Below are 72040 nucleotides of genomic sequence, written 5' to 3' on the forward strand. Positions count from 1 at the left end.
CCTTAACATATACATATTTAGGGGCTCGAATAAGCATATATTCAGTGCTCATCAGCACTCTCTCACTAAAGTCATTGGGATGCACCTGATAGTGGAGTCAATCAACAATAAATATATCAATATAATAATCTGACATCCAAAATACCATGCATAAAATATAGGAAAATAAAAATAGTATATGGTACATTATAGTGGCTGGGCCAACAGACTGGCAGCAAAAATATAATAAAAGTATCAGAAGGTCAAAGTATCAGTCAAAGATCACAGATATATATGAATAATAAGGAAAGAGAGATGGAGAGGTTAGGTAGATGAAGTCGATCGGGCAGGGCATGAACCGCGGATATCTCTGGAAATGCCCTACAGCGCAATTGGCACATCCGTGTGGAGAGAGGTCACATCTGCTCGGAGGGAGACGATTGCATCCTCCAATGTCTGGATACGCTCCCTAGGCTGGGTGTCTGAGCTGGAGCATCAAGAATGGTGGGATCGGGAAACTGATGTTCATCCTGACTCTGCTCCTGTAAATGAAGTGGTGACCCCGCCGGAGACTGATGTGGTGACCCTGCTGGAAGCTCCTGCACCAGGTCAATGTCCATAAATGTACCCTCAGCCACCGGTGCTACTGCTACTGCTGCCTCTGCCTCTACCGCTAGGACTGCCTCCTCCTCTAATCTCCTAATAAGAGCATTGTAGCTCTTATTCCAGTCCTTCTTGCCATAGTGGCAAGCCCCTATCTCAGGATGCTCCTCCGGGTGAAAAGGATAATGCTGGTCCGAGAGGATCTAAGTGATCAAGTGCGCGAAAAAGAGGTACTTAGCCCGCTTGGGCTTTTTCTTGCTGACGAAGGAATTGTAGAACTTCATTATGACAGTCCAATAGAGGGTAGGGACTGAGAACCAACGATCTGTGCAGAAAGCATAGAGGGCTGCTAGAAAGTCTACCCGCCTCTGAATCTTATGCTCCGCCATATAAACATTTCGGTACAAGACCAAATCAAAGAACAATAGGCTATCGAGTAGGTAGGTCATAATGGCAAATGTGTCACCGGCGCTAGTAGGGCCATTAAGAGCTGTGGCCATGGCTGCATAGGGTGGCCTCCGAAGAACTTGATAATCAAAGCCAGGAGACAAACATGTAGGCACTAAAAGGCTATGGTGTGTCGTCAACCCAAACCCAAAGTTTGTGCACCAAAAGATAATGGTGTAGAGCTATGAAGAATGTAGCCAAGTTTTACATTTAGAAATTGCCACTACTACATTTCACTAAAAATATAGTTAGGACAAGTAGGGATCATCCTAAGGGATTGGTGCGTCGTATTAGAATGTGGAATCGAGATTAGGGTTAGTAGGTCAAGTGATCAAAAGATTGGTTAGTGGTTGAATTAGACTAAGATGCAATTTAAACTAAAGTAGGCAATTAAATATAATGGAGAGAAAATAAGAGAAAGATCTTGGGCTTTAGAGATCACCACTAAGCATAGTTTTTCTACACTCTTAATGAATGATTAATGAAGGGAAAAACATGTATTGCAACATAGTGTGTGTGTGTGGTTGTTTCAACAAGTATGGATGACAAATTAAGCATATATTGTCTAAGCAACATGGTGGATAATACAATATATCAAACTAAGCCATTAATCCTTTCTTTAAGCTCACAATCTAAACACATCACAAGGTTAGAGATATGTGCTACTTATTTTCATAAGTATGGAACATCAAATAACAAGCATGGATTGTTCTCCCATTCAAACATCTAAACTACAACTACACTACAATTAAGCTAATGACATGAAATTAAACTAATTAAACTAAGGGAGAGGCACAATCCATCAAGAAATGAGTATGAACCATCAAATAAATCACAAGAGCATTCCATTAAGTACTATGTCTTGACAATCTCTAGATCTATAGCATTAATACACATAGACATGCATCAATAACACAAGAAATAGAGACACAAACACATGAACATCTATTCTAGCATACATAGACATATGGATAGAATGAAATGATCAATTTGAAGCATTAAACCACACAAATCATTGAATAAACAAGATCTATATATATATAAGTGTCAAAAACATGTATCACAATACAAATCCCCTCAAAAATACATAAATCAAGATGTAAAAAGTATGCTTAGGGCTAACTCTAGCCCCAAGAGGATGTCTAGCCACTCATGGATGGTGTCCTCCAACCCTCAAGGGTTAACTCCATGGTAGGGATTGCTCCTCTTCTTGGTTGGTGGTAGAACTCCAAGCTTGTGTCTCTAGCCTCCTTCTTTCTTTTCTTCCTTACTAAGAATATGGAAATTGTGTCTCTATCTACTCCCAAGTATATCTATCAAAAAGTGGCTCATATTCCTTATATAGGTAGGTCAAATATCACCCCAAATGAGTTGGGCTCGTATACCAATATTCCTTCTAATGATTGGATATGAGACAACTTTTAGTGAGCTGGAAATTGGATTTTCTTGCGCTTTGGGAAGTTCGATCGATCGAACTTGTGGTGAGATCGATCGAACATAGCTGAGATCTTTCGAACTTAAGCTGGATTGATCCTCTATGGCTGCGCCTTTTTGGATAAACACAAATCTGAGATATTTTGAAGATATTTTTGGGAAAAAGACAAATGCGGTAGGTAGGGTGGTAAAAGTGGATAAGATAGAATCTTTTCGATCGATCGGAAGAAAGTTAGATCGATCGAATTTCGTGGGATCTTTGGATAAGGACAAAAGAGCTTGGATCTATCTTGGAATGCTGAGATCGATGAACTTTCGATCGATCGAATATTTTCTGAGATCGATCGAACTTGCTGAATTTCCACCACTTGCTTCCTTTTGCTCCCACTTTGCTCCTTTCTTTAATTCATCTCAAGATTGCTTCAATAATGCTCTTATTTAGCTGACTTAGCTTATTTTGGGGATAAGTACCTGAAAATGGAAATAATACGAAATCAATCTAAAGCGGGAAAATAAGATAGATAAAGGTTCTAGAATACCTAAGCTTAAGGGGTTTAAATGCGCACTTTTCAGCGCTCATCAGGCTATAGCAAGAGTCTCAACTATAATGCGGATAGGATGGCCATCTATAGTAGTCCACAACTCTGCCAGGTTACTCGGGGCCAGCCGAAGATTCTGGTAAAACAACCGGACAAGCCTCGGGTAAACCGGATTGGCTACCGGGGGTAGATCTTATCATAGGCCCACTTGGTCGTAGCCGACTGGGCAAAGAAAGTCTCATCAAATACTGACTCGTGCGCCACTGAAAGGCGTAAAAATCTAGGCTCAACCTGGTCACGAGCAATGCCGGGCTGTGCTAGTGGTGTTACTGGAATAGGTGCAGGAGGTGGCGTGTGCTCGGCCTCTTAAGCTGATAAAGATGAAAAAGCAGTTGCAGAAGAGGAGGAGCGATCGGCCTCCTGAGCAGGAGTTGGCTCCTCAGGCTCTTCTACTCGCTGCCGGACTCGTCGGTCATATGCTCAGTTCGCTGTGGTCTTGTACCGAGTCATGGTCTGCAAAAAGAAAGAAACACTTGCAAATAAAGTCAGTAATAGGAAATAATATTTGAAATATAGAATTGAAAGCACAATAGATAGAAACATGCTTGTCAGACGAAGATAGATAACTCAGAAGGTATGCACATGAACCTATCTATGCAAGTGATAATGCAACCAAGTATAAGCATTGAATGGTCAAACATGTGAAACATGCTAGACATGATAAGTATGGAATGCAACCAATGTGGAAAACACAGGCATTGGGCATAATTATAATAGCATGAACAGAAATGAGGGTGCAGGGGCATCAATATACAAAGCAGTGAAGTTCGATCAATCAAAAAAAAAAGGGATCGATCCAAGTTGGATCGATCATGAGATGGGTTGGATCAATCTAACTATGATTGATCTGGGCTTGGGTTCGATCGATCAAACCATGGAAAAACATGAATAGTCACGGATCCGTGACGTGGACAACACGGGGGCATCCAAACGGTCTCGTGACCCCCTCTACACCTCAACAATTCACAAATGGTCACTTAAATCATCACGTGACCCCCGGAATCAAATTTAGAAACAAAATATATATATATATATATATATATATGCTTGAAGTTCGAATATGGAAGTGAAATTAAATATGGAAGCTCAAAATTGAAGCATGGCAACATGCAACATTAGATTAAACTTCGAAAATGGAAGATAAACCAAGAACTTACCAAAGAAAATGGGAGAGAAATGGACTAAGAGAGAAAAGATGAGATCGAGTGCAAGGATGGAAGTTTTGAAGCTTTGAAACTCGCCTGAGGTTCGCCGGAGATGGGAAAGATGAAGGAATGTCGCCGAGAGAAAGATGAAGCATTAGATCGATATAGGAATCGATCTAAATGACCCTTATGTCATTTTTTTTAAAAAAAAATGATCCTGACATGCTCGATCGATCACAGGAGTGATTCGATCGATCGAAAATGGATCGATCGAACCCACAAGACGACAAAATATTTTTAAATTTTGAATTTTTAGAAAATTTAAAATATTTTTGGATTTTTGAAAAATATTTAAAAAAAATTTTTAAAAAAAAATGAAAAATATTTTTGGATTTTTGAAATTTGGAATTGAAAAAGTCTAAGTTAAACGGGAGAACACAGATCGATCATATATTGATCGATAGAACCTCGATCGATCCAACAGGTAAAAACTACAAGGATCTTCGAACAATACACAGAAAGGTATTTTTCAAAGTTTCAAAAAAAATTCAAAGTATAGAACTGAGATCGATCCAAGGGAAAGTTGGATCGTTCGAATAATGCTTAGATCGATCTGAGAGAAAAATTCACACGATACACAGAGAGATGAAATATGCAGGAAATTTTCACACAAGCTTGGGCTCTAGTGTTTAATGTCTCTAGCAAGATGTTGGGCTCTTTTAGCCCGGATCAAAAATCTTGTTATGCATCCCCTCCTTGATGTGGTGAAATGACTTTTGAACCCCACCCAACAAACTATTCCCTAGGGAACTTATTGGATTTGATTCAAATGGAGTTGACGGTCCTTTATCAAACAAATCTTTGGGCTTCCATGCCCTTACAACGCTTGGTTTTGAAACATTTCTCTTTAAACTCTCTTTTAAAAACAAGTCATTTGTAATTCCATTGTCAAGCAAAGACTCATGTTTTTCAAGTTCATTTTCAAGGCATTTTTCAGCAACACAAACTTTTTCATGCTTGTCCAAAGTATTGGGGGTTGGATTGAAAATGGTCAACTTCACCTTCATATGCCTAAATGAAATTTTCATTATCCCCGTCCTACAATTTATGTTGACATTAGCGGTTTCCAAGAAAAGACAACCAAGGATAACAGGAATTTGGCTCTTAGGGTTTGCAACCGGTTCCGTGTCAATGACTATGAAATCGACTAGGAAGAAAAACTTATCAATTTTAATCAACACATCCTCAATAATACCCTGGGGCTTTTTAATGGATCAATCGACTAGTTGCAACACTACCGAAGTCGGTTTTAAATCTCTTAAGCCCAATTGAACATACACTGAATATGGAAGAAAGTTTACACTTGTTCCTAAATCAAGAAGAGCCCGGTTAATGACATGGTCACCAATGATGCAAGAAGTAGTAGGTGAGCCAGGGTCTTTGAATTTTAGGAGAGTGTTGTGTTGCAATATTGAGCTCACTTGCTTGGTCAAAACAACTTTCTTTGGTGCTTGGCTCTTATTCTTCCTCTTTTGGGTGCAAAGATCTTTCAAGAATTTGGCATACGCCAGAATTTGTCTAATTGCATCCAAGAGGGGAAGATTAATGATCACTTGCCTAAACATGTCAATTATTTCATTGGCCTTGGTCTTTTGATTTTCAAGAAAAATGGATCCTTTTAAGGCATCCGGAAATGGAGCCTTTGGCTCAAAAGCTTTTTCAAAATCATTTTTCAGCACATTGTCAACACAAGAATTTTTCAAATCATTTCTTAAGTCTTTCTCAACAAAAGGTTTTTTCTCATGCAATGAATGAGGAATGGGATGTGAAACAGGATGAGGGTCAACTTTTGGTTACACCAGTTCACTCTCTTTATTGTGAACTCCAACTTGGTTGTCTATAATTCTTCTACTTCTTAAGGTTGTCACCGCATTGACATGCTCAATTGTGTGACCTTCCAAGGAGGAGTTGGTCTCCATAACAAATTGTTGCTTGAGAGGTGGGTTTAAAGGCATCTTCCCCTTTTCCCTGGCATTTAAGGTACTAGCTATTTCCCAACTTGGGTTTTTAGCTTTGCAATGGATTGAGAATGGGAATTAAGTAATTGGGTGTTTGCCTCCAATATACCCAAAGCAGTCAAAACTTTTTCTTCAAACGTGGGACTTCTAGAATTTCCTTGAGAATATGAAAATTGATTTGGAAAGTGAGTATTTGAAAATTGGTTTCCATGTGATGATTGGTAAGATGATCTATAACCTTGGGAACCCTGGCTTTGCATTGGAGGCGGAACATACTTGCCTTAAAAACCACCTTGGGGAGGGTTTGACCCTTCACTTTTGCTTTTCCAATAGAAGTTTGGATGGTTCCTCCACCCAGGATTATAATATGTGCCATAGGGATTAATCCCTTGGTTGACAAATGTGGCATTTACTTGTTCATAGTTCTCATTTTGCACATGTCTATGGGGACAATTGGAAGTAGAATGTAAGACACTAGAACAAGTCATGCAAGTTTCATTGGAATTGTGATTAGAATGATTAGGGGAGGAAGACACTTGATTCACCGAATTTTGGTTGATCAAAAATTGATCAAACCTTTGAGATAAAGACTTGACTTCGGCGGCTATGTCATTGGAATTATTGACTTGATACAAGCCAACATTCTTCCGTCCACCTATGTTTCTACCATTTTTGAAGGATAAAGATCAATGCATTGAATTTTTGCTCATGCTCTTATAAAGACGCCATACATTGTCCTCGTGTCTATCAAGATATGAACCACCCATGGAAGCATCTACCATTCTTTTAAAATTATCCGATAAACTTTCAAAGAAAAATTGCACCAATTGCCATTTAGGAATGTCGTGATATGGACACTTCCTAAACAAGTCATTAAGGTGCTCTCATGCCTTGTGAAACAATTCCCCTTCCCCTTAAGAAAACTCCCGAATTGAGGTTCTCATTACATTGGTCTTTAAAATTGGGTAGTACTTTTTCAAGAACTCTTGTTGCATTTCTGCCCAAGTAGTTATCGAAAAGGCCTAAGATTATTGAACCAATATTTTGCCTTATCTTTAAGAGTGAAAGGGAAGAGTTTTAATCTCAAAACCTCTTCTGGCATGTCCATGTATTTCACGATGGAACACACTTTAAGAAACTCATCTAAATGCTTATAGGGTTCTTCACTTGGAAGTCCATGATAGTTGGGAAGCATTTGGATAGTTTGGGGCTTGATTTCATAATGGTGTGCTCTAAATGGAGGTAATTGAATGCATGTGGGGGCATTATATTTATTTGGCACATAATGATCACACAAAGCAAGAGGAGGATTCATAACCGGTGGTGCTACATGAGCACCTTGATTGCCTTAAATAATAGGAGGTTATGGAGCAAAAATTGGCTGAGGCATTCCCAATGGAACTTAGCGTTGTGGTTGTGGAATGAATGGTCTGGCCATGCCTAATGGGACTTGGATGTGGTCATGATGGTGCACATTAGGGTGGAGGATGCCATGTTAGTCTATGTGACCTAGGTCCTCCAAATTGTCCTCATTAATGTTCTCATGAATGTTCTTCATTAATGAAATGGAGTGATGAGCACTACCCCTTCCTTTAGAATTATGAACAATGGATTCAAGATTCAAATTAAGTGGGACAAGAGTAGGATTTAATGACCTATGACCATGCATTCATAAACAAAGCAAACAAACAAACAACAATCAAGCATATGACAAGCACTTCTCCTCCGCACAAATCAATCAACAAATCTCCACAAAAATTTATCCCATACTCCCATGCTTTGAATAATATGTAATGAAAAAAATTAAATTACCTCCACGCGGGCTCACGATTTTCCTAAGAAAATAAAGACTTGCCTCCACGCGGGCCGACGATTTAACTAAGGATAGAGTTTAGAAAAGCTCACAAAGGGTCCTTAAGCAACTTCAATTTATTTCTCAATTTTTTCTTCTTTGCCTTGCTTTGCTTTGCAATTTTTTTATTTTTGAGCTTTTTATGCTCTTTTGCTTAGCTTAGCTTGCTTCCTTGCTTTTGAATTTCCTTTTTGCTTCACTTCCCTTGACTCAATTCACCTAGCCAATCAAGCATAACACAATAAGTAACCAAAATAGAATAAAAATAAAGACAAGATCAAAAGAGTACTAATTCCTAATTGATTTCCAAAATACAACGGTGCCAATTCCCTGGGAATGGTGCCAAAACTTGGTTTGTGCCGCCTTGCAACAATCTAAAAGTTCGTAGTGTGGCTAAGTTTGAATTTATAGAGTGCCACTACTACCTCTAACTACTAATATAGCTAGGGTGAGTAGGGATCGTCCCAAGGGAAAAGAGGTGTATTTGTGCTTGGAGATCAACGTCAGATTAGTAGGTCAAGTGATCAAAAATGTTTTTGGTTGGTTAATTAAACAGTAAATAAATGCAAAGTATAACAATTGAAGTAGAATGAAATGTAAAGAATATATGAGAAGGATCTTGGGACTTAGAGGTCACCACTAAACATCACCTTCCTAGACACTCAAAGTGTAATGATTGAGGGGAAAATTATATGTTGTAATACAAACGTGTGTCATTAATTGAATCAACAAGCATAGGAGACTAAATAAGTATACATTGTCTAGCCAAACTAGTGAATAGCACAACATATCAAATTAAGCCATTATTCCTTCCTTTAAGTCCACAATCAATGCACATCATCAAATTAGAGAAATATACTACTTACATTCATAAGTATGGAACATCAAACAAGCATGCATTGTCCACCTATCTAAGAAAATAAGGCAACTACACTACAACTAAGCTAGTGACATGAAAATTAAACTAATTAAACTAAAGTTGTGGCACAATCCATCAAGAAATAAGTATGAACCATCAAATAAACCTCAAGAGTATTCCATTTAAGCACCATGCCTTGACCATCATTAGATTCATAATATCAACACACATAGACATGCATAATTGTAACAAAATCTAGAGATAAACACATGAACATCCATTCTAGCATATATAGACATATGAATAGAATTAAATGATCAATTGGAAGTATTAAACTACACAAATCATGGTAGAAACAAGATTTATATATATATCAAAGGTCAAGCCAAGAATTACAACACTAATCCCCATTAATTACAAAGCACCAAAGTCTAGGAGGCATGCTTAGAGCTAGCTCTAACCCCAAGAAGATGTTTAGCCACTCATTGATGTTGCCATCCAACCCTCAAGGGCTATCTCCATACTAGAAATGATCTTCTTCCTCCTTGGTGGAAACCATAGAAGAGAGGAAGAACTTTCCCAATTTGTGTATTCTCTCTCTAATCTCTAGCCAAGTCTCAGTAATCTCACCAACCTCTTTACTCAAAATAGCCAAAATTCTTATATAGGTAGCTCAAATGTCACACCCAATGGTTAGACCTTGTGCACTAGAACCTCCCAATGATTACACCATGAGCACACATTTAATTTGGCTTAAAATCAACTTTTCGTGCAACTAGAGGCAGTTCGATCGATCTCAAGGTTGGTTCGATCGATCGAACCTTGGCGGCGCCTTTTTGGAATAAAGACAAGGCTAAGATATTTTTGGGAAGAGGACAAAAGTGATAGGTGATGATAAGATCAAAGATGTTCGATCGATCGAAGAAATGTTGAATCGATCGAAGAAGGTATTTTGCTGAGGATAAAGACAAAAGGCTCGATCCATTTTGGCATTGTTGGAACGATCACTGTGTGATCGATCTAAGCTTTGTTCGATCAATCGAAGAATGCTTCCTTTCACCAACTTGCTTCCACTTTGCTCATTTCTTCTATTAAGCTTAAGATTGCATCTTTTATGCTCTAATTCAGCTGGATTGACTTATTTTGGGGATAAGTTCCTGAAAAGGGAAATAACATTTAATTACACTAAAACAGGAAAATAAGATTGAATAAGGTCCTAGAATGTTCAAGCTTAAATGCACACTTTTCAGCGCTTATCATAAACCTCTATCTCTTTCATACTTTTGGGGGAATAATATCTTGTGATTAGTGTTTTAGCCTTGTGAATTTAATGAATCTTGGGTTCTCCTTTGATTTTTATGGATTAATTCTTTCTATTGATTCTCTATGTGATTACATGTTGTCTTATGTGTGATTATTTGGGAATTGATCTCTACACTAAATTTTCTATATTAATTGCATGTTTATGTATGATTGATTGAGAATCTAGTGATGGCTAGACATGGTTTTTATTAGATGGGTTTGTCAATTAATTTGATGGATTATACTTATGCTTGATGGGTTGTTCTACAATTTAATTCATGCTTGTAGGTAGGCATACAATCTTTACTTGATTTGATATTCCATGGCTTATTATTGCAACTTCCATGATTCTCTAGATTGATGTGTGCTACAATTGTGACTAGTTTGATGGGTCATGCTTAGAATTGATGGGTTGTTGTACACTTAATTTAATTGTTGGTTTGGTAGGCAATTCATTATTGAATTTGATGGTCCATACTTAATATTGCAATTGGTAGTTGCATTTTGTTCATAAGAATGTTTTCCCCAAATTAGTTAAAAGTGTGTGGTTTGGTGAACGAGCTTGGTGGCGATTCCAATGCACCCCAAGACCTCACTTCTCATCTCTTATATCCCTAACTTAACTTAGTTTATTTTAATTGCATTCTAATTTCCTTGCATCTTAGTTTAATCAACCAATCTCTCTCTTTTGCAATCAATTGATACATTAGAGTCGAAATTAAATTCCAACACGTATAATCTCTATGGACAATTCCTACTCGCTATACTTCATTAGTTGTAGTAGTGGTTTTTATAAATGTAAATCTGACTAGAAAGGCTTCCGAAACCACATTCATATTTTGACCTTGCGAAGCGACCTCTCGCATTACAAAGTCCGTTTTCTAAACACTTAGAAAGCGGCTCGTCAACTAGGAGAGTGGAAAATCCTCTTACGGCTGATAAGTGTTGAATATTTCATATTCGAGCCTTTAAACGTGCATAAGCTAATGCCTTAGCGATACCTTTATCTCGGTTCTTTTGTTTATTTGTTCTTTATAGGTCTTTACCCAAAGATATGGACAATTCCATGGATTTGATGCTTGGAATGGTGTTCCCAATGCTTACGGAGACAATTTGGACCTTTCGAGTCAATTTGGGGTTCAACCAGGAAAATTTAAAGAAATTCAAGCCTTAGAGCTCTAACACTACATATTAATGCTCGAGTACTGGTTCAAGAAATCAAGCAAAAATGAGTAAGTGTTTAAAGCTCAAGCACAACTACTTAGTGCTCAAGTACATACACCAAATGCTTGAGCATTAACCTTAATGCTTGAGCACAAACCTCCCTGGAAGACAACGCTTCAAAAATTTTAAATCAAAGAGCTCGAGCTTAAAGCCTAATGCTCGAGCACCAGAAGCCAAAGATTAAGCACTTAAACCTAGTGCTTGAGCATAAAGACCTAATGCTCGAGCACTAAAGTTAGTGCCGAGCACAAAACACTAAAAAGCTTTCCAAAAGTTGCGAGAATAATGTAAAACTTCCCGTTTTGTTTCCTTATGGGACTAATTGTCCCTAGAAAGTATAAAACCCATCTAAAAAGGATTAGGACTTGAAGATGATTATAAAATTAAGAGAAAAGACACATTGAAGGTCTTTTCTTGGCTCTTGGCTTCTTGGCGGCTTTTAGGGTTTTGAATATTGAAGATTCCAATTGGCAGTCCATGGAGAATATTTTGGCAACAACGATGATATCTTCCTTCTCCATGTATAGCTAAATCATTCCTTAGGGCATTGATGTGACCGAGTAGCATAGTTTGATTGTTCTTAACTTTGGGAATTTCTATGAATTATGTATATTGATTGCATGGCTCCAAGCAATTAAGTTAGTTGTGTTAGACCAAGAAGGGGAGGGGGTGAATTGGTCTCAATAAATTATTTCCTCTTTTCAAGATCACTTTAGAATCAAAACACACCAAAACTCAACACAACATAAGATTTACAAGGAAACCCTCTCAATAAGGAAAAACATTGGTTCTTGGCCTCAACCAATAAAAGCATCCACTAGTTGTATGTAGGTAGTTACACACTCAACTATCTCACTCTCTATGCACACCTTGTACTAGTAATGATATTGATTTCACATCCTCTACACACACACTAACTCATCATCTCCACTTGTTGTATATAAGTAGTTACTCACTCAGCTACCCCACTATCTGCACACACCTTGTACTAGTTAGGACACTGACTTTCACAGCCTCTACACACACACAAGCTCAACAATGTGCACACATGCACTCCCCCTGTCCTAAGCAACCCTGCTTGGATTCACAAAGCTCTCAATAGCTTAATCAATAATGGAACAAGGTGTCAATACACCAAGTACAATATACTTAAGCTACAACATAAGATAAGAATGAATACGCAGCTCTAAATAGACAACAATGTGAAATCCTAGCTTATACTTCTCTGCAATCAATGGGATTATACAGTCAATCTTCAATGCAGCTTCAATGATGGTTCACACTAGGTTCCCATAACCTTTAATTAGCTCAACAAACTTACTCAAATCAATCTTGGACAATGAACATCAAGTACATAACAGATTTCTATAAATAAGGCTTCAAACCCTAAAAAATGGTATATCTGTCAAATCACCCTGTAGCTTTACCACTGGCTTTGCTTCTGTATCCACAACCTTGATATCTTAATACAAACTTGCTCAATAGGTTGAAACAGTGAATATAGCAAAGAATAATAATTTGAGTTCACAATATAGGTTTGTGGGTGGACTTTGCAAAGGGTTCATGGGATTCCAAATTTGATAGAACAATTTTATCAACAAGTTCAAAGGCAGAATACAAAGAAGATGGCTAGAATGATTTTTACTGCTGCTCTTTATTTCTTATGGTGGGGAAAGAAACAATAGATTGCATGATAAGTGTGCTAGAGAGGTTAAGGAATTAGCTAAATGTATTTTTTGGGAAGTTCTTGATGTGTTGGGGGTTCCTCTTTAGGACATTAAGTAATTTTCCTTTTTCTGGCATTTTTAGTGTGTGAGTGTCCTTGTTAAGGACTTGTGAGTGTCCTGATTTAGGACTATGGTTGTTTTTATGAGGAATACCCTCATATATCTCTTTGTACTATTTTGTTTATATTTTAATATACTCCTTCATTTAGGGGGGAAAAAAAGTACAATAAACCCTAAATATCAAGCTCTCAAGGGTAATTATGTCAAAACACCTGAACCTTGAGCCAATGCAAGTTCTCACAGCTTCATATTCTCAATACACACTTACTCAAATGATGAATACATTAAGCAAAGTAAAATATAACAACGTCAGTCCCAAAACAGTTTATTTTCTGCAGATAAGCTTCAGCTGGCAGCAACACAATACTCAAACAATATAGCTCTTCTGTTCAGTTCAAACCTCAACAATCTCTACTCCCAAACTTTACTTTACACTTACTCAACATATTAGATTCAAGAACCAAGCAAGATATAAAGGTTCAATACATATTTCAAAATTTCAAAAGTTCACAACATACAGCAGGCTAATTTAAGCTGAGAACAATAGCAACCTGATTCCAAGGGCAAATCTGGAAATTTGACTTTGCTCAGGACTTCTTCAGTTTCTCACAATCTTGTATGAGCTTTATACACATGTTCTAATATAAATCACAGTGATAAAAACATGGTATCTCATTTTCAGATCTCAATTCACCGTAAATTAGGCTAGAACCCTAGTTTCGTGTGGTTATAAGGTCAATACATAAACTAGTCAATTTTCTAAGATAGATCCAACTTTAACAGCTTCAAATCATCAAGTTAACCATGCTCAGATGTTTACCACAAGGTTCATAGCAGGATAATCAATAAATATCAGCACAACAACTATTACACCATAAAATACTAAACTAACAAGCTCTGAGGTACCATATTCTGCAGTCGTGAGTATTTGAGTTAATACCTGACTTCAACAGATGTAAATAGGTGTATTGGACTTGTTTCAATCTTCACTCAGCACCTGAGATCTCTAGAACAAGATTTGACCCTTCAATCTAACCTCATCAGCAGCATAATTGCATCAACAACACCAGTCTTTTTCAGGTTTTCAAGAGAACATTCTCGCACAGTAATTTCTGAGTTTAGAATGATCTTTCATAGTTGAATCAATACTCAGAAATACTCATTTAGCTTCTCTTCACTTTTGACTTAAGAACAGCTTCTATCACAGTTTTAGAAATGTATTTTTTAGGCCTAAAACTAGCAGGCAACTGTAGCATTATTTTAATACTCAAACCTTTTACTGATGTAGCCCTAAAACAAATGGATAGGAATGAGCTGAGGTCCTTCGATCCGCGGGGAGAGTAATTCTAACATTGTAAAGGTGATAGTACCTTTTTACCCCTTGCTAACTCACCTTCTTTTGGCCTACAGCCTTGACGGCCCCCATTTAGCCCACCACTATATATATATATATATATATAGCTATTGTTTCACACTCACACACTATGTAGCTGTCAATACACTCTCTCACAAGGACCACATTACACTTGTCCACACCTGGTAGCCTCTTACAGAATTGCCACAAAACCCTTTTACACTACACATGTCAAACACATATAAGATAGGCCTTAAGAAGCATGATTCTGCTATAATTAGTTTTCTTTAGAGAACAAAGCCTTCTCCCAAAATGTTGTGCAGACCATAGCACCTTCGAGGATTATATCTATACTAAGCAATTGGGTTTTAATGATTATAATCAGTTTTAATGAAATTAATCTCATCTTAGAATTGTTTTTAATATAATTTAATTCAAGCTTCTATTATTTTCTGTGATTATAGGAGTAATGATAATGCAATGGTGCTTAATGAATATATGAATGAATGTTTTGATAATTCATGCCTAGGGAAGACGAGTTATACTGCATGGTAAATTAGAGTTATTAGGTAGAAAATTTGTGCCAACCAAAGATGAGTTATAGCTTATTGTTTATTCATATATACCTTCTTAATTGAAATAAAGTGTGATTGTAGACATTTGATTCCCAAATATACAAAAGTATGGATTCCCCTATAGTTGAGACAATTGACCGTGTTATGAGGATAGTAGTGAAGTCAATTCCTAAGTTCTCTTTCTTCTTGATACATATTCTCCATAACTTAGTTTAATTTCAGTTTTCTTTAATTTCTTTAAAATTCAGAAGTAGAAAAACACCAAAATTATCTTTCATCTTAAATCAAATTGTGAATAATTTTATATTTAACAATCCACCACAGTCCTTGAGGTTTAACACCCTCAATATAGCCCTCTCCGACAAGGGTTTGTTTTATTGGAGTGGTCTTTTATTATTGACACACGTCAACGGTCCCCTCCGAATCTGAGCATAAGCCTCCACCCGAAATCCCAAAGTGCCCCAAATCAAAAATAAAACCATGGGTTTTGTAGCCACTTGTGTCCCCGTCACTTTTCTCTCCTACAACAAGTGAAGAATCAAGAGGAAATGAGATGAAAATGGAGGTTCTAAGCTTGGAGGAATAATGTCAATGAAGGGAGGAGAGAGAGAAAAGAAAAGAAAGGATGTGTTTGGTTTGGCACTTAGCCACCACTTATACACACACACATACAGTATCATCCATTCTCTCCACAACACATCTCACACACAATCCCCACCACACACTTTCTACTAACTATTCAAACCGGGCACCACAGTCCTAGTAAATGGACTATTGCCCTAATGTGATAAATATGTGTAACGACCCATACCCGGGATCTGAAACCTTAACCCAGTCATGACCCGACCCGAAACCACCCAAGGGTAAAATGGTCTATTTGACCAATATTGCGTAAACCTGTACAAATCTTTCCATTTGCCAAGTTGATCCGATCCATTCATTCATAGAGCTATTTACTCGATCGCAGACATTTCTGGAACACCTCTAACAGAGGGACAAATAGTCAATTTTGAAAGAACTTGTTGTCAATCTCTTTCAGATATGAATCAGATAGATTCAGAAGGGAAAAACTTACATCAGTATCTCAATTTCAATTCAAACTTAGGTTTGATTCATAGTCTATGTTCTGAGAAATATTTACCATCCGAAAAGAGGAAAAAACGGAGTCTTTGGCTAAAGAAATGCTTTGAGAAAGGACAGATGTATCCATAATAATGTTACAATTCAATTTGGATTACTTATAGGTGCAAGAATCGGCTTTAACCTTCAACCAGTCCAATTAGGGTTATAGGAGTAATTTGGTCATTTTGGACTGTACAATGCATTGGGGACCTTATAACTACCTTCTAAGTCATATACAAACATTTGGGGTCACTTTAATTTGAAAGGAAACAATTTGGTTCAAAGTTATCATTTTAGGGCTAAAAATGGTATATAAAAAAAAAATAAAAAATAAAAATAGAAATTGACATTTTAGACCATTCGACTCGTAACTGGGCGTAGTCATTGGGTCCCGTACATCCTAAAGGTTATGTAGGACCCGCACGAAGAGGCTCAGAGTGAACAAAGAAGGTAATATATATATATATATATATATATATATATATATATATATATAATGCCCATTGTAATAACGAGCGCTCATCCGCCCACCATGAGCACTCATGGGACATGGCAGGCTCACCCGCGCGCGTGTTCCGGCATGCCCCCGTGTCGGATGAGTGCTCGTCCGCCTAGGTCTAGCACTTGACCCTGCCCGGAAATGGGACTCCTTGCCCTTTTTACCCCGACACCTATTCCCGTTACACCTTTTGGTCATTTTGACCTTCAATACCCTATCCCAACCCACAAAAAGTATAAATTACCATTTTTCTGCATTAAACGTCAATATAAGCCTCATATGAATCATTAAAAAATTAAATCGTTCCAAACTAGTCATTACAAAGCTCCAATTTACATCAAAATGATACCCAAAAGAATATGATTACATGATCATGTGAGGGTACTTCTTCAATTATTTCCTTGTCGTGACCTGAAAAATAATAATAAGGGGTGAGCGCAATAACTCAGTAAGAAGTGCCTAAAACGCACTCCTTAATGATCTTGTGAATCACATGCAAAGAATGGGGTATAGAGGAGGGATCATGCATACTTTGGGAAAAATGGTTCACATACCCATCATCACACAAATCTGAATATAATCTACAAAATACAATGCGATGCTAATGCAATGCCAATGCAATTGCCAATGTCACTCCTCATTTTCCAAGATCCTTACCAAACACAACAACCGTCTAACCGTTAATGTAATCAGGCCCGAAGCGACTCCCTGACGCCACAAGAAAATGATTGGCTAACTATCCCAGACCTAAGGTAACTCCCTAGCGTCATTTGGGGCCTAGGAAGCTCAACCACATATAGGGCAGTCTCCCTACGTTTCCTCTAGGTTCTATTAACGCCACGGACACAAGATGACTCCTTGCCGTCCGATTTTCTCAAACTTTCATTTGAAAATAAACCCCCATTTTTTAAATCCATTTCCACGTTTCAAGAATACAACTTTCCCATTACTCCCACAATGCCAATGCATGAACATTTGAAGGATTTCAACATCATGCGAATATGAGAATTTATGTGTCAACTACAATCATACTAGCATGCTTTGGATACAATTAGTTCAACAATTCTCATATAATCAACCTCACAATCATGGCATTTTAAGCATGTAGAACATGTAGTAATATCAATCAAACATTTAACTTCCCAATAGCTCACGTAAGCATATAATTCAACACATTATATCACATAAAACATAATTATCATGCCTCACATTGATTAACCCTAATAGCCATGAACAATTTAACAAATTACACACACATAGCACATATACAATAGAAATAACTCACAAAAATCAAAGGTTATAGGTTTTAAAAACTCCTACCTCAATAATTGAGAAAAAGCCCTAATATTAGCTCCAATTTCAAAAATCTAAAAGTGGTCCAAATGAAAATCGGCTCCAATCAAATCGTAACCCGTGTTGTACTCGTTAACTTTGCCTTCAATGGCAAAGTCTAAATCATGAAGAAAGATGATGCATGAAACTTAAGCTTGAAAGTTGAAATAGAGAGAGAGAGAGAGAGAGAGAGTGAGTTTAGGGAGAGAGAACAGAGTTTAGGAAGAAGAAGAAGAAATGGGTCAATATTTGTATATCGGTCTTTATAATGCTTGGGTCAAAGTTGGGTCCATTTTGACCCCTAAAATGTCCATTTCGCCCCTTTTCCATATATATACACACAACACATGCTACAATGATAGAAGTAAAACACCCAACCACATAAATATGCTCCAAATAATGATATATGAAATGTGATAGACCCAAAAAATAATCCCGAGTGCAAAAAATCCGATGCAGGACCCACCCGAGACCTCTCAGTCCCAAAAATCGAAAAACGCCTAAATAACTTAAAATGCATTTCTAAGAGTTTTAAACTCAAAGTAATGTCCCAAATTACTCTCGGAACCTACGTGGTACGCAAAACGGGCAGAAAAAGAATTAAATCCAAAATTTTCCAAAAATACCGAAAAATGAAAATTTGAGAAATGTCACATATGCACACTCATGTATATGGAATGCGCCCCAAATGAAAAGTGTCAGAAACTATTTCTGAACACTTAACCTGATCTGGACCCACACGACCCAAACACGAAAATACACGGAAAAAAAAAAAAATAGAGAAAATGGAAAAAGAAATCTGGTCCTCACATATCGGTGGATATTGGCCAACCAGTCTTCCAATATTCAAAAATTCCGATTGTACGATTAGCGGCTCACTTGTGCCCAGCCGGCCATGCCCACATGATCACCTGACTTGAGAGTGAAGGGAAGCCATCCTATTTAACTCGCACTACCTTGGAGAAGTCCCCAAACTCTGGTGAACAGAGAACCTTTGCGAGGAGAGGAACAGAAAAATTCTGATGCAGAGAGAACTGATAAGAAATAGTACCCGCCAATTGGAGTGAGAAATATTGTTATTATGCACATTCATGTGCCATAGTTGATTGAAAATTGTGCTCAGCTAATGAAGCACAAAAGAAAAATGACTTCCTCATGTTCTTGTAGTATAAGCGATCCCCATGCAATCTCTTCCTTAATATTTTCATTTGTATTACAAGCTAGTTCTTATGTGAAGAAATTTTATTCAAAGAGTACACGAGTTTTTAATTTGGTTACATCAATTTTAACCGATCACCACAAACATGGTATGAATTGGTACTTTGAATTATTTCGACAAAAAATATTTTTCTTTTTCAGGTAAAATATTTTTTTATTTTTACTTTGTTGGTGTTTGGCAAACGTTTACGTCGAGCTCGAGATCGAGTCCATCGAGCGGGGCATATAAAATAACTTGCCGAAAATTGATGAATAATTTATTTTTGTTAAATTTTAATATATTTTTTTCTTCATAAATATTTTACGACAACCAAACACCAAAAAATAAAAAAAATATTTTTTGAAAAATATTTTATGTCCAAACAAATGAAGCCTAAATTTCTTTTCATTCCAAATCCAATCCCTAAATTCGCTCTTAAACATATCCATAATTTTAAAATATATTTTTTATTTCTAACACGGATCCGATACCGATCAAAATACTTTGACTGCGCATTTAATATTTCTCAAATAGTTTATAACACATTAAAATATAACTTTTTTAACAGGAATAACATAGTATAAATTATTAAGAAAAGTTCAAAATCTATTAAATGATGACCAGAGATGTTTGTTTTGTGTTGTGAAAAGAACTTTATTAAGTGATGACTAGGGATGTTTGTTTTGTGTTATGAAAAGAACAATTATATTATATTAATGATTGCATTTAGATTCATAATATTCCACGAAATTGATTTTTTTTTTTTTTTAAATGTATTATTTTGTACGCGCGCGCGTGCGTGAGTGCGCAATATCTCGTTGTACTCGTATCTTATTTTTAAGATTTGTCGTATCACCGTATTTGTATCATATCGTATGCACCCCATATCCGTGCTTCCTAGGTTACCAATCATAAATCATGTAACCCGTATCCGTGCTTGCCAGGTTACCAAGCATAAATCATATTACCGACTCCTTAGTGAGTTGATTAGATTAGACATACCAACAATCACTCTTTTACAGAGGAAAAAGAGAGATTACAAAAATCATCCACAAGAATGAATTTCCAATTACACGTACCAATGTATCATATATGCATAACCAAGCAAATGACTCACGATAAGTCACACCAATTTTTTCTCCATTTGTGTCATTTGAATAGAGAGGCAAGAATTTGCAATCACAATTCATTTGTACATCTCTAGTGTTCCTAATCTATTTACATATAAAACAGCATACAAATTGAAGAGGGGATCATCAAAACCCCAGCTAAGTACAAAACTCACAAATATTCCATTTTCAAACTAGTTAAGGCGATTCAAGGCTTATGTTGTGCCAAAATTGAAGTTCGAACCGCTTGGTGAGGAGATATAGCATTCCCATTCACAAGCATTTGCTCTAAGAAATCCACACGAACTGATCTGAACTGGTAACACTGGTTTAATGTACATGGAAAGAAGAGCAAAATTCACATATCAGTATAGGAAATAATTATTCCAAATTCAACAAAACAACGAGATATTATAATTGTAATTTACTTGTTCAAATAAAATAGTATGCCATGAAAAGGGTGGTTATCAAGTTCACAGAACAAATTTCCTTTCACCAGATCAAGCAAAGTTAAACCAAAGAAAGCAAGAATATCCAACATACATGAAATACCTTTCTTTTCCAAGAAAAATCAACATATCGGTAATAAGGCTCCAATAGTGTGACTTGATCTCCTTCTTTGATCTGCAAGATGTAATTAAATTTATATTAGTACGCAAATGGACAAAAGACAAGTTCAGTCAATTTGGTTCAACGGTCATTTCTTGAACCCGTCTGTGACCGTTCTCGTCCTATGAACTAGTTGCAACTTGCAAGGAACAAGAAAACAAGAATTAACATGTGAAAGACCATTAACTGAACCCAAAAAGTGACGCACAGACATCAATCGATGTCAAAGACCATCTCATTCTGGAATGAAACTAAAAACATGTCAATTCAGCACAACATCTTGTCGAGAGAAGACACACCAACAGTATCAATACCAGACTTTAAAAAAATTTAAAACAACAAAAAGTAAAAAGCAAAAAAAAAAAAAAAAAAGGAATCAATTTCATAGCAAGTTCAATACACTAATTGGATCAGAATTGGTGGCTAGGCCAGGCAATGGAATGATATACATCAAATGTAGGTTAGCCAACTAAATTGCTGGTAGGGAATAACGGTGACCTTATTGATTGATTTATTGAAGAATTCATAGTTAACAACCATGTATTTCCTTGTTCAATGAATGTTTGTACAAGTGTGGGTAATGTAAGATATTTGCCAATAGAAAAGTTTCTCTCCACCTCTGTTTTTCCACTATAAAGTTTATGGAGCAATTTTAGTAAGAGAACTGTTTCCGTCTCCTCTTGGGTGCAAACAAAACTGTTTCCTCATATTTCTAAGAAGATAATAAGGCTTTGCATGATGCTGCACAAGAGAATTCCTAAGGGGGGGAAAAAAAACTTTTATTTCTACACATGAGACAAGCAACAGTCAAGAAAATAACTTACTGCATCATTGTGTATCCCATACAAGGAGAGAACATAGCATATCTGATTTGAATCACACACCAAATAGTATCTGTAAAGTCACAACAGATGTTAATTGCAGTTCCACCTCAATAGTAAAATTTGAGAATGATGTTACCATCAGTGACATCTTCCCCGCCCCCATCCCACATTCACAACCAGCACCGCCACTACTGAACATGGAAAGACGAGACAGAGACAGACAGACAGAGAAAGACAGACACAGAGAGAGAAAACAATCATTTAAAATTTCCAATTTACAGATGCAGAAACGTCAATGTATATTAGTTTTAAAAACATAAAACCTTGAAGCTCCAAATATGTTCCCTCTACATTTGATACTTAAACTTGTCTGTTTCCCTCCACCACGCCAACGTCCATCTCATCTTTTTTCAACAGTTCAGCATACATATTTTGGGGGGCGGAAGGAAAAGTTGGTCTCCTCTGATTCCTTTTCCAATCTAAATTCAAACCTTCATTTTCTATTAATATTCAAGATTCATTATCCTCTTATATACAGCAGATCTGACAAAATTAACAGTAGTTTTTAATAGATTTTCGTTTTATTGGGTGTTTTACCACTTCTTTTCATCTCTTTCTACTGATCCATTGTTATTTGATCAGTGAAAGAAAAGTTCAAAAGAGAATCCAAAAAGATGCCATAGAGAGGGAAATTTGTGAGACAGAGAGAAAAAATAATAATAATAATAATAGAAAAAAATGTAGAGTGAGTCTAGATGGAATATAGAGAGTGAATTCTGAGAGAGCCAAGAGCGACAGGCCCAAAGGAGATAATAGCCAGCATCGGAAAAATGGAATGGGGTAGTAGAAGAAGAACCAGATGGAGAAACAACTGTTTTGAAGTCAAAAGCGGTTAGGTGCTTCAAGATTTTATCTTTTATTTAACCAATATGTTTATGTGTCAGCATTACATTGGATGCAGTTAAACTTGAGTTTTGCAGATATGGTATTAAATTTTAACTCTTGAAGAATTTTGTCAACAGATAATTGATTTAATGCCAATCTGTAACATGAACCCACATGAAAAAGAAAGATAAATGTGAAATAGATAAACCAAGATAGGGATTTTAACCACAGGAGCTTACAGGGGAGCGACATTCTCATGCTTAACAAAGAATAGAACCTTTCCCACAAGTGCAACTGTTTTGTTCAGACCCTCGGACAGACAATCAATAGTAGCTCTTTTGTATGAAGAACTCACTTGCAAAAAAGTGCAATCAAATTAATCAGCATACTAGAGTAAATTTTATAAGAAATGGTATTAACAGCACATGAAAGTACAGAGGCCATCAAATTAAAACATATAAAATAAATTGATCGGCTTACAACTAACAGAAGCTACTGCTGATGCCGAAGAAGCGAGCCGTTTCGCCTTAATTTGTCCCTACAATACAAATATTAATATCAACATCTCTGCAAAATACACACGCATATACTAACAGATTTTGTAAGATCCCACAGAGGATAATTGATGCAGTAGCGGCGGTTCTCCATCAATAACATATCCAATTTGGAGAAATATACAATTTTGACTTCAGAGTGAAATTATTATCATTTTTTTTTCTTTGTAATGAAAAAGCATTAAAGAGAGAATTTGATAACCCAAAAAACTCAAATATATATCTTTGAGAGGCTAATTATATTAATATAATGAAGCCATTTGTTGGAAGAGAAACTGAACATGACAATGTGATGTTCAAACTGGTCTTACAAATGGCAAATCAAGTATCTGAACTAAAAACCGTAATAAAGTGGATTCCGCACTTTTATTGACACCCACCTCTGCCAAGATGCAACATGATGAAGCCAATGCATTATCCTGAAGGATCCTTAGACAAATGACTAGCAACCCAGCAATAGGCATTTTCCTACCCTCCTCTGCCAAGATGCAACATGATGAAGCCAATGCATTATCCTGAAGGATCCTTAGACAAATGACTAGCAACCCAGCAATAGGCATTTTCCTACCCTCTTCCCCTCTGGTTCTTCGAAAATGCAAATGTAACTAAGCCATTCCTCACATTAGCTTTGACAAGTCCACCTCCAGTAAACAAGCTCAGGCAATTACACAAAGTTACTATTATGAATCTACTGCAATGCTAACAAACGCCCTGTTAAACTAGCAACTGACTTTCTCTCCCTAGCTCAGGAAGCAAAATGCATTGCATCTACTGCAATGCATTGCAAACGAAAAACTGGCAACTGACATTCAAGAAGTCATCAATCAAAATAAAAAATAAGTATACCTATTTTTTATTTCTTCCAATGGTTTTCTTCTCTATAAGAAGTAACATAGGAAATGAACCACAAGCTATGAGTAAAAAAGTTTCAGAATGAGCCATAGCACATCAATGATTTTTGCATGACTAGTTCTAATATATTGGAAGTAAACAGAAAATTTGTGCTTTTCAATCCTATTATGGATTAAACATCACTAGTTAACCACTCACATTGTGTTCTTACAAACATTATGGGTTATGACACCTAGAGTCATATTTCTATGTTTCTCTTGCAACAGAACTACAAATCTATCATCATTGAAAGTAAAAAATAAAAATAAAAAAGAAAATTGAAAGTATTTTATCAAATGAACAATTGTAAAATATAAGTTAGAAACCAAGGGTATTCTAATTACAAACTAAGAATAAGAAGTTTGAGAAAAAGAAAATATACTAATCTCTTGACCAAATGTTTAAATACAAAGAAAAGTGTGATCGTCAAATTTTTAACACTTTTAAAGTCAACCCTTTTTTTTAACTAATAATTTGGTTCAAGATATGTATATTTTGCTGTATTTACCATCAATATATTGATTATACTAAAATTTAATCTCCTATAAAAAAACATTGAGAGCATTTCTATATATCATTCGATAGTATTTTTTTCCTTTGTCCTATCATGAAATTCAATTTTAAGTGAGTGAGTGTGTGTGTGTGTGAGATTATTTGGTTCTCAAAACTTTCTATATTGCTTTAGCATGCTGAATTCCATTCTAAGAAATGGCACCCATGTCCATATCCTTACAATATGAGAGCATGGTTTTGGACACAGAAAGTACATGATGAAGACCAACCCAACGTCCATTTCATTATTACAAAAATCAATGCCAAAACTTTTGAAACTTCACGTGTGCATTCATAATGACTGCTTTTGTAAAAATTACATTATGCTACTAAACCAACAACCTATATGTATGTGGATTCTTTTATCCTCTTCTGGTCTAATCAAGGTACAAACCACAGAATGTACACATATCACATATGCCATTAAAACAAGAACACACAGAGATCAGAGCAATACGGTGGCAAGTTTAACTACTTGGTTTGCAGATAGAAACTATATTGGCTAGGTAAAAAGAGGGTAATGCATTACCTTCAACAAGTTCTCTAACTTCTCAAGAAGATTGACTATCTTCTGAACCTCCTCAGTTGCATTTAGACCAGGATCCTTTAAAGCAGCAGCTTCAAATCCACTAAGGGCCCTCTCATAGTTCTCTAGATATTTGTTTACCTGTGGGGGCAAAAAAAATCCACTTACAGTACAATACATAATTATATACTTAATCAGCTGATAGTAAGATGTGGATAGGCAAGATTACTATTGTTCATTTAATAGTTCACTACAAACAATTAAAAAGATAAGTGATTTACAAAAGGACAAAAAAGAACACAATCTAAAAAATGATTTTACAAAGTTCTTAGAAAATACTACATGCGAAAATACTACATGCACAGTAACCCATTTCAACTGCTTGATTTTAATGGTATTTCAAATTCAAATTTCTTAAAACTGCTAAGGTATTCAAAATTTTTAATTTTAAATTTTCTACTTAGAACAAATTGATAATAATATTTGTTTCTACGAAAGTTTATTATTCGCAAGGTCATCACTGATCACAAATGTAGAAGTCACCATATTGAGAGGAGGTTGGTGCTCTTCCGAGGTGAGACTTCCAAGCGGAGTTGGGGCCTGGAAACTTATTCGGAAGGGGTGGGATGAATTCTCCAAACATGTTAGGTTCCGAGTTCGGGATGGTAGGGGAATCCGCTTTTGGAAGGACATTTGGTGTGGTAATCGTTCACTTGCGCTCACTTTCCCTAAACTTTTCCGGATTGCTTCACATCGTCAGGCTATGGTGGTCGACTGCTATCGCCTTGATAGTGGGAGAACATTATTGGATGTTCATTTGTTGAGGCATTTTCAGGATTGGGAGAATGGAGATTGAGGATGATATTGGCTTTTTGGAGCTTTTGTATCGCCAGGATATAATGGGTTAAGTTTCTGACTCTTAGGTGTGGCTTCCCCATTCCCCCCCCCCCCCTTTCCTTTTTTCCGTGGAGAACTATTTGGTGCTTGAAGGCTCCTCTCAAAGTGGCATTTTTTGCATGGACATCCATCTTAGGGAAGATTTTGACTCGAGATAACCTAAGAAGAAGGAGACAGATTGCGGTTAATTGGTGCTTTACATGCAAGAGTGATGAGGAAACGTTTTATCACCTTCTTTTGCATTGTCCAATGGCGCGGGATTGTTGGATTTTGATGCCAGGGTTTGTTCAGATTTCAGTGGGTAATGCCGAGGTCTTCCAGATGTTCGATTGAGGCTTGTAAAGGTTGTTCACTGGGGGTTCAAGTCCGTGATTTCTGCAGGGTTACACCTCTATGTGTTTGGTGGTGCATTTGGCTTGAGAGAAATAGGAGATGTTTCGAAGGAAAGGAAAATCCTATTGGGTCTTGAAATTCTCCATTATTGGCACCCTTTTTTGTTGGGTTCTTGGGAGAAATTATAAATCCATAGAGAAGTTTGTTGATATTTTGGGTTCTTTGAGGGTTTAGAGGCCCCTTTTTGGCCTTTTTGTAGCTTTTGAGGGACGCGTTCCCCTTTCGAATGCTTTTTAGTACATTATTTACTTATCAAAAAAAAAATATTCCAATCTGCCCCAGAGAACCTGACATTAATCAACTTATAGTCAATGAAATCAAACAAGAACTTCATTAAATTGACCATTTTGTTGAAATGTTGAACTTCACATGACAACCAATTGGGTTAAACCATTAAAGGCAATCTAATGTTATAGGCTAATGAGCTTCCTACACCCAATGAATACCATAATACGAGTAGAGTCTGAAGGATACTTACGAAGCTTAAAATAATTTTAAGAAACATTGATAGAGTAAAACATTGCAAAAGAAATTAGTTCTGCCTTTGCCTTTTAGTTTTTGCTAGTCAAAAATCTTTTGGTTAAATAGGAGATCCTTCGATGGCATGGACACTCCTATTGGAGCGCTTAAGTTCTCTATTCTTTCTTCTCTTTTCGTTGGGTTTTGGGGAGAAATGTAAATCCATGGAGGAGATTGTTGATTTTTGAACTCTTTGAGAGTTTAGTGGCTTTATAGTCTTGTGTAGTTCCTTGGGATGTGTTCCCCTTTTGAATGCTTTTTAATACATTTTTACTTATCAATATATATATATACATATCTTTTGGTTAAGTTTAAAACTTGGAATATAATACTTAGCTTAGCAATATCTCAATTTGACAGCTTTGATCCTAGCCTTTTGAGAGTTAACACATGAATCCTTTCTTGCCATCCCACTATTTCCATGACCATATTCTTTATTAGAGATCCTGCAACATTGGGGTACCCTCACTGCCTTTGTTTTCCCCTTTGTACCTAGAGTGCCTTCAATTGAACCATGATGCTCCAAAGTCCTTACCAGCGGAAAAATTAGTCTGTCTTGTCCTTGTTCATCTCAACGTCCTCATTATAGCAGTGCCTATTATATGCACAAGTTGTTTCTTGGACTTAGAAGTCATGGTACCATACACCACCAAGCATCATCAATTTCATACTACCCCACACCATCAAGCATGTTAATCACACACTCCAAAAGAACCTCTCATCACCCATCTGGCTATTATATAAGTAATATTCCTTTCAGTCTGTCCATCCAAGTCGTGACCAACCAAGATAACCACTGGTTTGTAATACCCAATCAAACTTGCTTCTCCTAGATATATAAAATGTACACTTCCATATATTCCGCCCTAGCAGTTATCCACACTTAAGTCTTCAACTATTAATTTGAGCAAGAAAAACCGTAACCCATAACAAATAAAAACAGTCAATTGGTTCATGTATTAAATAATGGAAGTATCAGAAACCAATAGACTGGGAAGAAAGAGTGGACATTCATCTACTTGAGGGAGTTCTATTGAAAATTTATGGTGGAATCAGTGGAGGAAAATCTTTGAGTAATTGATGTTGTTTCCTATTATTGAAGATTAACTGTTACTAGAGGAATCAGTGGAGAAAAATCATCCTTGCTTCCTATTTTCTATCTCTTTCCATTCTCATCATTTTTTCTCCTATATAAAGGAGCCTCCACCATTGTATTGGGTATCAGTAGAGAGAATATTATAAAAGTGATGTAGCATTTTGGGCACTTTGTGCCGTGGATGTAGGCCCAAGCGGCTGAACCACGTAATATCTTTGTTCTTCTTGTTTTATTTCTCTCTTCACTTCTATTTCATTGTTTACAAGAAGTTCCCATCAACGTAAGAATACATGAATTTCTCACACAATTGTAAGAAAGGAAGTTAAGAGAAGAGAGAGGAAGAAAAAATACACAATTTTTTTTTTTTTTTTCTGATAAGTAAAAAATACATAACTTACAGTAGCACAGTTGAAGTATAGGTCTGGATTTGACTTCATTTTTCCATCCTTCTCCTGACATGTGCCATAAAAAATAAAAATAGATCCAAACTTCTAATATCAGGAATAATCACTACGAAATAGCTAAGAAGTTATCTTAGTACAAGAATGTCAGAAAAATCTTGATTGGTGTAAGAACCAGCCCATAGTCATGAGATGATTTAGAAATGGATTAATAGGGAAAATTATTGCTCACACGTACAGCATTTTGATATGCTTTCAGTGACTGCAGAAGTTTGCTGTGATCCCATGATCCAGTCACAAAAAAACTTGTGAGGCATGCATTTCCTAGGTTGTCTGTGAATGAGATAAGAAAGCTAAGATCGACGATGCAGGATTTACAACAATATGTGTGTGAGTATGTGTGCGTGTGTGTGCATGTCAAAAGTAGGGATGTGAGTCTCAAAAAAAGAAAGAGTTAAACGTAGAATGAACAAGGATCTTATAAAAACTCAAGCAAAGTAGAATTACCACGTAGATTTGCACACCTGTGTACAACTGTATATGCATACACATGTATTTATGCAAATTTATAAATAATATACGGAGCCTGAAACAGTTTGAAGGTGTGTTTTTGCTAAATTGTATTTAAATAAAGCCTTACACCAAGAATTCCCATCTTTGATATCCAGAGTAATGGCTTCCCTTGCATGTTGAATGCTTTCTTCAACACGTTCTGCCTTGTTCTCGGCACCTAGAAAAGGGGAAAAAAATCATCAGGTAAACAAAAGAATGCATGCATATTATAGGTCCAGCTACCACCTTTGACTTAAAAACATGGCTCCTACGTGCCAGGATATTTGGTGCGGAGTTGTTTCTCTTACTTCCATTTTTCTTGTTTCCACTTTATTTATTTATTTGTGGAGAGGACATTGTTTAGTTCAGTTGTCAAAACTTGGGCTATCAAGTAGTACAACATATTTTCATGTCTGAGGGCAGTCAATTTGAGCAAATAAAGTCAAAAATTCGGTTTGTACTCAATCCATCGATCCCACACTCTAGGTAATGGCTTTTTTTCCTTGGGTGTGGTAGAGTGTTGGTGAGGGATGGGTAGATAAAGGGGTTGATAAAACTTAAAACAAGAATTTTTTATTTTCCACAAATTAAGGTACAGCTACTCAAGGATTGAAGATCCATGAATGTTCTTCCCACCTCAGACTAAAATACCAAGTATTGGAATAAAAGGTTCAAAATGAGTCCAGATTAAGCTTTGGCCAGGCTGCACAAGATATTCTGTAGAAGATTTCATTTGAGACCGTGCTTACAGCTGCCTCATATCAAACATCTGCTTACATAAGGATGACATAGATGCATCATAATCTATTTGCCTTCCCTCATATAAAAGAGTTATGCAATGTGTATGTTTACAAGGCATGTCCTCATATATATGGTTAACAAACTTTTCTTTTCCAGTTGATCCAAATGAAAGGCAGTCACTGTGCATTACTTTGTTACTTCTTGAATTTCTGCAGTTTCACTCGAGCAAATATAAAAAAAATAAAATAAAAAAAGTGGTTCCATATTGCAATTTTGTAGAAAGAAAGTTACGAGCTGGTCTACGTTACAACAGGAAATATAGCTGACAAGTGACAGCAAGATTAAGGCAAGTCATGAACACAAAACCTCGGCAAAATTTATCATCTCCACTCTCCAAGCCTATTGCCACTAAACTAGAGGCATCAGGGAAAACAGGTAAAAATCAAACAAACAAGGCCCGGAGATTCAGATTCTCGAAATCAGGAAGGCAAAAAAATAAGGTTAGGGAGAGAGAGACCAGTAACAGCCTTTTTAGAGAGAATTCTTATGACAGGTAAAGGTTGGCATCAAAATAAGTGTCGTTGTTTACACTAAATTGAGTTGGATAATCTCCAATTAATTTTCACAATTTTCTCGTGAAAAAAGCTTTAGTAATATGTTAAAGTGACCTTAGTTCATATAATTATGAAACTAAGCCACGGGTTCTTTCACAAGGCTAATGGGTGTAGCGAACTTAGGGTAAGGAATGAACTTCAAAAAGAATAACACTAATTATAATAGTAATAAAAGAGATCAGGTATGACAGTTTTTTCTTATAGGAACTGAAAATGATGTTCCAAGGAGGTAAATTGAGGGTTATTGATTAAGGAAAATTAAGATACGATAAAGAAAGGTTGTGGGAAGAAGAGATTTATATAAGTTCTAGTTAAATAAAATAAGAAAACAAAAATTGGATGCACAATGCAAAAGAACTTTCATACTCTCAACGTATTTTCTTTTGTGGACAGAATTCCAAATATAGCAACTCTTGATGCATTTCTAATTTAAATTAGCGCAGAATGACAAACAAGTTTCTCTTGCAACTGTTGGAGCCAGCACCTCCACTTTCCAAGTGAAGTTGGACGTTTACAGGCAAAAAGAATCATCCCAAACCACCTTCTACAAGCTATCAACTAAGCATCTTACTAAATATTTTGTTAGCGTGAAATCTCAAATAGACAAATGTTCCATTCAATATTCGACTAGAGCAAAAAAAAAAAAAAAACAGCGTATCATGTCTAGAGGGGAAAAGTTAAAGATTGGTGGAAAAGAATCTTGCCTTGAGCCAATTTTCTTTCAAGCATTGACAATTGACAGAGTATCCGCTTGTTTGGACCCTGCATAAGAGACAAATGATTGAATGAGTATCAGTAGCTAGCGCCAATACAGAGAGAAAGGTCTGGATTCTAAATGTGATTGTGAATATTCTAGAAAGAAAAATAACAAATCTGATTACAACCAATAACCTTGCTTAGTGCTAGTTTGTAGCAATTCATTGCTGAAAGAAGATCTCCCTTCTTCCAGATAGAGTTACCTAAGCATAGCCAAGCATCTGCAAGAGATGGATTTAACTTAACCTGGAGAATGAATTAGTCAGTTTCAAAATATGAACCACAAAATGACCAATACAGCACAGAAAACTACAAGGACTAACAAGCTTCTCTTGCTTACAGCTTTTGAGAGATGATCTTCAGCTTCTTTTCTATGATCAGGAAACACATCCAATACCTTTCCTCTCAAATATTCACATGTTGCACGATGCATTGGTGTTTTTCTTTGTTCTACAAAAGAACGTATAGCTTTTCATCGGGCTAAATACACAAATAAATGGTATCATAGTGTGTAAATTTCATAGAATATCTTGTTTCTTTTTATTCATGTCCATGAAACATTCATTCTAACAGATATTCTGAAAATAAATCCAGTATAGAAATTTTCACAAATATATCAATTTAAATAAAAATGATAAATAAGAAACTGGAACAGAAATAAGATGAAGGATAGGGTCCATGCAGGGAGTAGAAAACAACACAGATAAGTTCCATTCAATCACTTAAACACCAGATAAACTAGTTTTCCTTTTCCTGACAATGGTGGTGTCAAACCTCTTAAAGCACCCCATAATCCACCACCGGGCACATGCAGTCGCCCAATTACCAGGAAAATCATGTCATCCATGTGCCCTTATAATTATCATCAAGTAAAAGTATCCACACAGTTACCTCTCTTCAATAGAGCGTATGAGGGAAGAGGTAATGAATGTAGCAGCAGGAGTTTGCAACAGATTAAGATGCTACAATTATGTTTTGGGGGCTGGAATGGCTATTAGTAGCAGGAAATGGACCTCAACAGGTGATCACGCCGCAATTGGGCAACCTAAATACATCATGGCTCTGTATGCAGATACTCATTGCCATTATGATGGTAACACTGCTCATTTGAACTAACAAAACCTTCCAATTCTTCGGCTTTCACAAGACATCATGGGGGGTGTAAAAGGTCCAAACCATTGGTCTCACAAAACCTAAATGGGTTGAATAGGTCCATTTCGTTGATTATGCCCAATTTATAACTAAATAAATAAAATACATAAATTAATAATTCTCCAGAAACTTTCTGAATTCTCTGTCAACACAGAAGCAAAAATAAATAAATAAATTCCATGCTTGAGCATTAGACAAAGCAAGGAAAACAAAATCCTGCACCATATTTGAAATTTCTGGCACGAGAAAACAAAAACCTTCATTCAACCGATTCTAGACACCTCTCTAGTTCATTGAGATGATTTACGTTATTAGAGAGCCAAAACAACAGACAATCAACGAGTAAGATACATATGTATATATATGTGTGTGTGTGTGTGAATACATATATGTGTGTGTGTGTGTGTGTGTGTGTGTGTATATATGAGTGTGTATAAATTCATATTTGGGAGTGAATAATGAGTACCTGAAGGTATGGAATCGAGAAGCTTGAGAGCGAGATCTGATTCTGTCTGCAATTTGGAGATTTTGTCATCCGGGTTTGCTGGAAAATAGGTGTCCCGGATGTTGTAGAGATCATCAGCCGCTTTTGCTACTTTGGCCATTGTCTCTTCGGCTTCACCTTGGTTTTGACTACCCATATCTTTCAGTATTCAACACACAACTCCTCGATCAATAATCAGAGCGCGCACACACACGGGCAGGGCTCTGGTTATTGATTATGGGTATTTTCGAAAATGCCGAAATTCCGGCCCAGCACCTCCCTGTAATTACATGTCGTGATTCTCTCTAGCATATTTGTTATTTGCCCACCCACAAAGTATTTGTTTTTTCTTTTTCTTTTCTTTTTTATTTTTTTTCTTTTCTTTTTCCTTTTTTTTTATTTATTTATAAGTCACCCACAAATTTCACGTGAGATCAAATGTAATTAATTTTTTTTAGTAAAAGACACTTTGACCCCTATTTTTTGCCTTTATTATAGTCAGACCTCCCACATTTACATAATTACACTGTTATCCATGTCAGATATTATCATTTATGCTCCCTTTGGCTGGAGGAATGAAAAATAGATGGAAGGGAGAGGATGAGAAATAGATTAGGCATCCTTAGGGAAGAGAAGTTGTCTCCCTCACTTTTTGTTTGGTTGGATGGAACAGATAAGAGAAATGATGGATGAGATGACATTTTTTTGTGTTTGGTTGAAAGGAAGGGAAAGATACCTCATTATTAACATCTCACTAGTTAAAGTGAATTTTTTTGAAAAGGTTAAAAATGAGAATTAAAAATTGTTAATTATTATCCTGTTTTCTCTCTCCTCTTCCCCTCAAAATTGGCCGGATAACAAAATACAAAGGAAGCATCCCTCATTACTTCCTCCCACTTTTCGCTTCCCTTTAACCAAACACAAAAACCTTATTGCATCACTCCTCTTATCCATCCCTCCTCGATCCTTCCCTCGAACCAAACATAGCATAATACAGATGGAACAAATTGGCTATTTTACCCTATTTACCTTTTTTCAATCTAAAACAACACATGTTGAGAAACCTAGGCCTGAAAGCAAGAGAGTGATCAATGGTATACCTTGAACGCTTGAAGATCGACAAAGAGATATCTTCTTGATTGAGAAAGAAAGACATCTTCTGTTAAGAGAAGAGAGTGAGCGATGAGAGAGAAAAAATTTGTTATAAAAGAGGGATTGACTTACATTAGGGTTGGGTTGTCCGTACCTTTTTTAAAATGGCCTTCCACTTCTCCTTGTTTTCACTCCTCTTCACAGAATTCCCAAAACAACTTTTAGTAGTTCTCTGAAAATAGCAACTCTTGTAACCCAGTTTTCATAAAATTGTTCTTCAAAACTACAACCAAATAGGTCAAATTACATGTTTTCTGTTTTTTGTCATTCCCAAAAACAAAAACTATTTTGGAAATTCTAAACCAAGCAGGGCCAGTTTTCATAAAATTGTTCTTTAAAACTACAATCAAGTAGGTCAAATTACCTGTTTTCCGTTTTTTGTCACTCCCAAAACAGAAAACTATTCTAGAAGTTCTAAACCAAGCAGGGCCTAAGTGTTCACAAAATACCCCACAGTCCAACTGGTGTGCTTCGGGGTCGTCACTCCCGAACCCACACGGTTTGTGCACCACCAAAAGGTAGTGGTGTAGAGCTATGAAGAATGTGGCCAAGTTTTACATTTAGAAATTGCCACTACTACCTTTCACTAAAAATTTAGCTAGGGCAAGTAGGGATCGTCCCAAGGGATTAGTGAGTCGTACTAGATTGAGAAATCAAGATTAAGGTTAGTAGGTCGAGTGATCAAAAGATTGGTTGGTGGTTGAATTACACTAAGATGCAATTTAAACTAAAGTAAACAATAATACAATAAGGAGAATAAAATAGAGAGAGATATCTTGGAGTTTAGAAATCACCACTAAGCATACTTTTCTACACCCTTAATGAATGATTAATAAGGGGAAAAATACGCATTACAACAAAGAGTGTGTGTGTGGTTGTTTCAATAAGCATGGATGACAAATTAAGCATATACTGTCTAAGCAACATGGTGGATAGCACAACATATCAAATTAAGCCATTAATCCTTTCTTTAAGCTCACAACCAAACACATCACAATGTTAGAGATATATGTTACTTGCTTTCATAAGTATGAAACATCAACAACAAGCATGGATTGTCCTCCTATTTAACATTTAAACTACAACTACACTACAATTAAGCTAATGACATGAAATTAAACTAATTAAACTAAGGAAGAGGTACAATCCATCAAGAAATGAGTATGAACCATCAAATAAACCACAAGAACATTCCATTAAGCACTATGTCTTGACAATCTCTAGATCTATAGTATTAATACACCTAGACATGCATCAACAACACAAGAAATAGAGACAAACACATGAACATTTATTCTAGCATACATAGACATATGGATAGAATGAAATGATCAATTGGAAGCATTAAACCATACAAATCATTAAATAAACAAGATCTATATATATATAAGTGTCAAAACATGTATCACAATACAAATCCCCTCAAAAATACATAAATCAAGATGTAAAAAGAATGCTTAGGGCTAACTCTGACCCTAAGAGGATGTCTAGCCACTCATGGATGATGTCTTCCAACCCTCAAAGGCAAGCTCCATGGAAGAAATCTAATCCTTGGTTGATGAAGAGCCTCCAATGGTGTCTCTAGCCTCCTCATCTTCTTTGCTTCCTCACTAAGAATTCTCTTCTCTAAGTATCTAAGTATGGTATAAAGTATATCTCAAAAAGTGGCTCATATTTCTTATATAGGTAGGTCAAAAATCACCCCAAATGAGCTGGGCTCGTACACCAATAATCCTCTAATAATTGGATATGAAACAACTTTTAATGAGCTGGAATTTGGATTTTCTCGGGATTTGGGAAGTTCGATCGATCGAACTTGTGGTGAGATCGATCAAACATGGCTGAGATCTATCGAATTAAAGATGGATCGATCCTCTATGGCTGCGCCTTTTTGGATAAAAACAAATCTAAAATATTTTGAAGATATTTTTGGGAAAATGACAAAAGCGGTTGGTAAGGTGGTACAGTTAGATAAGATCAATCATTTGGATAAGGACAAGATGGTTCGATCAATCAGAGAATGAAGTTGGATTGGCTCAGATCCATCTGGAAGTGCTGAGATCGATGAAAGTTGGATCGATCGAACTTTTCTTGAGATCGATCGAAGTTGCTGAAATTTCACATTTTGCTACCTTTTGCTCTACTTTGCTCCTTTCTTTGATTCATTCCAGAATTGCTTCATTTCTGCTCTTGTTTGGCTGAGTTAGCTTATTTTAGGGATAAGTACCTGAAAATGGAAATAACACGAAATCAATCTAGAGTGGCAAAATAAGATAGATAAAGGTTCTAGAATACCTAAACTTAAGGGGTTTAAATGAGCACTTTTCAGTGCTCATCACACCCTCAAACTTAAATATTGGTAGTCCCTATCAATGAACTAGAAAGTAAAGGAATGAAATGAACAACTATACAACTATGAACTAGAAAGCAATAAATGGATAACGTCACTTTCGTAGTGAACACGATTGCATTTAGCGTATGCAACAAGCCTTTTAAACCCCTAGGTTACATCTAGCAGACGAGTGAAGTCTCGTAAGGGTTTCCAGAAATGAAACCCACAAACGTTAAGCTCATTCTTTCAAAAGAGGCACCAATATTGCAAACAAGTATTGGGAGAAAACTACCTCAAGTATGCAATGTTTCAACCCTTTCCAAGCAATCTCCCAAAATTTCAACATCAAGCAAGCAAGCATGGTCCTCCACACATTAAGAAAATGATCATGCAAATCAAAACAACTCTAGAATCCTTTTTGAGTGGATCGGCATCAAATATGTTGCTATCTTAGCCAACTAAAGAAATGATCACATCCTTACCCTCAAACTAGCACACAAATCTAGTACCGATTATCAAGACAAAAAGTGGACCTTTTATTAAAACTTTATTGTTTTAGGTGCGCTTATTCTTTTCACTCAAATTTTTTTTTTTTTTAGGATCAAAGATGGAAGTATGGTGCAATGTGTTGATCTATTAAGCTTTCTAGCGATCCATGAGGTCGAGCGTTAGGTCAATGACTCCCAAACTAGACGACTTTAGGGCACTAGGTGTTCAAACACCCCTAAGGACTTACACGCTCAAATCAACTAGGCTACAAATCAAAACAACCTCCATCTAATCATTTCCCACTTCTCACCTTTTGGGAGAAGTCCTCACTTTTTATTTACTTTTTGTAACTTTTTTTCTTTTCTTTCTTCTTCTTTTTTTTTTTTTTTTGATCAATTGTTAACCTAGAGTTTGGGCCCTCTACCTTTCAGCGCGAGAAGTTCAGTGCTTGATGAGGCTAGAATCCCGGCTACTTAGTAAAAAGGGTTTGTTATCCACCTTTATCAAGAATGAAAGCTTTCAATGCACTACTAGCTCAATTGGGATATAACCAATTCAATAATTAACAAAACATGTTCCCCACAAATGAATGCTAGTGTGCGCCTGTGCTAGTGTAGAATCCTATAATGAATCTCAAAATAATCACAAAATCAGGATGATGTAGACCACAAGTGCAAGCATGATATCAATCTTTCAAAAATTTACTCCTAAATGGCATCAACAAGGCATACAAGGAGTATTGGACTCTCAAGTGAAGCAAATTTTAAATTTTAAGCAATATAGTCCTCATAAGATCAAAATCATAGCTAGTTATGGATCAATCATAGAAAATCCCTCAAATACACAAGTCATGCTCAAAATTTTGAATTTAAAAACAAACACTATAAAGCACCATTACCCCTAAACTTAAATAGCACAGTGTCCTCAATGTGCAAAGAGAACAAAAGGGAAAGAGTATACCAGTGCAACTAAGGTAAAGAATTGCTGGGACAGAAGTATCTAAAGTGGGTGGCATAGCCCCCCCAAACTTGGGATTAACTGTGGTCCTGAAATTTTGGCACTTAGATAAAACTCATCAGATAACAAAAGGGATAATAACAGTGCACAGTGGACATGCAAGTGTAAATAGGATAGCAACTGAAAATAGAGAGAGGTATAAGGGTGGTCCTGAAAATTTTGGGCAGTATTATCTCTCACTAAAGTCATTAGGATGCACCTGATGGAGTCAAACAGATAGATATAAGAATATGAAAATAGGACATCCATAAAGAAAGCATATATAAACCAAAAATAAAGTATAGTACATCCAGTATCAAAGCCGACAGCCACGGCTGCAAAAATAATATAATAATATCAAAAATATACAGCAATCACAGATATATAAGAGGAATAAAACGAATGGAAAGATCGAGTGGAGGAGGTAGGATGGGCAGGTCGCTCTCCGTGGATGTCGCGGATGTCTCTGGATAGATCTCTGAATGCGATCATAACATCCGTGCGGAGGGAAGCAATGTCAGCTCTAATGGAGACAGTCTCTGCGTGGATGGATACCACTGTGTCCTCCAAAGTCTGAAGTCACTCTCCGAAGTCGGGTATGTGAGCAGGAGCCTCAGGTGCCGCTGGAGCGGGAGAATGATGATCCTGAGCCGGCTCCGCATCGTGAACGGGTGACCCAACTGGAGAATGCTACTCTGGGTCCTCTGCAGGCTGCTCCAAATCAATGTCCATGTGTACGGCAGCTAAATCGACTACGACGTCGTCCGCTGCGGGGTCTGCTGCTGCTGCTACCGCCTGCTCCTCTCTCTCTGACTCCTCAGCTGCCTCGGTAGCATCGTCCCGCAAACTCTTGATAAGAGTGTTGTAGCTCTTATCCCAGTCCTTTTTCTTGAAAGAACAGGCCCCAGACTCAGTCTGCTCCCATGGCTGGAAAGGATAGCGCTGATCACGTAGAATCTGGGTGATGAGGTGGCCAAATGGGAGATACTTAGCCCTTTTGGGCTTGGCCTTGCTGATGTGGTCGACATACAGCTTCATCATGGCGCTCCAGATGAGCTCTGGGATAGATAGCCAATACCTTGTATAGAATGCATACAGAGCTGTCAGATAGTCGCCGCGCCTCTATGTCTTGTGGCCGACCATGAAGATGTTACGGAACAAGACAGAGTCGAAAAACCACAGGTCATCTGGAAAATAGGTCCGGGTGGCGAAGGTCTCGCCACCGGCATAATGACTTGTGAGTAAAACGGCCATGTCTGTATATGATGGCCTGTAGAGAGTGGGATATGTGTCATGTAGCTCTGGAGGGCAGACATGTGGACAGTGGCACGATCTGGACAATGTGTCCACAGTGATGCGGATCGGGTAGCCGTCAATGGTGGTCTGCAGCTCCGCCAGGTTACTCGGGGCATGCCGGAGGTTCTGGAAGAACATCCGGACCAACCTCAGGTACACTGGGTATGAGATAGGGGCAAGAATGGCTGAGATGTCCCTTCGGAATATATCATCATATACTGATCGGGAAAGTACCGATCAGGAAAAGAAGTCTGTATCGAAGACCTACTCATGCGCCACTCAAAGGCGTGAGTATCTATGTAATGGCTGGTCTAACTGCTGGGCTGGCTGAGTTGGCGGTGGTGATGGAGATGGTATGTGCTCAGCCTCAGCGTCAGCCTGTGAAGAAGATGCCTCGGCAGAAGACTGTAGTCTGCCATAAGATAAGGGAGACTGAGGTGGAGTGGGCTCTGCTGGCTCTTCCTGAATGGGGTCCTGGGCATGAAATAAACCTGCCTCGTCGTCCAAACTCTGCCTACCCCTGCGGTGATAGTGTCCGCGAGCTACAGTCTTGAACCTAGCCATGGCCTGTAAAACAAAAGGAAAACTTGCAAAATGGGAGTTAGTGCCAGCATAAAGAATTAAAGCACAATTATAGAATCATGTATGTCAAATAGGATAAACAAAATAGATAAGGAACATGAATCTATGCAAGTGACAAGGAATGAGTGACCTGATGTGAAGCATGCTAGACAGTATAAGTATGGAATGCATCCAATGTGGAAAACACAAGCATTGGGCATGTATGAGTTAGCATGAAACACAAAAAATGGTGTGTGAGATGTTTAAAACAAATCTGTGAAGTTCGATCGATCACAAAAATGTGAGATCGATGCAAGTTCGATCGATCAAGAATAAGTGAGATCGATTTGTAATAGATCAATCGAATAAAAAGTTCGGATCAATCGAATAAAAAGTTCGATCGATCGAACTGTGAAGTGAAACTCGAAAAGTCACAAATTTGTGACGTGGATGGCACGGGGCCTTCACGAACATGGTCGTAGGCCCATCTACACAACAAATCAACCTATTGGGTCACTTGGTTCGGCCCATATCTCCCAAAATCAAATCAAAATTAAGAAAATATAAAAACATATATACATATATATACATAGAGGTTGAAGCTTCATCCATGGCAATAGGCATCATGAAAACAATCTAGATCTAACAGTTAAAGCATGTGTTCATGAAATCAAAGCTTGAAACAAAAAGATGAAGATTCGGATCTCACCGGAATCAAGAGAGAAATGGAGATGCGAATGAGATCTTAGATCCGAGAGAGGGATTCAACACTTGGGATGCTCGTCGGAATCTTGCTGGAGATGGAGAAGAGTTGGGATGCAGTGGCGAAGGGGGAACGAGGGTCTCAGATCGATTCTTGTGAAATCAATCGAATGACCCTGAATCGATTTTTAAAAACATTCCCTTGCCAGTTCGATCGATCGAACTGAATCCTCAGATCGATTGAACTGACATCGATCTCTCCTCAAAAGTGACAAAATATTTTTGGGATTTTTGAAAAAGTAAAAATAAATAAAATAAAAGGTAAAAATATTTTTAGAATTTTTGAAAAATATTTATATACTTATATATATATATATATATATATATATGTATATAAGAATTTAAAATAAGTCAAAACATATATATATATATATATATATATATATAATTTTTTAGAATATTTGAAATTAAGAATTTAAAATAAAGTCAAAACAAAGTCAAAATTGAAAGACAAAGAACAAAGATCGATCTCTCCAAGATTGATCTCAGAATACTTTCGATCGATCGAGAATGCATAGAATTGAAGAAATGTTCGATCGATGAGACAGAGAGGCTTTTGGATGCAGGTTCAAAATTTTTCTAAGTGTTGGAACTGCAGATCGATCTAGGAACAAGTTCGAATGATGGGACAAAGAGCTGAAATATTCTGGTTTTGTTCGAACAATTGGACAAAGAGTGATTTGGATGCACGTTTGATGCAGGTGGGAAATTCGATCGATCGAACTCATGCAAAATGCTCAATTTCAACATACAAGTGCATGCAATCCTAATCACAGTTCCTAGCAATGCATATGAACCCAAAGCCAATATCTAAACTTCGCAAGAAATGAAATTAAAGATAGAAATGAGCGAGGAATAGGGTTTTGACACCCTACGAATTGTCGTGCTAATCTTTAACGTCTCTAGCAAGATGTTGGGCTCTTTTAGCCTGGATCAAACATCTTATAGTGCATCCCCTCCTCAATGGGGTGATAAGTGTTTTGAACTCCACCCAACAAAATGGTTCTTTGAGGAACTTGTTGGATTAAGCTCAAAATAAGTTTTTGGTCCTTGGTCAAAGCAATCATTGGGCTTCCACGCCCTTTCAAAACAAGACTTTGAAACAACTTTCCTTGGTTTCCAAGTTGAAGATGGACTTTTTGGAACTTTGGTCTCACACAAAAACTCAATTCCTTCACATTTAAGGTCATGACATTTTTCTATAACATTCACCTCTTCATGTTTGTCAAATGAGTTGGGGGTTGGATTAAAAATATTCAACTTTACCTTCATGTGGCCAAATGAGGTCTTCATTATCCCCATCCTACAATTAATGTTGGCATTCGCGGTTGCCAAGAAAAGACGGCCAAGGATAACAGGAATTTGGCTCTTAGGTTTTAAGACCGGTTCCGTGTCAATGACAACAAAATCAACGGGAAAGAAGAATTTATCAATCTTAATCAAGACATCCTCAATGATACCCCTAGGCTTTTTGATGGATCGATCGGTAAGTTGTAAAACCACTGACGTCGGTTTCAAGTCTCCTAAGCCTAATTTGACATATACTAAGTCAAGAAGAGCCCGATTAATGATATAATCACCAATGATGCATGAAGTGGTAGGTGAACCGGGGTCCTTAATCTTTGGAAGAGTGTTATGCTGCAAAATTGAGCTCACTTGCTCGGTTAAGACCACTTTCCTAGGTGCTTGGCTTTTGTTCTTCCTCTTTTGGGTGCATAAGTCTTTTAAGAATTTAGCATAAGCCGGAATTTGCTTGATTGCATCCAAAAGCAAAAGATTAACTTTCACTTACCTAAACACATCCATGATTTCATTTGCTTTGGCATTTTGCTTGTCAATTGAAATGGATCCTTTTAAGGTATCTGTAAATGGAGCTTTTGGTTTAAAAACCTTTTCAGAATTTTTCTTTGAAGTCTCTTCAACACAAGAAGTTTTGAAATCATTTTGCAAATTTCTCTTTTCAAAATCACTTTTCAAATCACTTTTCAACACATTCTCATTTGAAAGATCATGCATATGCAATGAAGGAGGAATATGATATGAAACGGGACGGGTGTCAACTTTTGGTTGCACCGGTTCACTCTCTTCATTGGACATACCCACTTGGTTGTCCACAATCTTCCCACTTCTTAAGGTAGTCACCGCATTGACATGCTTTATTGTGTGACCTACCGATGAGGAATGAGTCTCCACAACGCATTGTTGCTTTTGTGGGGCATTCAAAGGCATTTTCCCTTTCTCTCTAGCATTCAAAGTGCTAGTTATTTGCCTACTTGGGTTTCTAGCTTTGCAATAGATTGAGAGTGAGAATAAAGTAATTGTGTGTTTGCCTCTAGAGTGCCCAAAGTGGTCAAAACTTTCTCTTCAAAAGCAGGACTTCTAGCATTTCTTTGGGAATATGATTGATTGGGAAAATGAGAATTTGAAAATTGGTTTCCTTGTGATTGGTATGATGATCTAAAACCTTGGGAACCTTGGCCTTGCACTAGAGGTGGAATGTACTTTCCTTGAAAACCACCTTAGGAAGGGTTTGAGCCCTCCCCTTGGCTTTTCCAAGAGAAGTTCGGGTGATTTCTCCAACTAGGATTATAGTGATTGACATAAGGATTGTTCCCTTGATTCACAAATGTTGCATTTACTTGTTCATGATGCTCTCTTTGCACATGTCCATAGGGACAATTGGAAGTAGAATGTAAAACACTTGAACAAGTCATACATGTCTCATTAGATGCATGATGAGAATGGTTAGGGAAGGAAGATACTTGATTTACCGAGTTTTGGTTGATCAAGAATTGATCAAACATTTGAGATAATGATTTCATCTCGGCGGCTATTTCATTGGAGTGGTCGACTTGATGTAAGCCAACACTCTTCTTACCACTAGAATTTCGACCATTCTTCGAAGATAAAGTTCGATGCAAAGAATTTTCACTCATGCTCTCATAAAGACGCCACACATCATCCTCAAGAAGTTATTGAAAAAGGCCTAAGATTGTTAAACCAATATTTTGCCTTGTCTTTGAGGGTGAATGGAAAAAGTTTAAGCCTTAAGACCTCTTCCAGCATGTCCGTGTATCTCACGGTGGAACATACTTTAAGAAACTCATCCAAATGCTTATAAGGTTCTTCACTTGGAAGTCCATGATAGTTAGGAAGCATTTGAATGGTTTGTGGTTTGATCTCATAGTAGTGTACTCTAAATGGTGGCAATTGAATGTATGTGGGTGCATTGTATTCATTAAGCACATAGTGATCTCTTAAAACAAGGGGAGGATTAGCAATTGGAGGTGCAACATGGGCACCTTAATTGCCTTGAATGATTGGAGGTAGTGGAGCATAGAATGGGACTTGGCCTTATTGTTGTGGTGGATGAACGAATGGCCTCGGCATGCCTAATGGAACTTGCATGTTATCATGATGCACATTGGAATGGAGGATACCTTGTTGGTCTATGTGACCAAGGTCCTCCACATGGTCCTCATTGCGTCCTTCCATTAATGAAATAGATTGACTAGAACTACCTCTTCCCCTAGGGTTTCAAACAATGGATTCAAGATGAAAATTTAAAGGGACAAGAGTGGGTCTCAATGATCTACGACTATGCATGCACAATGTAACACAACAAGCAATAATGACAAACACTTCACCTTCACAACAAATCAACAATCAACAAACTTATTCCATATACAATGTTCCCATACTCCCATTCTTTAACAATATGCAAAGAAAAATAACTTGCCTCCACGTGGGCTCACGATTTATCTAAGAATTGAATTACAAGCCTCCACGCGGGCCGACGATTTAACGAAGGGTTGAGTAAGGAAAAGCTCACAAAGGTCCTTTAGTACTTCAACTCCAAATTTTTTTTACCTTTTAGCTTAGCAATTTTTTTTATGATTTTAGCATTTTTCCTTGCTTGCTTAGCTCCTTTGCTTGAATGCTCATTTGCTTACCTTCTCAGCTCAATGCTCTTAGTCAAACAAGAACAAACACAATAAGTAATAAAAATTGAAATGGAAATAAAGTAAAGACACGATCAAAGGAGTATTAATTCCTAATTGATTTCATAAATACGACCTTACCTTCAATCAATCCCCGGTAACGGCGCCAAAAACTTGGTGTGCTCCAGGGTTGTCACTCCCAAACCCATACGGTTTGTGCACCACCAAAAGGTAGTGGTGTAAAGCTATGAAGAATGTGGCCAAGTTTTACATTTAGAAATTGCCACTACTACCTTTCACTAAAAATATAGCTAGGGCAAGTAGGGATCGTCCCAGGATTAATGAGTCGTACTAGATTGAGGAATCAAGATTAGGGTTAGTAGGTCGAGTGATCAAAAGATTGGTTGGTGGTTGAATTATACTAAGATGCAATTTAAACTAAAGTAAACAATAATGCAATAAGGAGAATAAAAGAGAGAGAGAGAGAGATCTCGGGGTTTAGAGAGTACCACTAAGCATACTTTTCTACACCCTTAATGAATGATTAATGAGGGGAAAAACATGCATTACAACAAAGAGTGTGTGTGTGGTTCTTTCAATAAGCATGGATGACAAATTAAGCATATATTGTCTAAGCAACATGGTAGATAGCACAACATATCAAATTAAGCCATTAATCCTTTCTTTAAACTCACAACCAAACACATCACAAGGTTAGAGATATATGTTACTTGATTTCATAAGTATGAAACATCAACAACAAGCATGGATTATCCTCCCATTTAACATCTAAACTACAACTACACTACAATTAAGCTAATGACGTGAAATTAAACTAATTAAACTAAGGGAGAGGTACAATCCATCAAGAAATGAGTATGAACCATAAAAAAAATTACAAGAACATTTCATTAAGCACTATGTCTTGACAATCTTTAGATCTATAGCATTAATACACATAGACATGCATCAACAACACAAGAAATAGAGACAAACACATAAATATTTATTCTAGCATACATAGACATATGGATAGAATGAAATGATCAATTGGAAGCATTAAACCATACAAATCATTGAATAAACAAACTCTATATATAAAAATGTAATACCCTTAATTTTAAAAGGATAGTCTAGGTATTTATTTATTTGTTTTAATTGTATTTTTAATTATTTAATTGATTATTTGATTAATTGCTTATGTGTTTAATTGAATTAGGTATTACTTGATTATTTGATTACGTGTCTATGTATTATTTGTATTTGTCTATGTATTAATTGTTTAATTAGATTATGTACTTAAATGGTATTTTGATTAATTGTAAATTAAATATTTTCTTTTTTTATTATTTTCTTTTATTTATCTTTTATGGTTATGGTCAGTAGTAATGGGCCAACCAATTGGGTCCCATGGATTACTTGGATAGGAGATTGGATGTGTATGGATTATTACCCATGGATAGTTGTGTATGTATATATATAGATATATATTATATACATATATAAAAAGGAAAGTAATTTATTAATTACTTCTATGGTAACTTGGGTAGTAATATTTAATCTTATGTATATGTTTTATATTTAAATAATAAAAATATACGTAGATTTGATACGTGTTATGTTTTAAGTTACTTTATAATATTATGGTAACTTAAGTATTATTGGATAATCCATTAATAAATAATAGAATATGTATAATTTATTTATTTAATAAAGATATACATAAATTATAAACGTAACATATTTTACTTACCTTTTTAATATATATAAAAAGGAAATTAATTGATTAATTACTTTTATGGTAACCTGGGTAGTAATATTTTATCTGATGTATATGTTTTATATTTAACTAATAAAAATATACATAGATTTGATACGTATTATGTTTTAAGTTACTTTATAATATTATGGTAACTTCAGTATTATTGGATAATCCATTAATAAATAATGGAATGTGTATAATTTATTTATTTAATAAAGATATACATAAATTATATACGTAACATATTTTACTTACCTTTATAATATTTTAATATTTATTTTTTTTAAGTTGACGTGAATTGGGAAAAGGGTTAGGGTTATTTTATTTAACCTATAAATATATAGCTATAGGTTGTAAAAGGGGGTTAAAAATATTCACGTGATATATTATAGAGAGAGAGAGTTAGAGAAGGAAGGAGGAAAAGGAAGGAAGGAGGAGAAAAACCCTGTAGAGAGAAGATCAAGGAAGAAGAAGTTTAACTTTCGATCCGAAAGTTTAAGGCAAGTTCTTCTTCTATCTCTTTCCCTTTGATTTGTATTTCTGTACATGCCTAGGAAATTCTAAGATTTATTAAACACATAAAATTAAATTATTATGCATGTTTAATTGGATTAGAATATAGGTTTTATGAATTTTGTTCAAATCTGTTCTTGTGTTATGAATTGATAAATGCATGATTTTGATTTGATTTCCGGTGTGAATTTTTACGTGTTTAAATTATGTATTTTTCATATCTGTGGAATGATGGAACGTAAAAACATGCGTAGGATTCCTAAACATTAAATAGGAACTAAGTTTCGGTTTAAATAAATTTAAATAGACTCAATCATAATGATGCTTGCTATTTGAATGTTTTAAACAAACGAATGATTTAATCTTTTAATATGTTTTAGCAATTGAGATTAAATGTGTAGGATGAATTGGATATGGAGAATGCTTATTTGACGGTATAATAAAATATCATCATATGTATAAGAATCAGTTAATGTAGGACATATGATATAGGAAGCCTAAATAAATAATAAGTCATTCCTATTTTGTGATAACTTGATATCATATTATCATAGTTATTTCTGGATTGTTTAATGTATTTCCTTAATCGTTACATTAATTGTTGGATTATGTGGTTTAATGCACCGGTATGGGACGGTGGCATTCTAGGGACAGATTAACTTATCAGTTAAGTCCTACCTATTTTATATAAGGGAATGGATTGACTAAAATGTTAAGTCCTACTTATATTCAAGTCAGGTCAGCTGAACAAGTTGAATGACTTATGGAGGATTAATTTATTATATAAGGGAATGGATTAACTAAAATGTTAAGTCCTACTTATATTCAAGTCAGGTCAGCTGAACAAGTTGAATGACTTATGGAGGATTAATTTATACTGAATATGATGGTTACTAGATTATATATATATAAGTATGGTGCCATGATATGAGCTTGAGTCTCAGGATCAGTGGTTAGGGTACGTATATCGCCAAGGATGTGTAGCTAGATATAGTGTAGTTGTGTACCCTGGTAGGTCTAAGTACTGATGCCCACTATATGTGCATTTTGCATGTTGCCTACTATTCAGGTTGAGACAACTTGGATTGACTTGGATGTATACGTGTATTGGATCTCTGCTTGGACTGTAGTAGAGTAGAACTTGTTTGTGGGCCTGACCCACCATTATTTTTCAGATGTTCGTCAGGAGTAAAGGTTATTCGTGCTGAGCGGGGATCAGTCCACTTCATTCTTCCGATGCTACATAGGAGTTCCTTTATGATTCAATTTCCTGATTTAGACAGTTATTGCTGTCATTTGTTTAGTTTGGATTTTCTTGGGGTCCACACAGTATGGATTCCCGAGTTGTATTTTAGAGGATCAGTTGTATCAGAAGAGTTTATTAATTAATGAAAATATATTCTGAGGTTTATTATTAGATTATCGTTTTAGTTTCTTGTCAGCATTTTATTTATTCTTCTTTATTCTTTTGTACTCTGTGTTCGTTTATTATCAATTTGTTTTGATATCCTCGGGTATTCGGGCGTGGGCCTGGCCAACCAGCATTCGGGAATCCGGGGGTATCACAGTTGGTATCAGAGCACTCCAGGTTCAAGTGTCCTTAGGAGTGTCTTTCGTTATGTGACTTCCGCGTTGCGTCTCTTAAAACTTAGAGCCCGTATTAGGATTCGTTGTACTCTATTTACGGTTTGTTAGGAGGAGCTGATGTCAATTATATTCTGTAGTCATAGAATGGTTGGCACTAGGAAAATGATGGGTTCAAGGCGAAAGCAATAAAGACCCAAAGGAGTAAAGGAGTATGTTATCGATTTCGTTGCCAGAAGGCAGAGTTAGGAATCGATGGTTTAGGTTCGTTTGGCGTTACTTTAAAAGTATAAGACAAGGAAGGATTTAGGTGTACGTGATAGGTCACCGCATATCGGGGCCAACACGACTTCAGTTGATCTCAAAAAGGAGACAAACAAGTAGGAGCCGAAGAAGATCCTAATGGAGGAGATTTATGTGCATCCAATAGAGAGGATACTAAATCTTGAAGATGGATGATCGCGCGAGGTGATCTGAATTACTAATAGTATAGCGAATGTTATTAGTAGAATTGGGGTTGATCAATCTACAAATAATTAAGCTTTCTTATCATCTCTAAAAGAGGTATATAAGAAGTATTGTTCAGGAGTTTAGGGATCGAATGTGTTCTTATCAGAATGAAATACATAATTTTTAAATCACATACAAGAGGGCATTGGTATTATGTTGTGACGTCCTAATTCGTTTTAAAAAACCAAGTTAGACAGTTTACATTTCACATATAAGAAGGATGAGGGTTAAGCCCTTGGTATTTGCTTAGGCAAACATTTGTGTTTTTAAGCTATGTTTTAAAGGATATGTTTTGAGGTTGGATGATTATTTATGAAACTATAAAAGGAAATTTTGAAACAATCTAGTAAGGTTGATTTCAAAGGAGACTTTCTTTTCTAGAAAGAACGATGTCCTAAGTAAGAGTATATTTTGTTTTATTGTGTTTATCATACGTTTTTTTTTTTTTTTTTTTTTTTTGTTAATTACTCGGGATTTGGTATGTGGTTTAGTTGGGGACATAAGTGTGTAATCAGCCAATTATTGTTTTAATAACATGGTGTAATAGCGTTATTTACGTTAGATTTGTGAGCGTACGGTCGTAGAATTTGGTAGATACACATAAATCTAGCCAATCTATTAGACCTGGACATATGTCATTATGGTGTGTTTTGGGATAGGATAATTAAACCATCACTACGATTCAAACAATCTAGAACGATTAGTTTGATATACTTTATGTTAGGTATGGATTCGTATCATATTACAACGCCATGATATTAGTGGTTGTTAATGTTTCGGTATACGTGAGGTAGTGGTAAATAAAGATCACTGTAACGCCATGATGATTTATCAAAGGTGCTGGATTTGCTGAACATCTTCTTAAAAATTTTAGAAGTTCTTACCAAGTCGGATGGAGGATTTAGTACTGGATTAAGTACTTATTGGAATGACACCGAGTGAGGATAGAAGACTGAATAAATATTCATTAGTAAATTCTTAATCAAGAATTTATTCACGAGGGTGTGTCATTAGGAGGAATTTACCGGTGTTGCACATGGAGGAGGAAACTAAGTCTCTTCATTTCCATAAATAATATGGAATTATTTTTTAGTCACAATTTGCAATAATTAGCTGTTACTAGGAAATTGATAACTTATGTAGAGGATGGAAAGATTTCATATTCTTTTGAAGTTAGACAAAGAAATCGGATTGTCATTAACTTGTCTTAAAGAAGTAGGGTGTGTCAAAGACAAGATGGTGAAACCAAACACCTATATAATGATGAGGTGCATGGTATGTATGGAAAGGTCGTAGTTTGTTGACTTTTGTTGAGTTATAGTCATAGTTGACTATTGGTAAATGGAATCACCGATTGATTTTCAATATCGGCAAGTTTATCATGCATCAGTGGTGGATAGATTTAGTTACAGAATTCGCTTTTGAAGATGCTCCAATTTAAATGTTGGGTACAGACGAAAGCTGGTGGTACCGGACTAACGGTACTTTCTATAAACAAATTGGATGGAGGATGCACAGACTGAGTTTCACAACTTTTAGTTCTTCATCCTGGTGGAAAGATGATGCTTCACGATAGGCAGGAGAAGGGACATAGTGATTTCTCTCCAAGTCTAATATTTATTAGATAGTAGAGATGGACCATCAAAGATCACTAGATCCTTTGCTGCCATTTCCTATACTAAAGTGGAAATGAGAGAGCATTTTATAGATTTAGTTGCGGGATTTTTGATGTTACACATGGGTCAGGATTCTAGATGGGATATTGGTTGACTGATATATTAGGTCAGCTTGATTCTTGTCTATTTCGAACTGGTAGGACTTTAGTTCATACGAATAGAATGGATCACGAGACGGTTTAGATAGATAGAAGTGGTAATTCACACTTTATATCAAGTTCCGTCTGGTGGAAGCAATTATGGAAGTGGATGCTCTTAACAACCGATAAGATATTTAAATCTTTCAGTTCGTTGATGAGTTATCAGTTGAATGTATAGCGGGTTTAATAGTAACACTTGTTATTACCAAGGTAGTTCAGGAGGTCAATTTTAAATATTGGAGCTGACCCTAGAGAAGGAGTTTAAGGTATTGGAGGAGAGTTAGTAGTTTCTGTAAATAGTGATATGACGGTCGGGCGACTGAGATGGAAGTTTATAATTTTTCTTGGTACACCCAAATGGTTAGAAGGTACATCACGACATTAAATGTCAGTTTTGGTGAACAGGTACGGATAAGAACGTGTATATAATTGCCCTAAGTGTAAAACCTGCTACAAAGGTAGAAAGTTGATCATCGGATATCATAGAATCTTTAGCCACTTCTTATAACAAATATGGAAGTTGAACTAAACAAGAGTGACGGTCAATGGGAAGGATCGACATTGATTTGGAATTTTTAATTTTTCATACGGATTCCAAGTGGATTGAGAAAAGATCGCTTGAGGACATAAATTTGAGTGATGCTTATTTTAGAACTTCATAGTAGTTCTATAGTTCAGTGATAGTGGTGTTATAGCATGTGGATGTCCATATTAGTGGATGCAAAGTGCTATTTCGAATGAGCTTTATGAAGATTTTGGAGCAGCAGCTCTACTTCATATCTATAGACGGAGGAATTAATCAAGAGATTAAATTAGACCATACAGGATATGTTTGAGGCGTATATCTTAGATTTTCATGGGCAGTTGGAAGTGTTTACTTCACTTGTCAGAATTTTATCTGTGATATTGTTGGCACAAGGAGGTTAGTGTGACAACTTTGGAGGTTTTGTATCATTCACAATGCATACCTCTCATTTGTTGGTTGGAAATGGAAGTAAGGGTTGTACAATCAGACTTCGACTTCATTTAAAAATATGCCGGAAAGAGATACTTCTTTTTGTACTAAACTGCGCGCGGTTGGGAGGCGACAGTGGGATGTTGTAAATAGTTGAACTCATATACTAGAGTTTTTCTATCAGGGAGTAGTTTGCTTGTTCTGTTTTCCATATAGGAAGAAAGGCGATTTTTGGAGAAAGGTCAATTTTACTTATTACATTGACTTTTAGAGAATTGTGTTTCGCAATTGAGGCAGTCGCCTCTGAATTAGCGTTACCAAATTATTAGCGCTGGGTGCATAGGAGTTTGTGCGTATATTCTATAGCACTTGAAGGTATGTAGATCATTCATTTGTCAACATGGGAGGATTACGTTGTTATTTGATACAACTTACGCATTGTATGATTATTGTGTTTCTTAAAATATAGGAACTCTGTATACCACTTGGTATATTGGAGTTAAGTGGAGCCCTTATAGTGAGGTTGCGTCTACTTGGGAATATGATGATGTTTTTCACTCACAGTTTCCAAGCATAATGGAAGAAAGTAAGGGCGAATTCCGAGGACGGAATTCCTTTTGTTAGGGGGGAAGAATGTAATATCCTTAATTTTAAAAGGATAGTCTCGGTATTTATTTATTTGTTTTAATTGTATTTTTAATTATTTAATTGATTATTTGACTAATTGCTTATGTGTTTAATTGAATTAGGTATTACTTGATTATTTGATTACGTGTCTATGTATTATTTGTATTTGTCTATGTGTTAATTGTTTAATTAGATTATGTGCTTAAATGGTATTTTGATTAATTGTAAATTAAATATTTTCCTTTTTTATTATTTTCTTTTATTTTTCTTTTATGGTTATGGTCAGTAGTAATGGGCCAACCAATTGGGTCCCATGGACTACTTGGATAAGAGGTTGGATGTGCATGGATTATTACCCATGGATAGTTGTGTATGTATATATATATAGATATATATTATATACATATATAAAAAGGAAAGTAATTTATTAATTACTTCTATGGTAACTTGGGTAGTAATATTTAATCTGATGTATATGTTTTATATTTAAATAATAAAAATATACGTAGATTTGATACGTGTTATGTTTTAAGTTACTTTATAATATTATGGTAACTTATGTATTATTGGATAATCCATTAATAAATAATGGAATATGTATAATTTATTTATTTAATAAAGATATACATAAATTATATACGTAACATATTTTACTTACCTTTTAATATATATAAAAAGGAAATTAATTGATTAATTACTTTTATGGTAACCTGGGTAGTAATATTTTATCTGATGTATATGTTTTATATTTAACTAATAAAAATATACATAGATTTTATTATGTTTTAAGTTACTTTATAATATTATGGTAACTTCAATATTATTGGATAATCCATTAATAAATAATGGAATGTGTATAATTTATTTATTTAATACAGATATACATAAATTATATACGTAACATATTTTACTTACCTTTTTAATATTTTAATATATTTTTTTTTTAAGTTGACGTGAATTGGGAAAAGGGTTAGGGTTATTTTATTTAACCTATAAATATATAGCTATAGGTTGTAAAAGAGGGTTAAAAATATTCACGTGATATATTATAGAGAGAGAGAGTTAGAGAAGGAAGGAGGAGAAAACCCTGTAGAGAGAAGATCAAGGAAGAAGAAGTTTAACTTTCGATCCGAAAGTTTAAGGCAAGTTCTTCTTCTATCTCTTTCCCTTTGATTCGTATTTCTGTACATGCCTAGGAAATTCCAGGATTTATTAAACACATAAAATTAAATTATTATGTATGTTTAATTGGATTAGAACATAAGTTTTATGAATTTTGTTCAAATCTGTTCTTGTGTTATGAATTGATAAATGCATGATTTTGATTTGATTTTCGGTGTGAATTTTTACATATTTAAATTATGTATTTTTCATATCTGTGGAATGATGGAACGTAGAAACATGCGTAGGATTCCTGAACATTAAATTGGAACTAAGTTTGGGTTTAAATAAATTTAAATAGACTCAATCATAATGATGCTTGCTATTTGAATGTTTTAAACAAACGAATGAATTTAATCTTTTAATAAGTTTTAGTAATTGAGATTAAATGTGTAGGATGAATTGGATATGGAGAATGCTTATTTGACGGTATAGTAAAGTATCATCATATGTATAAGAATCAGTTAATGTAGGACATATGATATTGGAAGCTTAAATAAATAATAAGTCATTCCTATTTTGTGATAACTTGATATCATATTATCATAGTTATTTCTAGATAGTTTAATGTATTTTCTTAATCGTTACATTAATTGTTGGATTGTGTGGTTTAATGCATCGGTATGGGACGGTGGCATTCTAGGGACGGATTAACTTATCAGTTAAGTCCTACCTATTTTATATAAGGGAATGGATTGACTAAAATGTTAAGTCCTACTTATATTCAAGTCAGGTCAGCTGAACAAGTTGAATGACTTATGGAGGATTAATTTATTATATAAAGGAATGGATTAACTAAAATGTTAAGTCCTACTTATATTCAAATCAGGTTAGCTGAACAAGTTGAATGACTTATGGAGGATTAATTTATACTGAATATGATGGTTACTAGATTATATATATATAAGTATGGTGTCATGATATGAGCTTAAGTCTCAGGATCAATGGTTAGGGTGCGTATATCGCCAAGGATGTGTAGCTAGATATAGTGTAGTTGTGTACCCTGGTAGGTCTAGGTACTCATGCCCACTATATATGCGTTTTGCATGTTGCCTACTATTCAGGTTGAGACAACCCTATAGTCTAGTGAGGTTCCTTTAGTGTGTGTGTGTATATATATACGGACTACTAGTTACTATTGGATTGACTAGGATGTATACGTGTATCGGATCTCTGCTTGGACTGTAGTAGAGTAGAACTTGTTTGTGGGCCTGACCCACCATTATTTTTCAGATGTTCGTCAGGAGTAAAGGTTGTTCGTACTGAGCGGGGATCAGTCTACTTCATTCTTCCGATGCTATATAGGAGTTCCTTTATGATTCAGTTTCCTGATTTAGACAGTTATTACTGTCATTTGTTTAGTTTGGATTTTCTAAGGGTCCACACAGTATGGATTCCCGAGTTGTATTTTAGAGGATCAGTTGTATCAGAAGAGTTTATTAATTAATGAAAATATATTCTGAGGTTTATTATTAGATTATCTTTTTAGTTTCTTGTCAGCATTTTATTTATTCTTCTTTATTCTTTTGTACTCTGTGTTCGTTTCTTATCAATTTGTTTTGATATCCTTGGGTATTCGGGCGTGGGCCTGGCCAACCAGCATTCGGGAATCCGGGAGTATCACAGTTGGTATGAAAGCACTCCAGGTTCAAGTGTCCTTAGGAGTGTCTTTCGTTATGTGACTTCCGCATTGCGTCTCTTAAAACTTAGAGCCCGTATTAGGATTCATTGTACTCTATTTACGGTTTGTTAGGAGGAGCTGATGTCAATTATATTCTGCAGTCATAGAATGGTTGGCACTAGGAAAATGATGGGTTCAAGGCGAAAGCAGTTGGTAGGGTGGTACAGCTAGATAAGATCAATCATTTGGATAAGGACAAGATGGTTCGATCGATAAGAGAATGAAGTTGGATCGATCGAACTTTGAGATCTTTGAATAGGGACAAACATAGCTCAGATCCATCTGGAAGTGCTGAGATCGATGAAAGTTGGATCGATCAAACTTTTCTTGAGATCGATCGAAGTTGCTAAAATTCCACCTTTTGCTTCCTTTTGCTTTACTTTGCTCCTTTCTTTGATTCATCCCAGAATTGCTTCATTTCTGCTCTTATTTGGCTGAGTTAGCTTATTTTAGGGATAAGTACCTGAAAATGGAAATAACACGAAATCAATCTAAAGTGGAAAAATAAGATAGATAAAGGTTCTAGAATACCTAAGCTTAAGGGGTTTAAATGCGCACTTTTCAGCGCTCATCACCAACCCCATAACCCACCTAGTCGGAACAGTCTCCCTATCGAGGACTAAATAGTTTAAACTATGGTCATGTTGTCACCTCTAACTCTAGTTAACTAAATTAGTTCAAAACTAATCATAGTTATGTAACGACCCTCACCCTAGCCAGACACAATATTGTCCGCTTTTAGCTCCCCTAGCCCATTTCTTGATTTGTGCGTGTCATCCTTGCGCAGGGGCCATGCTAATCTTCTCTATATCGTTCCAATTTTATCGGATGTCGAAGGGACAAATCAAGAAATGTTCCTTATAGTTAATTCAAACTCCTTTTAGTTTTATTCAATTGAAACTTCAATTTTTTTTTCCTTTTTTCTTCTTCTAAAGAGTAAGAGAGAAGAACGAAGACCCAACACAATGACGACTTAGAGAGTTGTTTGTAATGTGATCTTTGGAGTTTTAGTTAGTTCTTCACTTCGATCATTTTCACAGAAATATCGAAAAAAAATTGGATAGTAATTATGAAGTATAGTTGTACATAAAGGAGCTATCTTTCAAGGTTTTGAAGTTCAAAACCTCACATATTTGGGCAAAAAAGATTACATTAACTTTGAAATTGGATTATACTGTGTACAAGCCTACTCTATAACATGGTATTATGTAATGTCCCGGATTTTTCTGTATTGTTCCTTTATTTATTTTTTCGTACCTTATTTTGCGTGTCATGTGGGCTTCAAGGGTCATTCAGAACTTTTTCTTGAGCTCGGGAGTTTTAGAAATGCAATACCCCTAATTTTAAAGGATAGTCTCGGTAGTTTATTTTTGAGGTTTTATTGTAATTTTGCGTTTTTATGTGGTTATTTAGCTATTTGTTTGGTTGTTTTGTTTGTTGTTAATTAATTGATTAATTGCAGTATTTTGTTTTATTTCATTATTTGATTTAATTGATTAACATGATTAGCTGGATTAATTGTTTTATGTATTTAATGTTGGATTAATTATTTAATTGGTTTGATTTAATTGTTAACTGCTTAATTGTTTTAATTATATAGTTAGGGTTTTATGTTTTTATGAGATCGTGGGTGGCGGACTAGTTGTTTAGTTATTGTTTTAGTTTTTCCCTTCACGTAGTAAGACTAGGTTTAGGGTAAACTTAGTTGCCTATATATATACGAGTATAAGTCTGCCAAGGGTTTTAGAACCCTAAGTACGTACTGGAGGCAGAGGAACTGAGGAGTTGAGAACAGTAGAAATCGCCGAAAACCTTAGGAAGACAACGTTAAGATTTTGAGTTAAAGTCTTACAGGCAAGTTCTAACCTTAACTCCTTCCCTTTTACTCGTATCCTTTGCATGCCTAAAGCAGTTCCAGGAACCATTAACCGTAAGAATTAATTGATTGTGCATGTTTAAAACTTATTAAAGCAGTATGTGTTGAAAAGATTTGTAAATTGCTAGTCTTTGTGTTCGACTATGTACCTACTTGTTTTAAATTGCTGTTAATCAATGCATAAAGGAGTTGGATAAATCTTTTCTGGTTAAGTCTTAACCTAATCAAAACCATTAGAGATTGTAACAGAGAGGGACAGAATCAATGGAATTCACCGGAGACGAAACAGGTGAGGAACGGGTGAGAGCCAGCTCTCAGTTAAGGAGAGCAGGCTCTCCTTCACAAAGAGGCGGTTCCATGGAAGCATGGAGCCGGCTCTAATGGTCCAGGAGGTGGCTTCCTCAAAGAGGGAGTCGGCTCTATCTTCTTTGGAGGCGGCTCCCTCTTTGAGGGAGCCAGCTCCTTTGTGGTTTTGCAATTTTTTTTTTTGGTATTCTGCGAAGTCTGGGCTATTGTGTTCGAATTTTTAAAGTTCCAGGTTGAATTAGGAGCTGTTCTGGGGGTTTGCAGTAATGTCTAAACCCTTATTAAGGTTTCAGAAGGCGTGGTAATGCATAATGTACCATAGGAAGCTAATCTAGAAAACAATGGGAAACTCTTCAGAAAGTTTGTGTGTTGGCTTGGATGCGAATGATTCAAGTTGCTTATTTGTAGAATCAGCAATTAACTTAGGGGTTTTATAGTTTAAATCCTGTCGCAGTGGTTTAAAAATAAGCATGCCAATTATTATAATCTCTGTTATGCTTAATGGAACTGAGTTTATAACTATAAAGTTTTGTATCTTATCAACTTACTGGATATTGTGGAATAGTCTTGAGTGAGCATGTTAATTCTGATATGGTTATTATTATGCTTGTAGTGGATAAAAGGATGGATTATACCTATTCTCTGTATTTTAAACATATTGGAGAATCATGTATCGGTAGTACAGAACAAGCATGTCATATACATATTCTTGTTATACTTGTGATGGATTCTTGTTATACTTGTTATGGATTAGTTGGTATTTACTTTCATTATTAGTGTTATCAACTGCTGGATGGTATAGATTGTATGCACCGGTATGGGACGGTGGCATACTAGGTTTGGACTAGCTCGAAACGCTAAGTCCTACCTATATCGGAATAAGGGAACGAATTATATAAATAAAATCCTACTTATATTTAAGTCAAAGAAGCTGCACAAGCTGAATGACTAATTGGATTACTTGTTATTTATGTTAAGTAAAAGAAGCTACACAAGCTGAATGACTAATTGGACTTACTTTGGATAGATATAACGGACTTTAAATATATGTTTATGGTACCGCAATCTAAGCTTGAGCCTCAGAGTTGTCGGTTAGGGAGCGTATATGCGGTAGGATGCGTAGCTGGATATGAGAGGTTGAGGTATACCCTATTAGGCCTAGGTACTCATGCCCACCTTTGGGTGCGTTTTCGCATGTTGCCTTCTATTTAGGTTGAGACCCTCTCCATAGTCCAGTGAGAGTCCTGTAGTGTGGATATCCTTATGTACGGACTATTAGCTATTGTCGAATTACTTAGGATGTATATGCGTATCGAGTTTCTGCTTGGATTGTAGTAGGTTAGAACTTGTTTGTGGGCCTGACCCACTTCTATTTTTCAGGTACTCGTCAATTTCAGACTTAGATCTGATCGTACTGAGCAAAGACTACTACTCACTCTTCTGACGACGTACGACTTCTCTCTATAGTTTCATTTCGGATGTTCTTTTAAGTATTTATACTTCAGTTTGGATTTTCGTATTAGGGGTCAATGGATGGATTCCCGAGTTGTTTAACTATTGGAGGTTTTGGAATTTTAAGTATTTAATTTTTAAAGGATTCCCTTTTAGATTTCTTCCAGCTATAAATTATTTATTTCTGAATTCATTTTGTAATCTATGTTCATTTAAAATACTTTAATTGTTTGATATTTCCCTCGGGTTCGGGCTTGGGCCTGATCAACTCGTGTCTCGGATCTGAGGGGTATCACACAAAATAGAAAGGTTATGAAACGAAATTTGTAAAAGAACCGAATTTCATAAGTTTGGTGCTAACTCGACCTAGAAGGAGCGTGTGCCAGTTATAGGACGTGTAATATTAATTACTAGGCTCCAAATGCTCGTCGAATTTGAGGCCATGGATATCTAATCAATATCACCTCGATAAAGCCGATTAGCGTGAGTTGGGTCTGTTTGGGACCAAGGTTGTGACAGTTAAGCATTGCATTGCATTTCCATATATATGTTCATAATGAGTTGTGTATGTGACATTATGGAGTGATATATGATCAGTGTTCTACAAGATTCCCATTGTATGATCCCGGTTTCTTTTAAGCCTTTCTATGTATTGCTTGACTCAAGGGAGTCTAAAGTTAGTGCCTTAGGTATCTCCTACTAAGCCCTAATGCTCTCCATTTCCTTTAATATTTTTCAAGTCACGTCAAGGAGGTGGTTGATGACGTTCCTCCACTAATGTAGTTGAAGTCGACGAAATCACTTTTTGTAATCTTTTTGTATACAATACTTTGTTACGAAAAATATTTTTGTAAAGTGACCATGATCCGTTCATTTTGTAAAAGGCATTGTAATTAAGACCTCAAGGGTCTCAACTTGTAACTATATTCTTTTAGACCACTCTAGTATATTTTAGGTATGTAATTAATCATGACGATATCTACATTCGTATGTTAGCAATGGTAGGTTTATGAGATCAATCATCTATATTGATGTATGATGATACGGGGCATTTTATTACATATTTCAAGTGAATTGGGACGGATACTTAATGATTAATTGACCATATTCATGTCCGGTATAAAAAAAAAAATGAGCTATTTTGGGCAAAAAGCTCAATTCTGGGCTTAGGTTACTGGTAGTAGCTTGAGAAATTCGAATTAAACTACTTAGTTACTATTTACCAGTTAGTATAAGTTTGGGCTACCGGTAGCACAAAATTGCTACTGGTCGTGTCTCAACGCACTGCACCTTGCGTGCGTGTGGATGTTGCAGGACAATGGGCTACCAGTAGCACAGTCCTGCGATCGATAGCGGCTTCCACACTTGGCAAATTTTTTAATTTTTCCACTTTTGCATTCTTAAGTCCATAACTTAATGGAATGTTATTGTGATGGTATTAATGACTAATGGGTAACTAATAGAGTGTAATAGACCTAGTAAAGAACCTAATGTCAATGAATAACCGTTTTGCCCTCGGATGACCTCGGGTTCAGGATAGGACCCGATTAGCAATTCGGACCCCCCTGGTTCGGGTCGTTACGTATGATATTGTCTGTTTTAGGCACGAACCCACACAATTTTGTTCTTGTGTTTTGGTGGTTGTCGTCGCCAACCCAAAGTTTATGCAAGAGAGAGTGTTGGACTATAGTGAGTGTGGCCAAGTTTTACATTTATAATTTGCCACTACTACCTTTCACTAAAAATATAGTTAGAGTGAGTAGGGATCATTCCAATGGATTGGTGAGTCGTATTAGGTTGTGGAATCGATATTAGGGTTAGTAGGTCGAGTGATCAAAAGATTGGTTGGTGGTTGAATTACACTAAGATGCAATTTAAACTAAAGTAAACAATTAAATTTAATGGAGAGAAAATAAGAGAGAGATCTTGGGTTTAGAGATCACCACTAAGTATAGCTTTTCTACACCCTTAATGAATGATTAATGAGGGGGAAAACATGTATTGCAACATTAGTGTGTGTGTGTGATTGTCTTAACAAGAATGGATGACAAATTAAGCATATATTGTCTAAGCAACATGGTGGATAGCACAATATATCAAACTAAGCCATTAATCTTTTCTTTAAGCTCACAATCCAAACACATCACAAGGTTAGAGACATATGCTACTTGCTTTCATAAGTATGGAACATCAAACAACAAGCATGGATTGTCCTCCCATTTAACATCTAAACTACAACTACACTATAATTAAGCTAATAACATGAAATTAAACTAATTAAACTAAGGGAGAGATATAATCCATCAAGAAATGAGTATGAACTATCAATAAACCACAACAGCATTCCATTAAGCACTATGTCTTGACAATCTCTAGATCTATAGCATTAATACACATAGACATGCATCAATAATACAAAATTTAGAGACAAGCACATGAACATCTATTCTAGCATATATAGACATATGGATAGAATGAAATGATCAATTGGAAGCATTAAACCACACAAATCATTGAATAAACAAGAACTATATATATATATGTGTGTCAAAACATGTATCACAATACAAATCCCCTAAAAAATACATAAATCAAGATGTAGAAAGCATGCTTAGGGCTAACTCTAGCCCCAAGAGGATGTCCAGCCACTCATAGATGGTGTCCTCCAACTCTCAAGGGCTAACTCCATGGTAGAGATTGCTCATCTTCTTGGTTGATGGAAGAACTCTAAGCTTGTGTCTCTCGCCTCCTCTCTTCTTTTCTTCCTCATTAAGAATATATGGAAATTGTGTCTCTAGTGTATGTATATGTCCTCCTCAATATATGGCTCGTATTCCTTATATAGGTAGCTTAAATATCACCCCCAATGAGCTGGGCTCGTACACCAATATTCCCCCCAATGATTGGATATGAGACAATTTTTAATGAGCTGGAAATTGGGTTTTCTTGGGCTTTGGGAAGTTCGATTGATCGAACTTGGGGTGAGATCGATCGAACATGGCTGAGATCTATCGAACTTAAGCTGGATCGATCCTCTATGGCGGCGCCTTTTTGGATAAAGACAAATCTGAGATATTTTGAAGATATTTTTGGGAAAGTGACAAATGTGGTAGGTAGGGTGGTACAACCGGATAACATAGAATCTTTTCAAACAATCAGAAGAAAGTTGGATCGATTGAACTTTGTGGGATCTTTAGATAAGGACAAAAGAGATTGGATCCATCTTGAAATGCTGAGATCGATGAACTTTTGATCGATCGAATATTTTATGAGATCGATCAAACTTGCTAAATTTCCACCACTTGCTTCATTTTGCTCCTACTTTGCTCATTTCTTTGATTCATCTCAAGATTGCTTCAATTATGCTCTTATTTAGCTGAGTTAGCTTATTTTGGGGATAAGTACATAAAAATGAAAATAATACAAAATCAATCTAAAGCAGGAAAATAAGATAGATAAAGGGTCTAGAATACCTAAGTTTAAGGGGTTCAAATACGCACTTTTCAGTGCTCATCACAACCCCAAACTTAAATATTGCTAATCCCTAGCAATGAACTAGAAAGTAAAGGAATGAAATGAACAACTATACAACTATGAACTAGAAACCAATAAATGGATAACGCCACTTTCGTAGGGAACACGATTACATTTAGCATATACAACAAGCCTTTTAAACCCCTAGGTTACATCTAGCAGACGAGTGAAGTCTCGTGAGGGTTTCCAGAAATGATACCCACAAACATTAAGCTCGTTCTTTTAAAAGAGGCACCAATATTGCAAACAATCATTAGGAGAAAACTACCTCAAGTATGCAATTTTTTAACCCTTTCCAAGCAATCTCCCAAAATTTCAACATCAAGCAAGCAAGTATGGTCCTCCACACATCAAGAAAATGATCATGTAAATCAAAACAACTCTAGAATCCTTTTTGAATGGACCGGCATCAAGTATGTTGCTATCTTAACCAACTAAAGAAATAATCACATCCTTACCCTCAAACTAGCACACAAATCTAGTACCGATCATTAAGACAAAAAGTTGACCTCTTATAAAAACTTTATTCATCTAAGTGCATTTATTCTTTTCACTTGATATTTTTTTTTTTTTTTTTTTAGGATCAAAGATAGAAGTATGGTGCAATGTAGTGATCTATTAAGCTTTCTAGCGATTCATGAGGTCGAGCGTTAGATCAATGACTCCCAAACCAGACGGCTTTAAGGCATTAGGTGTTCAAACACCCCTAAGGACTTACAAGCTCAAATCAACTAGGTTACAAATCAAAACAACCTCCATCTAATCATTTCCCACTTTTCACCTTTTTGGGAGAAGTCCTCACTTTTTATTGCTTTTGCAAATTTTTTTTTTTTTTTTTTTTTCAAGTTTATTTATTAACCTAGAGTTTGGGCCTCCACCTTTCGGCGCGAGAAGTTCAGTGCTTGATGAGACTAGAATCTCGGCTACTTAGTGAAAAGGGGCTCTGATCCACTTTTATCAAAATGAAACTTTCAATGCACTACTAACCCAATTGGGATATAACCTATTCAATAATCAATAAAGCATGTACCCCACAAATAAATGCTAGTGTGCGCCTATGCTAGTGTAGAATACTAGAGTGAATCTCAAAACAATCACAAAATTAGGATGATGTGGACCACAAGTGCAAGCAAGATATCAATCTTTTGAAAAATTTATTCCTAAATGGCATCCACAAGGCATACAAGGAGTATTGGACTCTCAAGTCAAGCAATTTTTAAATTTTAAGTAATATAGTCCTCAAAAGATAAAAATCATAGCTAATTATGGACCAATCATAGAAAATTCCTCAAATACACCAGTCACGCTCAAAATTTTGAATTGAAAGCAAATACTGCAATTAACACCATTACCCCCCCCTCCCCAAACTTAAATGGCACAATGTCCTCAATGTGCAAACAGAACAAAGGAAAGAGTATACTAGTGCAGCTAAACAAAGAATGGCTGGGACACAAGTATCCAAAGTAGGTGGCATAGCCCCCCCAAACTTGGGATTAACTGTGGTCCTGAAAAGATGGCACTGGATAAAAGTTCATTAGACAACAAAAGGGATAATAACAGTGCACAGTGGACATGTAAGTGTAAATGGAATAAGAAATTGAAGTAAGGAGAGAGGAAAAAGGGTGGTCCTGAAAAATTCGGGCAGTACTTTCTCTTACTGAAGTCACTGGGATACACCTAATGGAGTCAATCACAGACAGATATATCAATACGCATATATGACATCCAAAAACAGAGTACGCATAAAAGAGAAATAAAGAATAGTACAGTATATCCAGTGTCTAGGCCAACAGACTGGCCGTAAGTATATAACAGTATCAAAAATATGACAGATATCACAGATATATAATAGGAGAACAAGATATAGAAATATCAAATGGAAGAGGAAGGACAGGCAGGGCGTGCTCCACGGATATCTCTGGATAGATCTCGTAATACGGCTATGACATCTAATCAGAGTGAAGCAATATTAGCCCGGATGCAAACCATGCCATCCTCCAGAGTCTGAAGATGCTCTCCGAAACTGGGTATCTGAACTGGAGCCTCAGGTGCTGCTGGAGCGGGAGAATGATGATCCTGAGCCTACTCCTCATCATGAACGAGTGACCCAACCGGAGAGTGATGCTCTAGGTCTTCTGCAGGCTGCTTCAAGTTAATATCCATGTGCATGGCAGCCGGATCGACTGGTACATCATCCGCCGCCTGCTCTGCTGCTGCCGCTGCCTGCTCCAACTCCTCTCTCTCTAGCTCCTCAGCTGCCTCTACAGCGTCGTCCTGTAGACTCTTGATAAGAGCCTTGTAGCTCTTATCCCAATCCTTCTTCAAGAACGAGCAGGCCCCAGACTCAGTACGCTCCCGTGGCTGGAAGGGATAGCGCTGGTATCTCAGATTTTGTGTGATGAGATGGCTGAATGGGAGATACTTAGCCCGTTTGGGCTTGGCCTTACTAATGTGATCAACATACAGCTTCATCATAACGTTCCAGATGAGCGCAGGAATGGATAGCCAGTGCCAGGTATATAAGGTGTATGAGCTGTCAGGTAGTCATCGCGCCTCTGTATCTTGTGGCCGGCCATAAAAACATTTCGGAATAACACCGAATCAAAGAACCACAGGTCATCTGGCAAATAAGTCCAAGTAGCAAAAGTCTCGCCACCTGCATAGTGACCTGTAAGTGCAACGGCCATGTCTGCATATGAGGGCCTCCATAGAGTAGGATAGGTATCCTAGAGATCGGGAAGGCAGACGTGTGGACAGCGGCAAGATCTGGAAAGAGTGTCCACAGTGATACTGATAGGGTGGCCATCAATGGTAGTCCGCAGCTCTGCCAGGTTACTCGGGGAAGGTCGGAGGTTCTGGAAGAACATCCGGACCAACCTCGGGTACACTGGGTATGTAACAGGGGCCAATATGGCTGAAATGCCCCTCCAGTCTATGTCGCCATACGCTGCTCTGGTAAGAACAGACCGGGAGAAGTAGTCTATAAGCTAACTCGGCTAAATAAGAGCTTAACTGAAGCAATTCTGGGGTTAAACAAAGAAAGGAGCAAAGTGGAGAAAGAAGGAAGCAAATGAAGCAAAAGGTGGGAAGCAGCAAAGTTTGATCGATCCAACTTCAAGGTTCGATCGATCGAACAATGATCGATCTCAGCACTTCAAGATAGATCCAAGCCTTGGCCCAAAAGCATAAAGTCTAAAAGTTCGATCGATCCAATACCACCCTTCGATCGATCGAAACACTTTTGTCCTTAGTCATATGATTGATCCTATCCACAGCTATACTACCCACTAATCACTTTTGTCCTTTTTCCCAAAAATATCTCCCAAAATATCTCGGATTTGTCTTTTCCCAAAAAGCTCAACCAGTTGGATCGATCCAGCCTAAGTTCGATGGATTTCAGCCAGTTCGATCGATCCAAGTCCAAGGTTCGATCGATCGAACTTCCTCCAGTGCGAAAAAGTTAAATTCCCATCTCATTGAAAGTTGTCCTCTATCTAATCATTAGGGAATATTGTGTGCACGACCCCAGCTCATTTTGGGTGTCATTTTGACCTACCTATATGAGGATAAAGATTGCTTTTTACAAAGGGAGCTAATATACAATTCTAGGTTTTATTCTCTTGGAGAGCAAGCTTAAAGGAGGAGGAAGCTAGAGACACCATTGGAGTTCTTCATCAACAAGGATCAGATTTCTTCCATAGAGTTAGCCCTTGAGGGTTGGAGCAACATCACCATGAGTGGCTAGACATCCTCTTGAGGCTAGAGTTAGCCCCGAGCATGCTTCCTATATCTTAATCTTGTGTACTATTGGGGGATTAGTGTTGTAATTAATGTTTTGACACTTTGATATATATAGATCTTGTTTATTCAATGACTTATGTGGTTTAATGCTTCTAATTGATCATTTCATTCTATCTATATGTCTATGTATGCTAGAATAGATGTTTATGTGCTTGTCTCTAGATTTTGTGTTATTGATGCATGTCTATGTGTATTGATGCTATAGATTTGGAGATTGTCAAAATATAGTGTTTAAAGGAATGCTCTTGTGATTCTCTTAATGGTTCATACTTATTCCTTGATGGATTGTGCCTCTCCCCTAGTTTATTTTCATGCTAGTAGTGTAGATGTAGTGTAGTTATAGTGTAGTGTTAAATGGGAGGACAATCCATGCTTATTGTTTGATGATCCAAGCTTTTGAATGCAAGTAGCATACGTCTCTAACCTTGTGTTGTATTTGGATTGTGGGCTTAATGAAAGGGTTATTGACTTGTTTTGATCTATTGTGCCTTTCACATGTTGTTTAGACAATATATGCTTCATTGCTTAGATATATTGTGCCTTTCACATGATGTTTAGACAACACATGCTTAACTAGTCATCCTTGCTTGTTGAATCAACCAAACACACACACACACCACTATTGCAACACACCATTTGCCCTCATTAGTCACTTGTCAATGGTATAGAAGTGCATTACTTGGTGGTGATCTCTAAACCCCAAGATGTCTCTCTCTTACTCACTCTTAATTGTATTCTTTTGTTATCACTTAGTTTAATTTAGTTGCTCTCTAATCAACCAACCAACCAACCAATTGTTTGATCACTCGACCTACTAGCCCTAATAACGATTCCACGACCTTGTTCGATCGTCACAATCCCTTGGGACGATCCCTACTTGCCCTAGCTATATTTATAGTGAAATGTAGTAGTGGCTTCTATAAATGTAAAACCCTTGGCCCTCGCTTTATAATCGACACACTCTTAAGCTTGACGGTAGTGCGGCACAAGCCCGGTCACCACCTAAAGGCATGAGTATCTCAGTAATGGCCGGTCTAAGTCCTGGGCTTGCTGAGCTGGTGGTGGTGATGGAGATGGTATGTGCTCAGCATCAGCTTGTGAAGAAGATGCTCAGTCGAAGACTGCAGTATACTGTCATCGGATGGAGACTGAGGTGGAGTAGGCTCTGTTGGCTCCTCCTGAATATGAGAGGGCTCTGGCTCTGACTCGTAAATGGGGTCTTGGACGTGAGATGGACCTTCTTAGTCGTCTAATCTCTGCCTAGCTCTGCGGTGATAATGTCCACGAGCAACAGTCTTGACCCTAGCTATGGCCTACAAAATAAAAGGAAAACTTGCAAAAAGGAAGTCAGTACCGGTATAAAGAATTAAAGCACAGTTTATAGAATCATGTATGTCAAATAAGATAGACAAAACAGATAAGGAACATGAATCTATGCAAGTGACAAGGAATGAGTGACATGATGTGAAGCATGCTAGACAGTATAAGTATGGAATGCATCCAATGTGGAAAGCACAGGCATTGGGCATGTATAAGATAGCATGAAACACAAGAGATGGTGTGTGAAATGTGTGATGCATATCTATGAAGTTCGATCGATCACAAAAATGTGACATCGATGCAAGTTCGATCGATCTTAACTAAGTGAGATCGATCTGTTATAGATCGATCTGAGAAAAAGTTCGATCGATCAAATTGCGAGGTGAAATTCGAAAAGTCACAGATCTGTGACGTGGATGGCACGGGGGCCTCACAAACAAGCTTGTGGGCCCTCTACACAAAAAATCAACAATTTTAGTCACTTTCCTTGGCCCGTGACCCCCAAAATCTAGAATTAAAACCAAAAAATATAAATCCTATACATACATATATATACACATATATACATAACTTCAAAGCTTCATCAATGGCAAGATTCATCATCAAGACATCATAGATCTAACATGGAGGGCATGGATTCATGATGATAAAGCTTGAAATCAAAATAAGGATCTCAGATCTTACCTAAAATCGAGAGATGAGATGAGAGGGAGATTGAAATCTGAGATCCAAGATGAGGTGGAGAGATTCGAGATGAGATGGACTCGCCGGAGGGTTCGCCGGAGGTGGGGAAGTGAGTTACAACGGCGAAGGATGAAGATGGGGGTGTTAGATCGATCTGTGGTATCGATCTAATAACCCTAGGTTTGATTTTTAAAAACATTCTTTTACCAATTTGATCGATTGAACTGAAATCTCAAATCGATCGAACTGTAATTGATCACTCCTCACTAAAAGACAAAATTGTTTTGAAGCTTTTGAATTTTTTAAAATCAAAAATTTTAAAATGAAAAATATTTTTTGGATTTTTGAAAAATAAAACTAAATAAAATAAAAATAAAAATAAACAAAAATAAAATAAACTATTTTTGGAATATAAAACAAAATATAAGAAAAGAAAAAAATTTTGGGAATTTTTTTTTAATAAACATTTAAAACAAAATTCAACTTAAATCAAAACAGTAAATCAAAGAGCAGAGATCGATTTCAGAAGAACTTCGATTGATCGAACATGCAAAAGCCTGCAGACATATTCGATCGATGGGACAAAAAGCCTTTTGATGCACGTTCAAAAAATTTCTAAGTGTTGAGACTAGAGATCGATCCAAGATGAAGTTAAATCGATCGAAGAACTAAAGATCGATTTAGGAACAAGTTCGAACGATGGGACAGAGAGCTAAAATATGCAGGTTTTCTTCGAACGATTGGACAGAGAGGTGATTGAATGCAGGTGGATGCAGATATGGAATTCGATCGATTGAACTTATTTTGAGATCGATCGAACTGATGCAAAATGCTCATTTTCAACATGAAAGTGCATGTAATCCTAATCACAATTCCTAGCAATGCATATGAACCTAAAGCAAATATCTAGACTTCGCAAGAAATGAAATTTAAAATAGAAATGGGGGAGGAATAGGGTTGTGACACCCTACGAAATGTACTAGTCTTTAACGTCTCTAGCAAGACGTTGGGCTCTTTTAGCCCAGATCAAACATCTTGTAGTGCATCCCCTCCTTGATGGGGTGATAAGTGTTTTGAACTCCACCCAACAAATGGTTCCCTAGAGAATTTGTTGGATTAGGCTCAAAAGAAATTTTTAGTCCTTGGTCAAAATGATCTTTGGGCTTTCATGCCCTTTCAAAACAAGCTTTTGAAACAACTTTCTTGGAATTCAGGGTTGAAGATAAACTTTTTGAAATTTTGGTTTCACACAAAGACTCTATTTCTTCACATTCTTAGTCATGATATTTCTCTACAACATTCACTTCTTCATGCTTGTCAAATGAATTAAGGGTCGGATTGAAGATATTCAACTTCACCTTTATGTGGCCAAATGAGATCTTCATTATCCCCGTCCTACAATTAATGTTGGCATTCGCGATTGCCAAGAAAGGACAGCCAAGGATAACGGGAATTTGGCTCTTAGGATTCGGGGCCGGTTCCGTGTCAATGACAACGAAATCAACGGGGAAGAAGAATTTATCAATCTTAATCAATATGTCCTCAATGATACCCCTAGGCTTTTTGATGGATCGGTCGGCAAGTTGCAAAACAACCAACGTCAGTTTCAAGTCTTCGAAGCCTAATTTGACATATACCGAGTATGGAAGAAGGTTAACGCTTGCTCCTAAGTCAAGAAGAGCCCGATTAATGATATGATCTCCAATGATGCATGAAGTGGTAGGTGAACCGGGGTCCTTAAACTTTGGAAGAGGTTATGCTGCAAAATTGAGCTTACTTGCTCGGTTAAGACCATTTTCCTAGGTGCTTGACTTTTGTTCTTCCTCTTTTGGGTGCATAAGTCTTTTAAAAACTTGGCATAAGCTAGAATTTGCTTGATTGCATCCAAAAGTGGAAGATTGACCTTCACTTGCCTAAGCACATCCATAATTTCATTTGTTTTGGCCTTTTGCTTGTCAATTGAAATGGATCCTTTTAAGGCATCCGGAAATGAAGCTTGTGATACCCCCAAATCTCCGGATGCAGGTTGGCCAAGCCCACGCCCGATTACCCGAGGATATCAAACCAATTAGCAATAATTGAACACAGTATACAATTAAGACAAATGAGATAAATAAAATTTTGCTGAAATAAAAACTAAAATGATAATCCAATAATTGAAACCTCGGAATAAATAATTCCATTGATAAATAAAACTATTCTATTACAACTGATCCTCCACGAATACAAATCGTTCTCCAAATTTTACAACTCGGGAATCCATCTAGTGGACCCCTAAAATATCCCACTGAACTCAAATGACTGGAAGTAAAACCAAAGCCTAAAACATGAAACAAAATCCTACAGCATCGGTGGACTGAATGACTGTATTTGTTCAGCACAATCCAACTCTAAGACTGGAACTAATGAACACCTGTAAAAATAAGAGTGGGTCAGGCCCACATGCAAATTCTTCTCTAACTGCAATCCAAACAGTGACCCAATACGCAGATACACCCTAGATATCTCATCCATAGCTATCTAGTCCATACATATATATATATATATATATATATCCACACTAAGGTACATTCACTAGACTATAATAGGGGTCTCAACCTGAATAGAAGGTAACATGCGAAAACGCACCCAAAGGTAGGCATGAGTACCTAGACCTAACAAGGTACACCTCAACCTATTATAACCAGCTACGCATCCACTGCATATACGCACCCTAACCAACGAGTCTGAGACTCAAGCTCATCTCGTGGTACCATAAACATATATATAAAGTCTGTCCAAAACCAGGGTATGTAGTTCAAATATTTATTAAACTGACATACAATAAACCAACTAGTTAGTCACTCAACTTATTCAGTTGATATGACTTAACTACCATCCATTAATCCAGGAAGTCATCTAACTTAGTTGCAGTTGATCTGACTTAGTCACAATTAGGATTCAATATCTTTCAATCCATTCCATTAATCCATTAGGTTAGGTTTATGCGTTTTGAGCTAAACCGTCCCCAGTATGTCACCGTCCATACAGGTGCATACAATCCTCCTTATCCATGTAAATTACAAAACATAAATAATAAGCTAGTAATTTACAGTCTAAAACCAATATCCAAATCATTGCAGAAAAGTGTTTAAAGTTTCAGCAATTTAAATCCAAGAATTAAACCACGTAATTGCTGGAAACGATTTAATAATTCACAACTAGCATCCAGAGCAGGCATAAATCAAATCTAATATATCAATGACTCTATCATGCATAAAATGAATTCTATAATCATATTATAGTCCAATAAATTGCTAAATTAATTTAAGCAACATAGTTCTTTCTATCCGGTAACAACGTACTAAGTTGTTCACTAGTTCCACTAATTTTCTACTGTTTGTACCAAGTGCTTAGAACTAACTTTTAATTAATTTAGAGTCTTAATGATACCCAAAACCACCCTTTTAATCATTCTGTACAGTCCCAGAACAATCAGAAATCTCCATGCTCCAAACAATAACACACAGTACATAGAAAAACTAAAAAAAAAATAAAACAGAACGTAAATTGAAGAGGGAGCCTGCTCCGAATTTTGGGAGCAGGCTCTTTCAGCCTGGAGCCAGCTCTAGGAGTCCTTGGAGCCGGCTCTACTTGTGTGGGAGCCGGCTCCCACATCTAGGGAGCCGACTCTCACCCCTTTTGAGAGATTTCGGCCTCCTGCTGCTTTGTTTTAGTCCATCTGCTTCATCTCTGGACCATTCCTACCACTCTGTTAGCTTCTAAAACTCATCTTCAGAGTCTTATAACACCCTAATAACATTCTCATGATTCGTTTCAATTATTGGAATCAATTACAGGAATTTAAGTTTGAATTAAATTTGCTACTGAACTAAAACATGCTTAAGGAACTAAACTAAAATTAATTTGCAACAGCAGTTCCATTCCAACCCCTCTGTTCTTCCTCTAATTTAAATTTTTAAAGGTTTTAAATCTCATCTAGTATTAATTTAGACCTTCGTTTATAGCAGTCAAACTCAATACCATGCTAAAACAGTGACGACCA

The 72040-nt window shown here is 36.5% G+C and overlaps 1 protein-coding gene and 1 non-coding gene across 3 annotated transcripts; both read right to left on the bottom strand.

Moving 5' to 3' along the window:
- Positions 1-20450: 20450 nt before the first annotated feature.
- Positions 20451-33215, bottom strand: LOC132295391 (uncharacterized). 2 transcript variants are annotated; one of them, XM_059793663.1, is made up of 13 exons: positions 32867-33215; positions 31589-31698; positions 31384-31494; positions 31197-31254; positions 29226-29315; positions 28824-28918; positions 28583-28636; positions 25283-25420; positions 23237-23294; positions 22996-23110; positions 21872-21941; positions 20991-21062; positions 20451-20763 (listed from the first exon to the last, which is right to left on the bottom strand). In XM_059793663.1, exons 1-13 carry the CDS (start codon positions 33039-33041, stop codon positions 20647-20649), a joined length of 1263 nt encoding a protein of 420 aa, XP_059649646.1. In that variant the 5' UTR covers positions 33042-33215; the 3' UTR covers positions 20451-20646. The 2 variants fall into 2 exon arrangements, with proteins under 2 accessions (XP_059649646.1, XP_059649645.1); XM_059793662.1 differs by having other exon boundaries at positions 28818-28918.
- A 22548-nt stretch (positions 33216-55763) lies between these two features.
- LOC132297721 (U6 spliceosomal RNA) lies at positions 55764-55863 on the bottom strand. Its single transcript, XR_009479385.1, has one exon. It is a non-coding gene; the product is annotated as a U6 spliceosomal RNA (small nuclear RNA).
- Between the last annotated feature and the right edge of the window lie 16177 nt (positions 55864-72040).

The sequence above is a fragment of the Cornus florida genome, unplaced genomic scaffold (assembly GCF_030987335.1).
Source record: "Cornus florida cultivar Cherokee Brave unplaced genomic scaffold, ASM3098733v1 CherokeeBrave_3.0.0_Hap2_Chr02, whole genome shotgun sequence".
In the NCBI taxonomy this organism is placed as follows: Eukaryota; Viridiplantae; Streptophyta; class Magnoliopsida; order Cornales; family Cornaceae; genus Cornus; species Cornus florida.

Bases quoted from the DNA above. Each gene is read 5' to 3' on its own strand.
- LOC132295391 (XM_059793662.1), bottom strand. From the start codon at position 33,041: ATGGGTAGTCAAAACCAAGGTGAAGCCGAAGAGACAATGGCCAAAGTA. The intron at 25,421-28,582 runs GTAAGTTATGTA...TTGCCCCCACAG, and splicing joins TATACTTCAACTGTGCTACT to GTAAACAAATATCTAGAGAA. The intron at 23,111-23,236 runs GTAAGCCGATCA...CTTTTTTGCAAG, and splicing joins AGCAGTAGCTTCTGTTAGTT to TGAGTTCTTCATACAAAAGA.